At 44.2% G+C, this 71,141-nt stretch overlaps 3 protein-coding genes and 1 long non-coding RNA gene across 5 annotated transcripts; 2 read left to right on the forward strand and 2 right to left on the reverse strand.

Annotated features, from left to right (window-relative positions):
- Positions 1–5,955: 5,955 nt before the first annotated feature.
- LOC100563415 (cdc42 effector protein 2) lies at positions 5,956–11,338 on the reverse strand. Its single transcript, XM_016994796.2, has 2 exons — positions 9,922–11,338; positions 5,956–7,844 (listed from the first exon to the last, which is right to left on the reverse strand). Exon 2 carries the CDS (start codon positions 7,669–7,671, stop codon positions 6,964–6,966), a length of 708 nt encoding a protein of 235 aa, XP_016850285.1. The 5' UTR covers positions 7,672–7,844; positions 9,922–11,338; the 3' UTR covers positions 5,956–6,963.
- A 3,956-nt stretch (positions 11,339–15,294) lies between these two features.
- On the reverse strand, positions 15,295–43,169 carry zc3h4 (zinc finger CCCH-type containing 4). The gene is made up of 14 exons (XM_008113800.3): positions 42,602–43,169; positions 30,364–30,580; positions 28,356–28,466; positions 27,644–27,857; positions 26,673–26,815; positions 26,485–26,581; positions 26,145–26,275; positions 25,299–25,403; positions 24,086–24,197; positions 22,323–22,432; positions 21,746–22,113; positions 21,129–21,397; positions 20,641–20,898; positions 15,295–19,496 (listed from the first exon to the last, which is right to left on the reverse strand). Exons 1-14 carry the CDS (start codon positions 42,808–42,810, stop codon positions 17,995–17,997), a joined length of 3,846 nt encoding a protein of 1,281 aa, XP_008112007.1. The 5' UTR covers positions 42,811–43,169; the 3' UTR covers positions 15,295–17,994.
- On the forward strand, positions 34,266–38,668 carry LOC100554954 (uncharacterized). Its single transcript, XR_118789.4, has 2 exons — positions 34,266–34,916; positions 38,437–38,668. It is a non-coding gene; the product is annotated as an uncharacterized LOC100554954 (long non-coding RNA).
- A 227-nt stretch (positions 43,170–43,396) lies between the features above and the next one.
- sae1 (SUMO1 activating enzyme subunit 1) lies at positions 43,397–57,119 on the forward strand. Of its 2 annotated transcripts, XM_003222872.4 has the most exons (9): positions 43,401–44,025; positions 47,432–47,543; positions 48,891–49,064; positions 49,689–49,831; positions 50,079–50,178; positions 52,355–52,460; positions 54,305–54,449; positions 56,279–56,348; positions 56,866–57,119. In XM_003222872.4, exons 1-9 carry the CDS (start codon positions 43,901–43,903, stop codon positions 56,956–56,958), a joined length of 1,068 nt encoding a protein of 355 aa, XP_003222920.1. In that variant the 5' UTR covers positions 43,401–43,900; the 3' UTR covers positions 56,959–57,119. The 2 variants fall into 2 exon arrangements, with proteins under 2 accessions (XP_016850284.1, XP_003222920.1); XM_016994795.2 differs by lacking the exons at positions 54,305–54,449; positions 56,279–56,348 and having other exon boundaries at positions 43,397–44,025.
- The last annotated feature ends 14,022 nt before the right edge of the window (positions 57,120–71,141 follow it).

The following is a 71,141-nucleotide window of genomic DNA, read 5'->3' on the forward strand; positions in this document are numbered from 1 at the left end:
TTGTCCTTCAGCTCAGCTTGGAACATAATGAAGTAGCCAACCAGCTATGTAAGAAGTTCAAAACCATTTGCAGCAGTGCTTGTTTACAACAGAATAAACAGCAGCTGCACACAAGTGGCTTCATCCTTGTCTTTTGGGGAGGAGAGGGAAGCCTCTTCCCGGTTTCCCTGCCACTGTGGCAGCCGGGATGCAGTTGGACAGCAATGAAGGGCAGGCACCTCTTTAAAAGACCCCAGTGTGGGTCTTCTGGGGAAAAGCTCAATGGAGCTTTGACACAAACAAGGATGCACTCTATGGCTTGGAAGTGTTTCTGGTTCTCTTCCCTTGGGAGTCCATAAAGGCCCTGTCCTGGCTAGCAGGGTTGAACCAGGGCTTTTTTGGATCTCTTCGACCCCATCAGGCCAGGCTTCTTGCTATCAGCAGTTGCTTTGGCAACTCTCATCTGCCCCTGGAGCAGTCTCAGAGAAAGGGAGGAGAGCCTTTTATGGTCTGGCTCCTTTGCTTGGGCCCTGCCAGGCCATGGGAACGGAACTGTTTGCTTTCTTTCACCTGCAGCCCCAGATTCAAATACCATGTTTAATGGCCATTTTCAAAGACGGCTGCATTACTCTGTTTCAACATCAAAAGGAAAGGGGGGAGGAAGGAATCTAGTAGCATTTTTGAGACTTGATTTATTTCCTTTTCCAAAGATGGGATGTATTCCTCCCTGGATGTTTCAGTACTCTGTATTGAGTGAGTTGGAAACAATATTCTGGGCAGAATGCAGATGCAAAGACTTGAGTCATTTGTGGCTACTTTCCAGCTATCTTTGTTGTGGGGCATTCGTCGCGCTGCCACATAGTGGGGCATTCATTCCTCTTCACTGCCCTCCTGATCCCTTGCATTGTCTTTCCTCACCATTAATGGGCCTCTGTTGTCCAAGCCAACCTGTACCAGCCACGGAGGAATTGTTTCCACAAATTTCTAGCAACACAGAACGAGGCAAAGAAAGATACTGTGAGTTTTCCAGACTGTATGTCTATGCTCCAGAAGCATTCTTTCCTGACATTTTGCCTACATTTATGGCAGGCATCCTCAGAGGTTGTGTGGTTTGTTGGAAACTAGGCAAGTGGGATTTATATGTCTGTGGAATAATGTTCAGGTTGGGAGAAAGAACTCTTGTCTGTTTGAGGCAAGTGTGAATGTTTCAATTAACCACCTTGATTAGCATTGAATGGCCTTGCAGCTTCAAAGCCTGGCTGCTTCGTGCCTGGGGGAATCCTTTGTTTGGAAGTGTTAGCTGGCCCTGACTGTTTCTTGTCTGGAATTCTTTCTCTAAAGGCCCTTATACACTGTTATATAATTATCAAAGATTATCAAAGCAGAATTCACATTATCTGCTTTGAACTGGATTATCCGAGGCCCCTTCCACACAGCTGAATTAAATCCCACGTTGTCTGCTTTGAACTGGAATATATGGCAATGTGGACTCAGATAATCCAATTCAAAGTACCATATATACTCGAGTATAAGCCGACCCGAATATAAGCCGAGGCACCTAATTTTACCACAAAAAAACTGGGAAAACATTGACTCCAGTATAAGCTGAGGGTGGTAAATTTCAGAAATAAAAATAGATACCAATAAAATTACATTAATTGAGGCATCAGTAGGTTAAATGTTTTTGAATATTTACATAAAGCTCAAATTTAAGATAAGACTGTCCAACTCTGATCAAATCATTATTCTCATCTTCTTCAATGTAAATGTACTTATGTATCCTTTTAATAATATTAGAGTAAAATACATGTAATAATAATAATAACAATAAATACAGGAAAATAATACGTAATAATAAATAGAGTAAAATAATAAATGTAATAATAAGATCAGAGTGAAATAATAAATGTATTAATAATAATAATAAAAATAGAGTAAAATAAATGTAATAGTAGCAACAATAATAAATGTAATAATACCAATAATAATAGAGAAAAATAATAAATGTACCATATATTCTCGAGTATAAGCTGACCCAAATATAAGCCAACCAGGACCCTCACTCGAGTATAAGCCGAGGGGAGCTTTTTCAGTCTTAAAAAAAGGGCTGAAAAACTAGGCTTATACTCGAGTATATACAGTAGATATTATGGGATTTTCTGCCTTGATATTCTGGGTTATATGGCTGTGTGGAAGGGCCATGAGTCTACACTGCCAGACAATCTAGTTCAAATCAGATAATCTGGATTTTTTATGGCAGTGTAGAAGGGGCCTAAAATAACCATACAATGTGAATTTTGCTGAAGTCATTTAGGCAAAACAAAAAGTTACCATTAGATTTGAGTAAATAGGGTAATTTGCAGAGAATGGGGCAAAATTTTGCCCTTTTCAGGAGACTCAGCCAAAAAGCAATCTGATGCAGCCTCTCCCAGGCTGGATTCATATTGCCATATAATCCAGTCAAAGCATATGATCTGGATTCAGAAATTGGATTATTTGGTCTTGTAGATGAGGCACAGTTTGTATAGTCTTCTTTATTAAGAACCTTTGCCCTCTTGACCACAGGGATGTTGAGTGTCTGTGCCGCTCAGTGATTGAAGGCTTGCATCTTTCTTCTCTGCCCCTTCCCTCCCAATTGATTTGCTTTTGTGCTGGATGTGGGGCCCAAACCAGCTGCCCTCCCCATTCCATGTGTGCTTTCTCAATAGGCAAGGCAGCAGAGCCTCCCCCTCGGCCCAGCTTCCTCCCTCCCTGGCTCCTAATGCACCCACCAGATGTCTCTCATGGGAACTTGGCTCATTCCCTTATTTGGGAACAGGCAGAAGATGGAGAGAGAGCCTATGTCAGTGCGTGGGGGTGCTTTGCTTCCCTCCAGCACCATCCATCCATGCAGGGAAGGACCCAACACAGCCCCTTGGGAGCAGAAGGCAGGAAGAGTGGGAGTGTGGTCAAGCTGGGTCCTTAGCAGAGCCAGCTGCTGCAGGAAGGATGGCAGGGGCAGGGGGAGAGCGATGGATAAGAAGCGAGCCTTGCAGGGAGATGAACTGTCCTTTGCTCCTTGTTTACGAGAACAGCATTAGGGGCTGAAATAGGCCCCAGAAGAGAAAGAAAATGTGCTAACAGGGTGAGGCTTGGAGCCGGGAAGGGAAAGCCTCTTCCCTTCCTGGACCACAGTAGAGAAGTTGTTGTTTACACCTTGGGCGGATGAATCATCTCTCTAAAAAGCCCTAATAAACCCAATCATAGCAACAACCAAAAAAGCACAGCACTTAAAACGTCTTTTCAGCTGTTAAGCTGCTGACTTTAGAGTTTGGGGGGTAGAGAGAAAAGAATGCAATTCCCCTGCTACCTTCTTTTGCGGTGGATGCAGGCTCATTCTTTGGGGACCAATCCCAACCCCAACCCCATTGAGGGCTTCCATACCTTGCTCTGGAGTGTTGGGGGCAGCTTGTGACTCCATTCTTGGAAGGATGTGGTCTCCTCGCCTACTTTTCTGGTTGCTCCATGTCACTGGTATAGTTTTCTCCTTGGGCAACCTGCCCACATGGGGTCAATCTAGATCAGTGGTTCTCAACCTGGGATCCCCAGATGTTTTTGGCCTTCAACTCCCAAAAATCCTAGCAGCTGGTAAACTGGCTGGTATTTCTGGGTGTGGTAGGCCAAAAACATCTGGGGATCCCAGGCTGAGAACCACTGATCTGGAATATTAACCACTTTTCAGAATTGTTTGGCCTTCAAAAAAGAAAAAAAAGAAAAAAAAGAGTGAGAACAATGTGCCTCCCCTCAACCCTGGTGAACTGCAACTCCCAGATTTGTAGGACTACTTGGAGATGTGGGTTAGCAACATCTGCAGATGACCCCATAGCTAAGGGGATGGGGGTAAAAGGAAGGTGTTGCTTCTCCAATAGTAATACTGTAGAATCATAAAGTTGGAAGAGACCTTGTGGGCCATCCAGTCCAACCCACTGCCAAGAAACAGGAAAATCACATTCAAAGCACCCTCGACAATGGCCATCCAGCCTCTGTTCAAAAGCCTCCAAAGAAGGTGCATCCACCACACTCCGGGGCAGAGAGTTCCAGTGCTGAATAGCTCTCACAGTGAGGAAGTTCTTCCGGATGTTCAGGTGGAATCTCCTTTCTTGGTTGCTTTATTTTTGTTATAAAAATAGAAAAACAGGAACATTATGTTATTTTTAAGCACTTCTATGTACTATGTGTGTACTTAGTATGTTCATATTTTATATTTTAACTATGTTGATTGGGCTCTAATCCGCCCGGAGTCCCTTTGGGGAGATGGAGGCAGGGTACAAAATTAACGTTGTTGTTGTTGTTGTTGTTGTTATCCTTTGTGCCTTTTTCCAAAATTCTAGCAGTTTAGAAATTTGAAACTTCAAGTTGAACATTCAAAAATAGAGCCTAATCATGAAGTCAAAAGCAGAGGTGCATTTACCAAAAGAGCCAATGTGTCCTAGTGGTCTGAGTGTTGGGTTATGACTCTGGAGACTAAGGTTCAGTTCTCTGTTTGGCCCTGAAAACCCATTGCGTGACCCTGGGTGAGTCACACTCTCTCAGTCTCAGAGGAAGGCACAAGCAAACCCCCCTCTGAACAAATCTTGCCAAGAAAGGTTCGTCTTAGGTCAGAAAGACATTCAACAACAACAACAACCATTGCCAAGAGAATGCAAACATCGCAAATGTGATGGGTTCCAGGTGTTCATGTTTTCTTAGCGTTTCATTCTTTGCAATGGCAGATATGTGTCGACTGAAGCCACATTTCATTTGAGAAGCAGTAATATTATCTGGGGAGCAATGCCCTCATTTTGCCCCGCATCCCAGATACAGAGGCCTCTTCCACACAGCTGAATAAAACTGGGATATATGGCAGTGTGGACTCAGATAAGCCAGTTCAAAGCAGATATTGTGAGATTTATTGCCTTGATATTCTGGGTTATATGGCTGTGTGGAAAAGGCCCAGGATAGGAAGAAAGGGAGGTAAACATTAGACCACAGAAAATATTAATATACAGCCTTTGGTTGAAATAGTGACCAAATGCTGCCTCCTGGTGGCTGACAGGGGTACTGACACATCCTGATATATAACTGGCTTCAGGCAGATACAATATAGTGTAGTCAAACATCAAAGTATTATTTGCCTCTCCTCTCTCCTTCACCCCACTTTTAGGGGGCAGTGGTTAATGTGGAGCCCCCCATGGCGCAGCAGATTAAACCGCTGAGCTGCTGAACTGGCAGACCAAAAGGTTGGCGGTTTGAATCCAGGGAGCGGGGTGAGCTCCCACTGTTAGCCCCAGCTTCTGCCAACCTAGCAGTTCAAAAACATGCAAATGTAAGTAGATCAATAGGTACCACTCCAGCAGGAAGGTGATGGCATTCCATGCAGTCATGCCAACCACATGACCTTGGAGGTGTCTATGGACAACGCCAACAATTAGGCTTAGAAATGGAGATGAGAACCAACCCCCAGAATCGGACACGACTAGACTTAATGTCATGGGAAACCTTTACTTTTTACTAGTGGCTAATGTAGTTTCATAAAGAGTTCTATATCCTCAAGTTGCTTTCTGGGCTACAGCTTTATGTTATGAGTTTGTGAGGTCCGAACCAGCAGTAATTTGGAGGAAAGAGGCTTTAAAGAGCTTGATGACAATGTTGGCCCAGTGTTCAGCTGCCAGGAAAAAGTTAAGATTCCAGTTTAATGACCATTGGCAAAGGAATCCTGAAGAAAACATATCCCATATTGTCCTCCCACTGCGCCACTCAACTACTGCCTGGCCACACTTGGAATACTGTAAACTCTTTTCGGATAATGTGTTTCTAAAGGATATTATAGAGCTGGAAAATATGCAGAGAAGGCCAGCCAAGAGGAGCAGGGGGCCAGCACAATCTTCCAAGAGGAAGGGTTGCGAAACTGAGAGCTTCATAGCTGACAATAATTTTAAAAAGACAAGAAAGAGGAGACATAATCAAGAACATTTATCAAATGATACACACTGGAGTGAATACAGACAATTTTGTTTGCCTGCTTGCAAATACTTGAACTTGGAGGGGTAACTCAATGAAATTCGAGTGATTCCGGCCAGGTAACAGCTGGAATTTTCACATAATTAGGGAAAGTGACACAGCCTCAAAATGTAGTTATAACCACACCCTAAAGCCCCGGGATGGTGCAATGGGTTAACCTCTTGTTCTGGCAAGACTGCTGACCGAAAGGTTGGTGGTTCGAATCCGGGGAGTGGGTGAGCTCCCGTCTGTCAGCTCCAGCTTCTCATGTGGGGACACCAGAGAAGCCTCCCACAGGGTGGTCAAACATCCAGACCAAAGTGGTCAAACATCCAGGCATCCTCTGGGCAATATTCTTGCAGACAGCCAATTCTCTCACATGGGAAGCAGCTTGCAGTTTCTCAAGTCACTCCTGACATGGAAAAAAAACCCCACCCACTAAGTTGCCTTTAGAAACAAGTCTATGGAAGATACCACCAGCAAGTAAGTACAGTCCATGATGGCTGGAGATGGAACATCCACAGAGAGAAGCTGTGTTTCTCATTACAGAGGATTGGAACACTATGCCCTCATGCCTTGCTTATGGGCTTTATACCTTGGAGACATCTTTCTGGGAGAAGCTCTTGGGAGATAGCTTTCTTTGCTACAGTCTGGTTCCTTGTCTTTTCTGCAACCGGCACAGGAGCATGTTTGGCATGGCTTTGGCTGCCAGTGCACTTCAGAGGAGCTCTGTCCCTCATAAAATATCAAACAACAGCAGATAACCTCCAACCTGTGCCTTTTGTGCAGCAAAGGTCTGTGGGGACACATTGGGGCCCCAGCTCCAGGTTGTGTCAGAGCAAAGATTAGCATGCCAACATCCACCGTGTCTCTCTGGGATCTGCTTTGAGACGGTTCTTCACCCAGAAGAGCCAGTTTTCCTTAGGGCTCCCTTCTTAGGCCCGACAGAGAGGATGCAGAGCTGAGCTACAGGGCTTTGGTGCCAGGCTGTTGGTACTCCTCCATGATACGCAGGACGTCATCCAAAATAGAGGGGCCCAGGTCAAGATCGAGGTGCAGCAGGGACTCTGAACGAGGCAGGGCCATCCCGCATGAGTAGGGCTGCTCCTGGTTGTCCGTGTGGTGGTTCCTGCTGTGGTTGCTTCCCTCCACAAAGCAACCCTCTGGCCGGGGAGATGAAAAAGAGACAGAGGCGGGCAGTGGGTCGTAAGTGGCCATGGCAGAGAAGGAGAGTCCCTGGGCCCCGCTGTGGAAGCAGCCTTCGGCACAGCTGATGGACATTGAACGCTGCTGCCCTCCACTGGGCAGCTCATCTAGATGTAGACGTGGTGGCTTGGGTGGGGCCTGATCCGGACCCCCATTGAATACAGGCAAAGAGATGGCACTCTTGAGTAGAGTGCGGTAACCGGCTCCTGGGGCACAGCGGCCGAATGGGTCCTCCATCCCCGAGGAACTGTTCTGGCGTCCCAGCCGGGGCAGGAGATCATACTTGCCCTGCAGGAAGGAGAGCTCTCCAAACATGTCACCCTCCCCGTCCAGGCCAATGTGGGCACTATGTCGGAAATCGCCCAGCGGAGGGCTGATCATATCGCTTGACAGGACATCCCGCAGGCGCAGCTTCCGGCCCCGCTTGGGGGTCGACGTCTTCAGGTAGATAGGTGTCTTGGCTGGCATCTCCTTTGCCCAGAGAGTCAAGGCAGTCCTGGGAAAACCTGGTCAGAAATGTGCAAATTCTCTTCTCACTGTTGTCTGTTGATGGTTCACTTCTGCTTCTTCTAAAAAATGTACTTGCTGGGTGCTGCCCTTCCCTGTTCAATTGTCACCGTTGAGAGGCATTCCGCATTGTCCTGGGAAAAGAGATAACACTATTTAGCAGTGGCCTCTGCTGAGAGAGATGCCCTGCCTGTGCAAAGAACTGTCAGATTGTGAACTCCTCCTCTGCTCCTTCTGGTATGTGGACATTCCCCAGGGGTCTCGAGCTGCATCCTGCTCCTTCCAAACCCCATCCCACTTCCTGCCAAGGCTAGAAAGAAACAAGCTGCCTGGAAAGAGAGAGTTCCCTCACCCCACAAGTGCCCGAAGACTACATGCTCCTTTGGCTGTTAGCTGGACCCCTAAGCAGGGTCAGGATCAAGGCTGCTTCTCATGGTAAAAATAAGGCAGAACCCTGAGACAAGTGGACCAAATGTGGGGAAGCCGATTGCTCAAACAATATCATTCAGAAGGAAGGAAAAAGTCTCTCTGGTTGCGCATCCCTCCACCTTAGATTTCACACATAACAGAAGAAATCTTATGAGGAGCAGCTAGGGAGCTTGGAGAAGAGAAGGCTAAGGAGTAACCTGGGCCTTTTTAACACAGCTGAATAAAATCCCACATTATCTGCTTTGAACTGGAATATATGGCAGTGTGGACTCAGATAACCCAGTTCAAAACAGAGATTGTGGGATTTTCTGCCTTGATATTCTGGGATATAGGACTATGTGGAAGGGTTCCCAGTGGTCATCTGTAAATATCTGAAGGAATATCATTTAGAGCAGGCATGGGCAAACTTCAGCCCTCCAAGTGTTTTGTCTCCAACTCTCACAATTCCTAACAGCTGGTAGGAATTGTGAGAGTGGGAGTCTAAAACACCTGGAGGACCAAAGTTTGCCCATGCCCAGTTTAGAAGATGGAGCAAGCAAACACAAACCAATGGATTCAAATTACAATAAAGAAATACACTTAAAGGTCAGAAAAACATTGGCTGTTTGACAGTGGAACAGATTGCCTCGGAAGGTGGAGGACTCCATCTTTGGACATCTTTAAACAGAGGTTGGATAGACATCTTTCAGGAGTGCTTTAGTTATGCATTCCTGTGTGGCAGAATGGGATATAATTTGTTATGGTTCCTTTCCAGATCTAAGGGTCTATGATCCCAAGAATCCAACATCAATTTTCAGGCCTATTAACGCAGTTGTGGGATCAAAGCATAATAGGATACAATTATGGGAAAGGTCCCCACTCTGTGTCCTTCCTGCTCTGCCCCAATATGAAGGGAATCCAACTTGTCAAAGGAAAGTCAAATATCCTCAACATGTCATTGGTGTAGGAGGATGCTGAAAGACAGTAGCTGAGAAAGAGAGGAGGTCTTGTTCTGTCTGATTTGACATTTTAAATAATACTCTCCCACGATTTAAAACAAAAATTAAGCCTCAGATTTTAAAATATAAATTAGCATTCATTTTATTTTAAATTGGAAATAAGCACACATCTCTTAAGAAATAAGCCATGCTGGTATTACATAATCTGAGCAACAGCATGTCAACCTTGCAATTTATCCCTAGACTGAATGCCTGCCTTGGAGCACAGAGGTTCAGCTCACATTGGCTTCTCTATGTAAATAAAGAACCAATTTGATCCTTACTCAGATAAGATTATTTCTATTCTGTCTACCCAACTGGGCATTTCATTCTCTCCTGATGAAATAAACAGTCTCATTTGCCCAGAAGTGGTAATTTGGACTTCTTGGCCACGGCATTTAAAATTTTGGTCTAATTTCACTTTTGGGGTGACAGGGCACTGTGGGCTAAGGCAAAGGGGAGCGGGAAGACAAAATGATCAAGTATGCAGATCCTTACATTCTTACACTCAACATGAAGTGATGAAGATGTTGCTTGTAATAAAATACCATCTTCCTGGAAATACGCAATACTTCTATAGGTATCCTCACAGGTAGGATCAACTATACTGCCAAATAGACGACCTATCTGTTTATCTGTTTACCCAGCCACACACACACCAAACAAACTAGGCACTTCCATCAAATGAGTGATACTGGGCAGAAATAACCTCAATTTCACATCAGACAAAAGCAAGCAAAGCCACATTCCAATGGCAATGGACCACAGCAGTCAGGTAGATGTACCCAAGCTCTGTTCTACTTACCTTCTCATGCAGACCCTTCCTGGCCAAAGAGATGTGAGGGTTACCATGCCCAGCAACAGCTTATGCCCTTTCTCTGGAGGGCACCTTTGCCAGCCACCTCAACACACAAGTATCCAGGTTATCCTGCTGTGTTAATAACCAAAACGGGTTGACCGGAAGAACAATGAGTGGGGAGATCACACGGGGAGCACCAGGTCACGCCAATTGGGATCCAACCCAAAGTCATGGTTAGCTTCTGCCTCCATGATGAGCCTTCCTCCTCAGAGTTGCAGCCTCCTGGTTGAAGAAAGAGGAAAAAGGCAGGTGCCCTGAGCCGGGATGGGCTCCTCTTATGTAAGAGCAGCTTATCCCATTTCCTCTGCCCTTCTCCTGCTCTTGCTCCCTGAATAGCTGCTCCTTGACAAATCCCCAAGTTGTCTGGATGAGGCCCTCTTTACTTTGACATATTGCATAATACGCTCTTACAATCCCATTGGCAGGGCAAGGAAGGACAAGGTGGCCGAGAAAGAGGTGTGTGGGTGAGACTCTCTTTTGACTTTCAGACTTCTGTGACTGCCTCTTCCTGTGTACCTACCACACTTCCCATGAGAAGCTGACTCCATCACAAACACAATTCCTAGGGCCCTTCCACACAGCCATGTACCCCAGATTATCAAGGCAGAAAATCCCACAATATCTGCTTTGAATTGCGTTATCTGAGTCCACACTGCCATATAATCCAGTTCAAAGCAGATGTGGGATTTTATTCAGCTGTGTGGAAGGGGTTCTAATCAAGGCCTTGAGGGACATGTTTCCGATGAGGACAGGCCCTTGGTGCAAACTTGCTGCAGGAAAATGTGGGTCCAACACATTTTCCCTGAGCTGCTTAGGGTACCAAACACCTGGGCAGAACTTACACAGAGAAAGATGGCTACAACTTGCCAACAACAAACTCAGCATGCGAAGAATATACACACAGGCACATATGATTAAAGCAAAGGACATAAACACGTGCACACAAAGAAGAGCATCAGGACCCCTCTGCCACTTTTTTGTGATCGCCTTTCATTTTGCTCAATGCACAATGCTCTGCTTGGGTCTCCCCAACCCTATAAGCCATGCCTAGAGTGTACTTACAGATTAAACCTGTCAGATCATATAGTTCCATTCACATTCTCCAGCTTCCCATGCCTTTCAACACCTCATCCCAGGGGACTATTGGGAATAGAGGTTAAGGCACTAGGAGCCACTTTGCCTACTTGTTACCCCCATCCAGCTTGTTCCTCACACCAGCCCAATTAAGCCAAGTTTATCTTCCCCTCCCACCCTTGCAAAATGCCCAAATTTCACCTTGATCTGGAAATATCTTTGAAAATGCCCTCCCTGTTTTCCCAGATTCTCTTTCCCCTACATCTTTGCTTCATTTCTCCCCACAAGGACCAAACTTGCCTGCAGCTGCCCAGCGGCTTCTGTGCCGGCACGACATCCAAGGAGATTGTTGTGGGAACGCTCTGCTCAAGCCCCGGTAGAGCAGAGCCAGCCTCTGACGCAAAGGCAAAGCAAAGCCAAAGCCCAGCTTAGTCTGCCTTGTCCCCTCCCTCGCAGAGGGGTCGGCGGAGAGACTGAGAGAGAGGTCTTCCCCTCCACCCAGTCCAGTCCAGCAAGTTCAGCCTCCGCTCCAAAGATGACACTTCCTTGCAACACAAATAAATGCTGAGGTTTGATGCTTGTGTCCTCCAATGTCCAAGGAGTATTTTCTCACCTACACTGGGACGGGGCTGAGCTTTTTGGAGTCCCAAAAGATGGTCAGGACAGTCACCTTAAAGAAGAAACCAGCAGTTCTCAACCCATCCTAACTCTCTCCTATCCCATGGACTTTGTTATTCTTGTTATGTGACTTCAAGTTATTTTCCACCTTATCATTAAGCTATCATTAAGTTTTCTTGGCAGGATTTGCGTACTTTCCAATGTTTCACAAATCAGATCTGGAACAAGTGTAGCTAAGCAACATCAGGGCACGGTCAAGATGGCAAATGTTAACACTGAAGAAAGAAGTTAAGAGAGGTTGCAGTGATTTGCTTTTGTCTGAGTCTACTGGGAAGGATTTACTGCTTCTCTTCTAACTGCCAAGTTACTTTTACATTTTGAACACAGTTTGAAGTAAGTTGAGGACAAAAGGAGAACATGAGAAATTTTAAAAGTTACTGAAACTTGGGATGTTTAGATAAATATGGATTTGTTCAGGGGAGGTTTCTCACTGCAGTTCTCTAAGGCTTGAGAGAGAGAGACTTGCTCAAAGTCATAGTAGTTGAAACCATGAAACTGTGCTAGCTACTCTCTTTTGGTTTGTTTTACAATTCAAAGCCCAGACAACCTAACTTAACATAACTCATTCTGCAGCATCAGTATCATTATTTACAATTCAGAGCAAGACCAAAAGCATAGACAGACATTATGCCAAGCAACTGAGAGAGAGAAAAAACTACACTTGATTGGGGATTTTTCAGAAGAAAAATGAGATTGTGCAAGTGTCCTGTTAGGACATGGCCTTGTTTGGCCCTCTTTACAATCTATTCATTGTCACAACAGTCATTGGAAGAAAGATCTATATGCATATTTACTCCACTTCCCCTGTGTGGCTCCAGGAAACTGGAGGTTAAAAACCAATTAAACAATACAGATAATTTAAAATAGATTAATGAAAGCAGAACACCACAGCGAAACAGCACGCTATTAAAGCCCCATCAATTGCTTTAAAATGTGTTGGAAAAGTTTTCACATGCCCAACCTGGTAGACTTCAGACGTGTTTAAGTAACTCCCATCATCCCCAGTCAGCACAGTCATATTGAATAGAGATGATGGGAATGAAAGATGAAAAACATTTGGAGAGCGTTAGGCTGGAAAGGCTGTTCTACAACAGGAACTAATTAGGAATTAATATTTAATTTATATCCTGCCTTTCTCCCGATAGGACTCAAGGCAGCCTACAATTTCAAACACTGTTAATTAAAACTATGTGAGTGCACATAAATATAAAAAATTGAAAACAAACTACAGTATTAAAACCATTACACATTAAAATATTAAAATGCATTACATTATTAACACACTTTAAAATCGATGACACCATCTTTTAAAGTCTACACCTCATCAGTTTATAAATGCCTGATGGCAGAGGAAGGTTTTTGCCTGCCTGCAAAGGGACAAAGAGACGGGGGTCTTTCTAAGAAGGAAGTTCCAGTCTGAGCAGTCATTAAGAAGTCCCTTTCATAGAGAAAAATAAATAACCTGGATCCAAGCCATATAGAGCTTTATAGGTCAAAACCAGCATTCTGAATTGTGCCAAGGAATGGATAAGCAGCCAATGGATTTGTTGCAACAGGAGGATTATGTAGTCCCTGTAGCCAGCCCCAGTGAATAATTTAGCTGTCACTTTTTGGACTAACTGAAGTTTCTGAGCTCTTTTGATAGGCAACGCCATGTAAAGTTCATCCAAACAGGATGCAACCAATTCTGGCCCAATTGCTAGAAGCTCAAAGTTGGGGACAAATCCACTGAAGTCCAGAATGCAAGTATCAGCAAACCCAAAGGAAGCCCGAGGGCCTGTTTTTGAGTTTAACAATACAGAAGTGCTAGGTCCAGCTCCTTCCCCGTATCTCAAGGCTAAGGTGCACCCATATTTCCATGCAGACCCACCCAGAGATTACCTGGAAGACTCTGACCTCTGCTAATCAGCCCCAGGCACTAAAGCTTCCTTATGCTCCTGACCCATTTTTCTTGCGGTAAGCAGATCAAGGGCTATTTATAGTTCTGTCTCGTGCACGCACACACAGATACATACTCTGCTGCACCCCACCCGCAATTGGCTCAATTAATGAGAACGCCCACAAACAAGAGTGTTGTTGGCCAAAGTGGTAGACCCAGACACACCAGATCTCTGCCCAGGACGTTGTTGCAGGACGGAAGTTGCACCCAGCTCTTCCCCAGCAGATACTCTCGGCTGCTCTCCCAGTCCTGCAACAACTGTGTCCTCAATTCTGCAGGAGTGGGTCATTCATCTCAAACCTCACCTAGTTTTGAAGAAGACCAAGACAAGACAGAAGCTGCCCATATTATGGTGCAGTTCAGATGTTAGAACCCTGCCTAAAGACCCCATCCAAGGAGATATTTGGTGGTCAGCGTCTTCAGTCCCGTCCCGTCCCCTCCAATCTTCATAGAGAAGCATGGAGAGAGTACATCTTCTTACTAGTTTGTTGGACAGCAACAGCCCTATGGGGCTCTTGCAAGACCTGACTTAGTGTTAAGTTTCTATTTAACATCTCTATTCTATGCCTCTTTTGAGTTCAGGCATAAAAGGGCAGTTTTGCTCTTCTCAAGGACTATAAATTTGGAAGAGGAGGATTTTGTGAACTAAATCCTCAACCAATGGCATCCAACATCCAACTGGACTCCCATCAGCTCTGTTGGATAGGATGCTGTGAGGATGAGTGGGAAGGGAAACGAGATATTTGAGTTGTTGCTTTACTGAGAAAAGCAGGGAAGCACAAATTTGATTCACTGTGTATTTGTCAATTTAACAGAGGTGGGCAAAGTGTAGACTCTACAGCCATTTTTTGAGTCCCAGGGGTGGCAAATGCCTCCAAATGCTTTCCAGAGGTTGTGCAGGGCATTTGCCTAGGCATTTTGTATTTTCCAAACACAAAAACACTCCCTAAAATGATTTGGGTTGTATTACAAAGAATAGCGATAACCTCTCCCATACAAATGACAAGGGGCATTTGGGGACCAAAAATTACTTTTGTCTGTGAAGAGGATACATCATTTTCCAATGTCACCTAGAGAGCTAATGTGAGCCCCCCACCCTTCCACAGTTGCCTGCTCAAGTTTAAAACCTCTCCTTCCAGTCCAGTGGAAAAATATTTTTTCATATACATGGGTTGTGGTCTCTAGACCCACACAGCATCCATTACCCTTCCTTCATTTCTGATACTTATGTGACGTTCCCAGATCTCCGACAGACCCCCGTCATAGACTGAAGCAACCAAACTGTGCACAACAAAGCACGTCACAGACACCAGAAGTGTGTTAAATGGTTGCCAGCATGAGCTCAGAGCAGAAAACCAGTGACCAAACATTTGGGAGGGATTCAGGTGAGGAAGGCATCAAAGTCAGCAAAAGCAAGCATTGCCACACACCCCTGCCGTGAAATCTCACCTTCTCTATTTCAGGAACCCACTCACTCTCACTAACAGGAGAACAAATTCATATTCTTAGGATCCCATGGACACATTCTCTCGCTTCTGCCAAGCATCCCTGGGTTGAAAATGGTAACAACTGCTGACACCTCTCCCAAAAAGACGGAACATCACACCAGATCAAAGAGACAGCAGCCCTTAAAATCACTGCATCATTTAATGTCAGCAGTACAATGATAAGAGGAGACTTAAGTCTGGATGACATTGTTGGAAGACAACATGTGTGATAAAAAAAGGAAGTAAACGGAGCCATGCAACCAAAAAAAAATCACTGTAAAAATACCAGTACAATATATACAAACCCCTTGTCAATATTTACATTTTATAGCATTTTTATAAAGCTCTGGCAGACTGGTTTCATCAGTTAGCAAAGGTTTTTAGTTTTTGCTATTCATGGGCTTCTGAGGGAACTTTATATTTCTTTTACAAAAAACCCAAGTTATTATAAAAGTTTCACTGAGCATCTATACCTAAGCAAGCTCACGAGACAGAATTATTTCACAAAGCACTTCTCTAGTTAAAGTTACACTCACAAACCTTACACCAGTTTACGAGTCATAGCTTCACCAAAGAGCCCTGGGAACAATAGTTTTGGGAGGTTTTAAGGAATTCTGTTCTAGTTTTCTTCCCTGTTACAGAACTACAATACTCAGATATCAATGTATGTGCATGCAGAGCTGTAACAGTGTAACTCTACAAACACCTCAGTTTGTAGACTGGCAGCTGGCCATTTTGGTTTCCATTGAAGGAAAACAGAATTCAGTTTGTAGTTTGTGGTAGTAGTAATTATTTTCTGTCCTTAAAACAGTTTTTGCCCTATACTGTGGGTTTAACACTCCAGAGGCTAGAAAGAAACAACATTTAAATTAAATTAATATGCCTGATGCACAGAAGTCTTTTGCCCTCTTGTTTTTAAAGTCAAAATTTCAAGAAGCACTAACTGTGCTCATCTCCACCAGATCATCATTCTTATCCCCCTGACCTCATCACCAAGTCATGCATACTTCTGAAAGCTGTTTTCAGATTCTACATACCTTTTCCTAGTGAGGCAAGGCAGATGAACTTATAACAGAGCTGACAAGAAGCAGCTACTCACCTCATACTACCCCTAAATAATACTATAGATTGAAAGCTATAAAGACTAGTGTCCACTCTTTGGGGCAGGCCAGCCTGTTTCAGCTCTTGAGGAAGAAGCTAAACTCTACTGCCACATGCATTTGTTTCAAGAACATGGTTTCCCAATACTTGGCATCTTTTCTTTCACCCCCTATATTGACGTAATTGAGTTTCCTTGAGCAGAAGGGGGGCAAGTTTCTTGGTTTTAAGAAGCTGGGGCAGCCCGTGTTTTCCCACTCTTTAAAATAAAGAGTACACTTTTTCAAATAACTGCTCATACCCTTGGAGAATATCCCCCCCACCCCCCAATACCATCTCCTCAAGAGGAGCTGGGTGAATGCACCCACTTGTCTGGAGATTCCTGAAAACACAAGTAAAGGTGTGGAAAGGACAACACTGACAGGCAGTAGGGATTTTCTTGCTACGAAGTTGTGCTTTCAACTCAGACAATAGGATGCCACTTTTTAAGCGGCTGGTCCAAGACCATAGTCAAGAGCCAAAATTATATACCCTGCAGGACTTTGGAGGAGATGCTATGGAGGTGGCAACGGTAGGCTGCAACCTTGCCAAACAGTCCGGTTTTGCATACAACTTGGTGAGTAGTTATAATACATAATATGCAGCCCCTAAAATACTCCTTCAAGGGGAGTCAGAGAGTCTCTAGTGCTTATTTCTGGCCTCTAGGCAGTTTATGACAGCTACCAAAAGGATTGTTCACTAACAACAGTTCCACTTTTAAGCCACACTAGACCGCGGATGCTCTGGACTGACACACAAGATGTGCCCCGTTCCACTACCATAAAAGGGTCTGTGGAACTCCCTGTCATTATTGGACATAACCATCTGCAAAAAGCACTTGGGCATTGGTAGTCTCTGTCTTTTTTAGAGGAAGAGTGGAGAAGACATACAAGCAAAATCTGAGGGACATCAATAATTTAATTTGAATACTACAAACTTGGTTTTGGTAGAACGCATCAGTTTTCTTTCCCTCCCACCCCCACCCCACATCCCGAGAGGCCAACCAGGTGTAGCACCCTGTTCTAGCCCAACTGGATCTTGTCACAATCCAGTAACTTCAAGGAAATGGCAGAAAAACAGGTACTTAAAACAAAATACAATTACAAAAATAATTCAACATGGTTACTTCTCCATGGTAATTTTCACTGCACTAGATTTGTTGTTGCTTTTTTCTTTTTTTTAAAAAAGGCTATGATACACATACTTTGTTACAGTATAAGAAATGAAGATACATATATTCTACAGATCAGTATGGCTGACAGCTTCATCCCTTTAAACTACAGGAAGGAACAGTCTTTTCTTTTCCCCCCACCAGTTTCTTCTTCTTCATCTTCACAGGTAAGACCTGGGAAGGAGAAGCAGGTGAGGTTCAAACATGCCCTCTGTGCAAAGAAAAGGCTAAAGGGACCAATGGGATGAGCTGGCCCAGTTTTTCAAAGAAGATTTAAAGACACTGAATGATTTCCGGCGGAGTGCCAAAAAAATGTCCACGGTGGAACTCTTGGGGCATCACACATTGCTGGCTAGCACTATTTGTGATACTCTGATTACATGTTTACAATGAAGCCAAGAGATTACACGCTGAAGGGCTGAGCAATCTATATATACAAGAGATATTTTGAAGGGAGCATTAATGGAATAAAAAAAGTTACGAACACTGTGGCTTCTCTTGGACACAAGGCTGCATTTGCAAGTCTTTTAATACTACTGGCAGAACGGGGAGGCGGTTGGGTCAAAGCCTTTAAAAACATCCTTTAAGGAGCCTGCGTCCTGCACCTCACCACCCTCCTGAGCAGGGCTGTTCCCCGCGAAGGGGCTGCCTGTCCCAGACTTAGAGGCCTGCTTCACCATTCCATAGATGGGTGGAACAGGGAGGTTGTGGACACCAGGCTGTGGGGGAGTCTCTGAGGCAGTTGCAGTAGTAGAGGTGCCACCAGCAGTGGAGGAAGCCACCACAGCCTTGGCTCTAGGCCGATTGTAGCTGTTGTAGCGGTCAGTGGCAGGTTCCGCACTAGGCCTTTCCACCTCCAACTGATCCAGGGCCGACCGACGCATAAACAAGGGCTCCTTCCCTTTGCTGCCTTTACTGCTGTTATCGGGTCCCTTGGCAGCTGAGCCCCCCTCACCAGGGGAATCAGCAGTCTTGCTGGCTGAGCCAGGAGTCCGGGGGTCATAGAGGCTGATCCCACTGAGGACACTGCTTTGGCCAGTGCCCCTGCTGAGCCCTCCAGCAGTCAGCAGGCGGGGGTCATAGGGAGCTATGCTAGGTGTCGTTTCAGAGTCAGAAACAGGAGTAGCTGCCGGGGAGTTGGCTTCAGAAGGCTTTGAGGGCCCTGGCAATGCCTGCTCAGATGCTTTGAGGAGCCTGGGGTCGGAGGTGGCCTTCCGTGTCCGGGGATCGCTTGGCTTGTCGCTCTGGCCAGGACTGCCACCTGCTGCATTGACTGTCTTCAGAATCCTGGAGAGCAGCTCGAAATCTGGGAGACTGGAGCTGGTTGAGGACTCCACTGGAGCTGCTGCTGCTGCTGCCCCGCGTTGCCTGGGATCAGAGAGGCTAGCACTCTGAGCCCGGTTTAAGCGAGGGTCAAGAGCAGGCAGAGATTGAAGAGGAGCAGGGACAGGGACAAAGTCTTGTTTAGGGACAGGCAGCGGGATGAGATCCTCGGGGCTCCATAGCACCATGCGGGCAAAATTGGGCATAATCAGAACCACATCTTTCTTGATGTGGCTGAACTGCTGTAGCTGGCAGCGCGGGTCCCTGAGGGTATGATTGGGCAGTGGCTCCAAGGGGATTGTGACTGGCTTGTCCCTGAGGGCCCTTTCCCCTTCCTCTTCCTCCAGAATAGATTTCTGAAGAGTAGAGCTGGGGCTGGAATGCAGTGGATCTGGTTTGGGGGCAGAGGGAGGAATGTGTCGGGCCAATCTTGGGTCAGTGGGCCCTGCGTCTCCAGCCCCAGATGGAGCTGAAGGATCCAGGTTTCGTGAAAGCCTGGGATCACGCAGAAGACGAGGGTCGGCTGGCCGGCCACTTCCAGGCTGCTGGGCCTTTTGGAGTCGAGGGTCACTCCTGCCTGAGGCTGGACCAGCATTACCAGAGGCATCTTCGTGGGGCTTGTTGGAACTTTGTTGCCGCAATGTCTTCAAGATGGAGCTGACACTGATGCTGCCCTCATCTTCATCACTGGAATACCAATTGCCAGTATCACCTGGAAGTGCAATAGACATAAACATGAGCCCATGTTACTGATGCACCACTACCGCTATACCCTGTTTCCCCGAAAATAAGACATCCCCAAAAAATAAAACCTAGCAGAGGTTTTGCTGAATTGCTAAATATAAGGCCTCCCCCGAAAGTAAGACCTAGCAAAGTTTTTGTTTGGAAGCATGCCCGGCGCCCGCCAAACGAAACACCAGAGCATGCAGGATTGGTAAATGGAAATGGAAATAATGGTAGTAACAAGAAATTCTTGACAGGAGTCACATGTTGTCTGGTTTGGTTATGTTGGTTTGTGATGACAACTACTGTACAGTATATAATAAATGTTCATTTTTTTTGTTCAACAATAAATGTGAATTCTTCTTCATGGAAAAATAAGACATCCCCTGAAAATAAGACCTAGCACATCTTTGGGAGCAAAAAATAATATAAGACACTGTCTTATTTTCGGGGAAACACGGTATCAAACAGTGAGCTGACAGAACAAGGAAGTCTTGAGAGAGACTGATCACATAGGAGATATTTTCTGAAATGAATAGCCTAATGCTCCCTCCAAAAACTTGGAAGAGCAATTTGCAATGTAGAAAGGAAATCTAATCCCAGCTCCTGCCCACCACCATCATCCAAGCAAGGAGATCTGACATGAAGTCAGACAATGCTTCAGGGACAGTGACTAACAATGCTCATTATTCTCCTTGTCTCCTGTTAAGATGCTCTGCTATGAAAAGAACATTCCTTACAAATCAATTGGATCTTAAAAAGACACCCTCACTTTTACATGTGCTGAATCAGGAATAGAGCTACACAGGAGCATCCACACACGTGAGCTCCACTACTACAGACTGAGCTGGAACAGAAGCAGATAAGAACTGCACCAAGTATCAGGGATAGTTGATGGCTCTTCCACAGGAGAGCAAATTTTTTCTCTTCAGCTAGAGCTGAAGAAAGTCACAACACCCCCAGGCACAAAAAGAAATGCTCAGGGTCACCTCAAGAAATGAAGGAAAGATGACTTAATGGCTAGAGTACATTGAAGCCTCCTAAGTGTTACAAAGCTGGGAAACTGCCTATTCCAGAGTGAGTGGCTTGAGGTACAAGCCCAGGGGGAAAGAGGCTCATACTGAAGTACTTGCCTTCTTCATGGTCCCGTTCCTGTTTGCAACCATCGGTCTGCCGCCGAGCTCTTTCTTCTTCCTCCTGTTGCTTATGGTGGATACGCATGTACAGGGCCCTCTGAGTGGATGGCAGGAAGTCGGGGATGTTGGTGGGAGGTTTCTGCAGTCTTGAGCCACTCCCGCCTTCACCAAAGGAATCAGGCTCGAGGGTGGGGTCAGGGAAGATATTCTCCCCCGGCAATTCATGCATCTCCTCATAGTTCCCGTAACCCTCTCCTGTGGAAAATAGAGCCAGAAAAGAGACAGTAAGAACAATGGCAGATAACAGATATTGATGAGAGCTTCCACAAGCAAGAAGCCTCTCAGATCCAGTTGGTGCCAGCACACCCAGCCAGCCAGCATCAAAACTGCCAGCACACTCAGCCAGCCATGTCTTCCTGGAAGAAATGGCATGTGTAATTCAAAGAAGGCACACGTTTACATCTGCACTCACAACAGATACTTGCCTGTGCTACCCATCATGCTAGTATCCATCTCCATGCCTTCTGGATGCTGGTAGAAATTGTCATAGAAATCTGGTGCAGGAGGACCAGAAGGAATCTCATCAGGACCAAAGGGCAGCATTGGGGGTCCAGGACCCACTGGAGGGCCAGAGTTTATCCCTGGACCCATTGACATGTCAGGACAAACATCTGGGCACACGTCGGGAGGCATGTCAGGAAGCATGTCTGGAGGCATGTCTGGAGGAAACCGCGGGGGAGACATATCTGGATGCCTACAGAGAAGGAAAAAATGCAGCAAGGGTCAGGGAATCAACCCTGGGCCAGCATTATACAGCCTCTCTGATGAAGAAGTGGGTTACCTCTTCCCTTTTTATCAAAGGGAGGGATAGGTCAGGCTGTGCTGCTGCACATGACCTCCTACTGTATATCAGGAAGTCAAGAAGGACCATAGCACAGAAAATCTGTGGCCAGACATGAGGAAGGGAGCAGGGATTTCAAAGCCTAAACCAAAATCACCTTCTTCTGCCAGGGACATGAATCTGATAATCAACTTCACTTGCACTGCAAATGCTTTTCTCTCTCCTACCAAAATCTGTACTTGAGGGGACAGTGATACGTACCTCACACCCAGTTTCTCTGCCAACTGCCCTGTGGGCCTCACAACAATCTCAAACAACGAGGGGATCTTCTTAAACATGTCCTGCTGCTGCTGTAGCTGCTGAGGTGACAGCGGCTCATGGGTTGGAGGCGGCATCTGTGGAGGCCCTGGGGGCGGAACAGGTGGCGGCGGGGGTGGAGGAGCAGGTGGGCCTCCGGGCATTGGCCGGCCATTGGGAGATGTTGGAGCTGGTGGTCCTGGTGGTCGAGGAGGAGTGGGAAGAAGTCCTACTCCAGGAGGTGGTTTGGGTAAAGGGTTGATGCCTTGTTTCTTGAGCTCTTCTACTTCCTTTTCATCTTCTGCTCCTGCTTCAGCATCATCTGCCAACATCTGAATGATCAAAATAAGAACATATGCAGTGAGGGAGAGGCAGACAGCATTTCAACAGTGACCAATGCCCCCTACTCCTCATCCCCACACTTTGCAAGATCCTGGAGCATCCATGCCTTTCAAGGGTTATGCTAGCAAATACCATCCTCTGTCAGGGGCAAAGCCACCTTTGGTGATGGAAGCAGTAGCAGAAACCTCATTCCCTTTACCTTATCCAGCAGCTCTCGTGTCTCATCTGTAAGCGGGTCATGGGAAAACATACAGTCATCACCATTTATGCAGTTTCCAGTCGTATGGAACAGCTTACAAGGGAAGTCCCGTGTCAGGAATTAAGGAAAATAAATCATTCCAAGAACCAAAAGGACAAAACCACACACACACACACACACACACTGTTGTGATGGAGTCTTTGAGTAATGATACTACTAGGTGCACTAGAAGAGGAGGAAAGACTACTTGTGAGCAAGACTCCGATGAGGAGCAACAAAGGAAGCAGATCCGGGAAATATGTATGGAGCTTACTGATGATGACACATTTGAGGGCTTTGAGGGGGATGATGGGGTTGAGAATCAGGAGGATGGGATGACAAGTTCAGGGGATGAGGTAATGGACTGGACTAAGGTGCGGGAGATCCAGGACATCTGTAGAGAACCTACAAGTAGCGACACGTTTGAGGGTTGGCACAGTGAGGATCCAGCTGGGTCTTGGGGAATTATGGGTTTGGATAAAAGATGGACTGGGTGGAGGGATCGGCAAGGGGCTTCAGCTGAAAGGAGGTCTGGTGGGGCGTTGTCTGATTCTAGCTCTGAGGAGGAATTGAGGCAACAGGCTGCAGCTGCTAGCAGGTGTTGGCTGATTCTAGTTCTGAGGATGATTTGTGAATAAAAGTGGGTTTGGGAAATGGATCACCTTTGCAGTCGGCAAAGTGTTGTTGGGTGTTTGTGTGTTCACGTGAGCTGTTTGGGAAGACGTGCCTTGGGAAGACTTCTGTGAACGTAAATTTAATCTGGATTATCCATGGCTGTGGGGGTTGGAACTGTGAGGGTTCTTACTCTGGACTGCTTTGTGTTGATCTTATGCATTAGTTGCCTTGCTGCATTCTACGCTTTGGCTCTGTGTATGACCTGGACTGGATTTCGTATTACGGACTTCTCCTTCTCTGACCTGGACTGGATTTCGTATTGCTGATCCGGATTGGATTCAACGACGTCATTGTATCTGGGTGACTTCAACAGAGGTCTTCAGGCCCCTGCTAGTCGTCAATTCCTGCCTGCTGACGTCCTGCTGGGAATTGGAGTGCCTTCTTTGTTGTTTTACAAAGTTTGTTTTTAAACTGGATTATACTCCGGGTTAATCCGGATTATTTTCCAGGGTCTGGGGTTTTGTGTTGTTTGCTGGGAATTCTGTGTTTCACACTGAAGATTAAGTGTTCTGAGCCTTTTGAGTTTGTTTTTGGGCTCCTTTTGGTTGTGAACTAATAAACTGTATTTTTACTAACATCTGGTCTGGCGCTTTAAGGAGTCTGTGTTGAAACACACACACACGGGCAACTTCCTTTTGGGGTTACTTCCTTAAGCCCTCTCTGTGCATGGCCTGCTCATGAGATAAGAGAGAGATCCCAAATCCCTCCTTGCAATTAGTGGCTGTTAAGGACATTCAGGTCACCCTTACTGATTTATCTGCAGTTAGTTGTACTGCTCCTATTTTTTAGATGAAAACTGGCTATTTGGTTTCACCCCCCCCCCCCCCCCCCCCGGAAACCTGGTTTACTCATGAATTTTAACTGGTTAACCAATTTATGAGTAAACCAGGTTTTTTTTAACCTGACACATTTGGAGAGTTGAACTTTTAACACACACACATACAAACACACACACACACCCTGGCTACGGCCCTGCTCCCCATTACCGACCCTGTACAAATGAGGGACTTAAGAATCATGTCCTGTAATAAAGGGACCAGAAAAGATATCATGCATGTACGGACAATTCTCAGCTCTGGCACAGTAACCGGTAATGTAAAACTTGCACAATTCCCGCTTCTTTGGTAGCTCAATATCATGGCTAAAATTGCAGTGTTCCCCCTGTGGAGAAATGCAGAAACGACGGCTTAGTTAAGACTATAGAACAATGTCCAAGGAATGACTTTTAAAGGTTTCAAATTATAACAGTTCTGCACCTGAACACAAAGAACAGTTCTGGAGCTCATCCCTAGGAGGTAGGAACACCTGTTCTCTTTCCTTCCAGTTTTCTGAGGAGACAACAATACCCCTGCCCACCTAAAGGAATGGCTGCTTTGGAAAGTATTGCTCCCAGAAGAATCTCTCATAGTGCCACCCTGTTCTTTAGCTATGCCTCTCAAGAGCTGAGGACAGGTTCATTATTAAGGCTCCTCGTGCTAGTACTAATGTAACTGTGACACTTATGGTACACAACTTATGGTATTATTATTATTATTATTATTACACAACTGGAACAAGGAACAAAAGTGGGCAGAGCTGAAGATATGGCAGGAGAGAGGGAGGGCTTAGTCAGAATCTGAAACTCACTCACAAGATTGGACCTGCCCCAGTGTAATGTTATGCTTACAAATAATGTAGTACCAATTTAAACACTTCCACTGAAGTTAATGGGTGAATGAAGTGACAGCCCCTATTTCATTCCTGCATAAGATTACAAAACGAAGGCCGGAAGGAGAGTATGGTCTTCATTATTTGTGACAATATATTACTGATGAGTTCAATAATTTAGTGATGAATTAAACCCTATTGAAATATGCTTCTAGTCCTTAACTGCATTTGCACAATGTCTTTTTCCAGTAACACAACTTATTCAATTGCACAATTTACATTTTTGTTTTAATTTTTACACTTTTATACTAAAACAAATATGCTATAGGTGGCAAAGAAAAACAGCTTGTAGGATAGGAGACAGTCACTGTTTTGTTTGAACAAATCTAAGGATTTTTATATTCTGTAATTTCATAAATAAATGAAACAATGCAAGTATATATGCTAGATTAAGCACAAGGCATTTCATGTTGCTAAAGCAGAAACGTTTTAATCTGATACATAAGTAAGCATTGTACATCTTTTTCTCAAATATCAATATCAAAGTTCTAGCAATTTTAAATATCTGGCCACAACACATAACAATATCACATGCAAATTGTACTGAATACGTACCCAGGTACATCTTCCCTCCACAAAATATTTGCAGATCACTTTTCCTTTCTTATCTGATTGGTGAGATTTATCATGGTCGTTCCGCCTGTAACTCCCACCACCATCCTAAGGGAATCACAACATTTATGTTATTTATGTATAACTTTTCAGTCAAATCTTCCCAAAGTTTACAAAACTGAAAAAAAAATCTATAAAAAACGAAACAGCAAAAGTTGGAGGCCATGCCAATGACAAAAGGAAGCCAAGGACGCAGTAACAATGAAACTGCTGAGTGGTCCATGAAGGTGAACAGCTCTACACCAGCTTCCTGTGCCCTGGCTCCAAAGCTGGGGAAACCAATACGAGACACCCCATCTAAGACAGCTGAGAGATCCACTGAAGGACCTCCAAAGTAGTCAGGCATATTCACATAGGACAAATTGGTTATTTATTCTTTGACAACTTAAGGATTTCAGTTAAGGTTAGTACACTTGAACTGAATCCAGAAATTGATGGGGAGCCCATACAATTACTTTACAACGGGTGAGATGTAATCCCTCTGACTGGTCAGTGACAAGCTTCTATATACTGTGCTAAGTGAAGTCATTATATTGTCTCCAGTAAATGTACAATATGTTACCAAAAGTCTTAATAACTGTGATTACCCTCCTTCCAGGAAAGGATGCAGCTGGCATATTGGCACAAGCAACAGTGAAAGAGACAAGCAACAAGTGAAAGATACTTAATCCCACTTAGACTTTCAAAGATACAGTCAGCTCTAGCACTTTAAAATGCAAATGTGATTCTTCAGGGATAACGTGTGCATGTAAGACAAAAGGAGCCTTGTCAAGGGGATCTATCACTCACCCCCATGTCTTCATCGTAGTAATCATCGTCATCATTCATTCCTTTGCCCATGCTTCTGCCACGATGGCCTCTTCCACGGCCCATCCCTTTGCCTCCTCGCCCCCTTGAACGACCTCGGCCACGACCCATACCTAAAACGAGTACATTTTTGTCAAAAAGATTAAATGGTAGCAAGCCTTTTTCAATTAACACCATTTATTAAATTCCCGAGTCCAACAAGCTGAACATATAGACCCAGAAGAAGGCAATGTTCCTGAGGTACTGTTCAACCCTTCCTCTGGCTTGCCTATCAGTGGCTCTTCCGGATGATAAGGCTCTTGTAGACCTCAAACCCACATACCTCTACCCCGGCCTTCCTTGCTTCTGCGATACTGGTTCAGTTCTTTGGAATAGTCATCATAGTCTTCCTCACCCATGGGTTCGTCTCCTTCACAGTACTGTTAGTCAAAAAAGAGGAAAGGGTTCATCACTGGGCAATCATAATTGGGAGCTGGCCAGCTTCAAGGGGCTCGTGTCCTTCAAACCCACCTCCATGTCCTCTTCAAACATTTCCTCTTCATCGTCATCAGGGTGGTCTCCTCTTCCCCTACCACGGCTGCCCCTGCCCATGCCTCGGCCTCTCATTCCTCCTCTTCCACGTCCACGGTAACCTCGGCCTCGACCACGACCACCTGTTAGAGCAAACAAAACTAATCAGACTCCAGTGCACAATTAAATATTGTGGATAATATTCTGATAAGCTTCATTGTTATGCAAGAAAAAGCACAAAAGCCCTCTGCATCATTTTTCTGTCTACTGAAGAGTGTACAAGTGTCATGCAAAAGCTCAATTTTCCAAAAAATATATTTGGATTTCATGGACTAACACCATAGAAAATAAAAACTGCAACGAAGAGACTAATGGCACCATAAAATAATTGTACTTACAATATGTTTTTGAGGATTTCAGTTCAGCCAGCTTATGGCAAATGATTGCACAATCAAGTGCCATCAAGTCAGTCTCTGCTATTTTTGCTACAAAAGAGTAATAATGCTACCCTACTCCAACAAAGTTACGAAAGAGAGTAAGTTTGCAACCTTATGACTAAGCTCTCAAAATAAAAGAGAATAAAACATAAATGCAAAGTTGGCCAATTAAGAATGCTGGATGACCCCCAGTACTAACGACAACTGGAATTTAGGCGGGCCAACCTAGGAATCTACAGAAAGTTCCTAAAGACCTATATGAAAACCAACCGAGACCTCACAACTCCTCACTGATGATAATTTTAAACTGCTTCCATTTCCAGACCTTTTGCTTTTAATAAAAATCCACAGCCAAGGCCACTTAATAACCCATCAAATTCTTTAGAATTGCCAAAAACTGTTGACTTTAGGGCACACTATATTTTTGTTTGGGGAGACAAGCTTAACAATGTTGAGAGTATAATTCTTTCGGCTTCTATGCTAAATAACCATCAAGCTGCTTAAATCTGGGATGAAGGGTAAAGGGAAATATACCTCGACTTCTATGAGACCCTTCCTTAGCCCTTCGGTACTGGTTCAGTTCCTTTGCAAAATCATCATACTCTTCTTTTCCCAGGTCATCATCATCACCTTCATAGTCACAATACCCTTCATTTTCATAATCATCATACATGGGGTAGTTCTTGCTCTCCATTTTAGAGTACCCCTTTTTAGGGGCACTGTGAGACGATGAGTATGGCTGGTGGGGCTGGAGACAAACAAACATATGGTTAAAAATGAATGAATGAATGACTTTGGATGCATGAAGGGAGAGGATACAAATGATCCCCCCTAAACATCCTCTAAAACAGGCCTGCATCACCGCAACCCTCCAGCTGTTTTTGACTTCAGCTCCCAGAATTCCTGAGCATTGAACAAGCTGGTTAGGTCTTTTGAGAGTTAAAGGCCCAAAAAACAGGTTGTGCAGGCCTGCTGTAAGATAACATCCACCCCATAACCATTTTTACTATAAAGTAGGCACAGTCCACTGACACCAAGTTAGCTTTAAGCTAAACCCAAATAACACTGCTTCTGCTGTCACCCTTCATTCTTCTGCCACTATTCATCAAGCTAAACTCCAGTGCTTACTGGACAGGATCTCAGCCTAATTATTGGAAGGGGATACCCTCCAAAAGCAGAATGGTTCCTGACATAAAACTCAATTCTCTTTGAATAATCAAACATACTTGTGATACCAAATTCTTACCGGAGGGTAGACAGGACTGTACTCTCTATACTTCCGGTGGACTTTTTCACTTGGGCTGAAGTCAGAGTCATCACTATAGTCTGAGAAGTCATCACTGGAGGAAGCATGGCGCTGCAAAGAAGGCCTAAGCTGTTATTGATGGTCATAAGCCCCCACCTTGGACATCATATGACTTTATTTAACCAATTTCTGGTTATTGGCTGGAAAAGTGTCTTGGCTCCTACAAGTTCTCTACTATAGACTATTCTCTCTTTGTGGGAACTCTTTAATGCCTCAATATACTAAAGGCTATATGTTTATCAACTACCAGATTTCCAAATCTGAAGAGGAAGCAGGTAGCTCTTAGACGCACTTATGGAAATTGGGATTTCAGAGTATGTTTCATCCCAGCTTCCATAAATTTATAAGCCAAAGATTTTGATTTTTCCAACAGGATAAAGATTTTTTTGTTACTCAATCTCATCTGTTCATTTTTCTCTAGCAACATATGTGAATCGGTACCAGCTGTTTTCAATCAAGAAATGTATCCTCTAATCTCCTTCTATATTTAATCACTACTTATCATGTTTGTTTCTAATTCAACAACAATCAGTTCTACCCATTCATATGTCTCTATAGCTCCTGGTTGTTTCTAGTGAACACTATCCTCGGTTCATCAAGCAAGATTACTTTTGCACAGCAGATCAGGAGGAAGGATGTCACTGATGGTTCAGTCCTATGGTCAGAAATGGCCATTTGGAAACACATGTCCAAACTCCATTGATATCAGAGAAAGAAAAATCACATTGAACAGTAATGCTAATGGCTTGGGGTGGGATCATTTTGAGCAGTTTTAAGGGGCTGGATGTAGCAAAATAGACTGAAGCCCGGTATACCCACCTCTGACTTAAAAGAATCTCTAACCTTGGAGCTGATATAAGAGTAGAAAACACTATTGCCTAATTTCCAAAAGTGAATGAGCTGAAAATGGGATGTGTCAAAAGAATGTGCACTTTGCTTGAAAATCTGAAGCCCTATCGGCTGAGGAGCATACCCTAAAAAGGCACCAAGGTTAGATGTTTATGGACTAGGTGTAACTAATTTGAACACCATGCAAATCAATGGCAGCTAGATACATGTGGAAAAACACACCAGGGAAATCCCCCAAGAAGGGGGATTTCCCAAAATGGTGGCAGCTAGGGAGACCCATCATCAGAGACAGAAAGAGAATTGGAAGTCCTGTATTTGATGTAATCATCTGAACACGGACAGCGGTGCATGACATCTTGCCTCCTAGTTTATCAGTGAGGCTAACAGGAATGGCATGTGAAGCCATACAGACTGGAGAGGCTGTAGCTGCAGTACTGGTGAGCTGTGTATTTTGGCCCATATTTGAACCTCAGCGATGCCTGACAAAGACTGCTCCTTCTAGAAAGACTGCCTATTTTGAAGTACTTTGTGGGGCATGTTGGGTGATTTGTTCTTTGTCTTTTAAGTGTATTATAGAAATGGACCTTGGCATAGTTGGCCAATGACAACTTGAGGAAATAGGTGAACTGGACAGATTGTTTATTGGTCTTCTACCATGTGGGGTTGGGAACAACCAGTGTGTGCATCAGTGTATGTCTCAATATTTTTGCAGGGCAGGGTTTTTTCCATTTGAGAGAAGAGGAGTGTATGAGTTTGTGAAGAGAGATGAAGAAGAGGAAAAGAAGCAGTGAGCATGCAGGGTTTGTGATTGCCACTGACTGGAGAGGCATGGGAGTTCTGGCGGTAGCTTGAAAGTGTTTGTTGCTTTCTGGCATTCCATTGTTCCTTTCTGGGAGCCTGCCAGGATGGAGCTGACCTGAATCTCTCTCCACTCCAAGCTCAGAATTGAAGACTGCACTTTAAGAGGCTTAAGGCAGGAAGACAACCTATGCTGGGAACTTCCTGTGATTTGTCAAACCTCTGCCCCAGAGCTGAGCAAGCACGAAAGGAAGGCTAAAAAGGCAGATAGTAGAACCTAATACTCTTCAGCCTCACTCACCTTGTGCTTGGATTTCCGTTTCTTTTTTGATCTTCGTTTCTCCTTCTCTCGCTCTTTCCGGCGTTTCCTTTTTCTCCGGTGAGTCTTTTCTTCATCTGAGTCACTGTGATGCTTCTCTGTTTTTTCCTTCCGATTCTTTTCATGTGACTCTGAAGCCTCGTTTGGCTCCTCACCACCATCATCTTCCAATTCCCCTTCTTCCAGCTCCCCATCCTCCCTGAAAAGATACCAAACCATGATCATTTGGTTGTAGAGAGAAAAAGAGACCTGTCAGCTGAGGTAAATAAGACTCCCTATGTACTGTCTGAGCAAGTTCGCCAAAAAAAACCCTCAGAGCAGACTTACTCCCCGAAACAGCTTCCTCATGCTTGAGCCCACTGGTCACATACAAATAGCAATATAGTTCTAGCCTGGGAGTTAGCAATGTTTTCTTATGGTTAGGAATCATGGGAGCTGTAGTCCAACATCATCAGACGGGTTGCTTTAGCTCCAAGAATCTGAAAGGGGACATAAACATGCATGCAATACCCCAAAAATCCAACCACCACAATTAACAATATTCTCTGCAAGATAAAATAAAAGCAGGAAGCTACCTTGGCCATTTGCTATCCAAACAGAAACTGGAATTCCCTTTGTCATGAACCTGCTGCTATTACTGAAGAGGCAAATTTTAAAGGGGGCCTTCCAAGAGCACACAGAAAAGTAACACCAAGAAAGGATCCTTCCTTTACTCTCAAGCTAAAAAAACTCCATGTCTTTTAAGCATAAAAATCCTAAAATTATCCAGCACTTTGATTTCCAGTCCAAAGCAGAAAGAAATTCAATAAAAAGCACCACATTCTCTTACTGAAAATAAATTGCTACCTAGTACAGGCATTAGGAGCCCCGGTGGCAGAGTGTGTAAAAGCACTGAGCTGGAGACCGAAAGGTCCCAGGTTCAAGTCCCGGGAGCGGCGTGAGCAGCTGCTGTTAGCTCCAGCTCCTGTCAACCTAGCAGTTCGAAAACATGCCAATGTGAGTAGATCAATAGGTACTGCTCCGGCGGGAAGGTAACGGTGCTCCATGCAGTCATGCCGGCCACATGACCTTGGAGGTGTCTACGGACAACGCCGGCTCTTCGGCTTAGTAATGGAGATGAGCACCAACCCCCAGAGTCAGACATGACTGGACTTAACGTCAGGGGAAAACCTTTACCTTTTACAGGCATTAGGAGAATACAATACTGGAAAACAAATGCAGGTGGCCCATTAGTGCCCATAGGTGAGCTATAACATATATCTGGTTGCGCCTAAGCCGCAACAACCATAGCTTCTCTCTCACAGGAGACAATCTTATCAGTAGATTACTAGACGATTGTATAATTTTTTGAACACTACATGGGATTGCATTTGTTTGACTCCTTGATCAGGAACATAGGTGTATTCCGTTTCTCACACTGAGGTGGCAAAGTGCGTCAGAAAGTACTCACTGTCCCTTATTTACTGTCTGGTGTTCTTGTGTAGCCAACAAAAGTGACAAGCACTTAATGGGAAAAGACCAACAGGTACCTGATAACATCCTAGCACTGTTTAGCACACTGTTGTTCTTCGACTGCAGCAGAAGCACTGCGGACACTAGGCAAGCGTGTTGATTTCATCTATCTGAAAGTAAAACTAGTAAGCTGATATTCTAAGGCCACTTGTAGTTCCATTAGTTACCATAATAACAGCCTTTAAATCTATAATGCACTGAACGTATGCTAAAGAATCAAGAAAAGGAACTCCCTTCATACTGGCTACCAATATATATTGGTGGAGGCATACTCACTGCTGCCATTCAATACTGCCACAAGATATTTCCAAGGTATTAGTGACAGCGGCATATTAAAAAAGGGACACAATGGCCTCTTCCTATGTAATTTGACTCAGACATAACCCCCACTGAGCTCAACAGGACTTACTTCCAGGAAGTATGCACAAGACTATTGCTTTGGCTATCCACAGCTGGAAAAAAACCTGATAGTTTCAGCTATGGTTTGATTTGTTCAAGAACATATAAAGATGTTCTGTCTTGGAATATATTTTTGTTATCACTTTTGAATACTGGTTATGATCTAAGCTTATACACGAGCTTGGTATAGATACTAATTTAGTTAATTTAGAGTAAACAAAATTAGACTCATTGAAATCAGTGGGATTTCAGTTTTCATAAGAAAGTTAAGCCCCAAATTTCAATGGACTGATTCCAAGAATTCTGAACAGCTAACAGTAAATGCATTGTATTTTAAAACAGTTTCAAGATAATCTGTGAAGCTCCAGTGCTTTTCAGTCAAATGGCACAAACTATGTAATTTAAAGCAATGTCATACCTAACCAGTCCTAATTCAAGACACAAACCTACTAAGATTCTAGCTCTGGATTGTTCACATGTTGCTTTTAACAGAGACAATGTTCATGCCAGAAATGTGGCTCATAACAACATAAACTGATTAATAAAAACACAGTCCATTTTGCCACAATTACTAGACTGTGTATACGTGTATAAATAACCATGTTAGAGGTTACCAGGCACTTCTCATTTTAAAAAAAATATTGTCAAGTGATTATGAAATGTTCACCTAAAATGTTTCAAATAAAGAACCACCACTGTGTTCCTATCCTAGAATTATGCTGTGTGCATAATTATGCTGAGACCAACATATGCTGTGTGAATAATTATGCTGAGACCTTCATTTTTCAATCTGGCTTCCAGTGTTTAAAATGTTTCATACAATACAGAGTTCCTGGAGGCACAGAGACACTCACACCTGCTCAAATTTATTCCAGAATGCTTGCAGAAAGCTAATACTAAGAGTTCTATATATTTAGAGCCAAGATTTGGCTTCATGGTTATTACTGACAGGACTGTTTCCATAGTGAGACTCAAATGTGGTTTGCATTGTTTCTCTCTGTAAAACCTTTTCTGCCTTATAGTGAATACCAGATGATGCACTGAACATTTCCTGTACTAGAAATATTGTGTTCAGTAGGTGTTCTTGTTGCTGAGTAGCTGTTTTTTTCATCAAAACTTTCTTTAAAAAGCCTATCAAATCACTCCTAAAAGCCTGCATATACTGTAATTCTGTTTTTCTACCATCTGACCATAGGAACTTGCATTTCTATTACTCAAGGGATTATTATTAACTGTGACATGCCTCTGCTTTCAAAGGCATTGTGCTATCTTTGACAGGGAATGAACAAAACCTACTAGCAATGTCCAGAATTATTTGCCATACTTCCACAAATGGATAAGTGTACAATTGCAATTCCTAAGAACTAATCAGAATCAAATCTGGCAACACAATGCCAGAAAATAACAAAATTAGCTCTACTTGTTCAACTTCTGAGAAAAACCAAAACTAAGAGAGCACTAAACACATCAATTCCCAGGAAATGGGGGATTTGGAGAAATATAAGTATGTTTTTAACAAAGATGAAGTAATGATTTTGAGGGCTCTTTTAGCTTTTAGCCATGTTCCTGTAACAGCACCAGTCCCATTCACCTAAATATTTACCTTGGAAGTGAACACAGCATATTTAATTTGGGAATATGAAATGCTAAAGGATTGAACTTTAGGCTTATACCAATTTATGCATGCTTAGTCAGAGATTAGTCCTACTGTGTTCATACTGGGGCTTTCTCCCTAGTAAGCATGTTTAGAATTGCAGCCAGATTATGATAGCATTCATTGTGGTCCAACAAAAATATTAAAGTGATCAAAAACTTAGTGGTTCAAGGCTGTGTGAAAAGCAATTCAACAACTCTAATTATTATTACTGAAAGTTACAGGGCTCTGTTGACTTCAGTATAGAGCTTGCCATACATGTTCAATCTGGTTATAGAGCAAAGTAGAGAGGTTGCCATGTGGCTATTGGGGGTTTCAAAAGTTAAAGCAGATACTGAGGACACTTGCTCTCCCTGTGGTTGATCCACCACAGTATCCAACCCTCTTACTACAATGCAGAACCCTGAGCATCACATAATGTATTACATCATAATTGCCTGTATGACCTCACGGATTACACAACTGAAATCTATTTGAATAGCTACTTCAGAGACATGCGTTGTCCAAATAACACCTGACTCTGAAGAGTACCAAAATGGCTTCTTCCAATTCTCCTAGGAAGCCATAGCAAGAAGCAATATAGGGCAACAACAATATACAGCTCAGCTACAATGATATGTATTTAATGTCAATTATGCCATCGGTAGCAAGAGCTCAAGCCTACAAAGATCATATGTTTGGGGAAAGGTGAAGAGAATCAATGAAGCTTGGTCAGGAGACCACCTGGAGATCAGCAGCAAAAGACTGGGAACTGGCTCAAGAAACACGGAGTCGATGTGGAAAGCTCTTCCAGGCATGGGACAAGGAAGTAAAGAACAGGGAAAGAGAACAAGAGGGCTCAAGAGAGTACTAAATAAATACAAGGAAGACATAGTGGCTTAAATGAAACTGAATGGGATTGACTACAAGAGAGGTACACCAGCAATCAAAGGAGGCCAAAATTGCAGGATGGAAACTAATTAAGGAAATGGTATGTACTTCTGCTTTTACTCTTCTGGACTGACAAATCCAGCTTTTACATTATTACAGTGACCAGTTTACATCTAACTTATAGCTGAGACAATGATTTCCAACTTCTCACTTGGTGCTCAAAATTAGCAGAAACAACAAAAATGCTTCTGTCAAAACTCAAGCAAGGAAACTATGCTTGTAGGGCAGGTGAAAGCCGGGAAAACACACGCATTGTAAACTACTTAGAATAGGACACGGTCATTCTGCAATGTAAAGGGGGGAGGTGTTTCTCTCTTGCCCAGCCTCTGAGCAAATAGATGATAGATCTAATCATCTATTTATTCAGAGGCTGGGCAAGAGAGAAACACCTTCCCCCTTTACATTGCAGCACGACTGTGCCCTATTCTAAGTCGTTTACAATGGCAATCAGAACTTAGGTTTAAAGCAGTATACTATAGCATTAAGTCTTACAGGTTGATGGAGCCTAGAAAATAAATGGTTAATGTATGCCTGGGCCACAATACTATTGGAACATAAGAAAAGCAATGCTGGATCAGGCAAAACAAAGGCCTCTCCAGTCAAGCATTCCCTTCTGGTGGGGACCAAGCAGCTGCCACAATGGAAAGCCCCTTAGAAGGATGTGAGAAAAACAGCATTCTCTTGGTTATGTACCCCAGCAATTCCTATACAGAGGAAAATTAGCTCTGCTATTGGAGAATATATATATTAATGAATACGAGGAATTAATTAAAAAACAGGGAACGGACTATACACTCAAATCACAACAGGAAATTAAGGAAGAATTTATAAACATTTCATGGTTACAATACGGCCAACTTAAAGAATACTATAAGAAAGATAAGATAGTGGGATTTATGGACAAGAATAATGTATGGGATAGAATATTATTTACAGAAGAAAGAACCATTTCAAGGATATATAAAATGTTATTAGAATGGAATACGGAAATGGAGTTGGTTAAAAACTGCATGATCAAATGGTCTAATGATATAGGCAGACCAATTCTAATGGAGGAATGGGAAGCCTGCTGGGGCAGGAAACTTAAATTTACATATGCTTATCAATTAAAAAAAATTGGATGAAAATGTTTCATAGGTGGCATATCACTCCTAAAAAATTAGCAATTATAAACAAAAGCAATAATTATAAATGTTGGAAATGCGGAGAAGAAAAGGGCACCTACTACCACATAAGGTGGGGGTGCAAAAAAGCAAAAGAATTTTGGTCAATAATTCATGAATATGTTTAGACAATTATAGATATTAAATTTATTTAAAAAAATGAAATCATCTACTGGGAATTTTTAAACCCCACCTAAATCTAAATGAAGAAAAATTAATGACCTACTTAACAACAGCGGCCAGGATTACCTACGCTAGATATTGGAGGCAAAAAGAAATCCCTACCAAGGAAGAGTGGCTAATCAAAATACTAGAAATAAAAAATATGGATAGGCTAACCTATCTAATAGCAAAGAATCAGGGAAAATCAAGGAAGGAAACGAATTGGCAACAAGTAGAGAGATATCTAAATACTAGAAAGATTACTAAATAAAAAGAAGAACAGAGAAAAATTTTAAGAATGGAAACCCCAACACCCGCATTTGTGATAAGAAGAAAGAACAAGAAATCTGAAGAAACGAATGAAGAAAGAGGATGAGGAAAAGGACTATGGGAAACTTTCCCCTCTGGAATTGAAGTGGAAGTCAAACTACCCCATTTTTAATTTCCCCTTTGAACAACCCTATCCCCACTACCCCTCCCTGTTCTACTCCCCTCCCTTTTTACCCACAATTCTCCCCACCCCCTCCCCACCCTTCCAGCACAATCTCTTCCCACCTGCCCCTTCCCTCTGATTTTATATAATGTAACAAAGGAAAAAATCTTTAATAAAGATCATTTAAAGAAAGAGAGAGAGAATATATCTATTAATGAACACTGATGGAGATTACTTTTAAATTGCTCAAATTGATAACCATTACATATACACCAAATTTCACATTAACCTTGACATGAGCAAAGGGAGTAATTGGTTCTGTCCTGAATCCCACATCATTCAATTTAAATTGCGCTCCAATAATATGAAAGAGGAAGAAAAACTTTCCTTCGCTCTTTTTCCACATCATGCCTTATTTTATACATATCTTATGTGTTCATTGAATTATCTATTTTCTAAGACTGATGTGGCCCAAATAGTATGCCTCTTCCTTGGGGGAAATGTTCTCCAATCTTTTTTGCAACTTTTTTGACCCTATAATACCCTTTGGATCAGAAATGGTCACAGTATTTCTGAGTCTAGTGATGTGAAGAATACCTAGATGTTTTCTAGTCCCTAACAAAAAGGATGTTACAACACACCAAAACACTTTAAAGGTGGGTGGGCTTTAAAGTACTATGAGATTTTTCACATTTCATGACTTTTTGTGATCCCGCCCCCCCCCTCCCCCCAAAAATCCCATTGCTTGTGAGGCAATTTTTTTCTAAGTAAAAGTATGGTTTTGGTGAAAGATCAAATATTTATGGTGCATACTTTTTTTGCAGTTTCAAAATTTGACAACTATGTATAAATTCTTATTTTTTTGCCCAGCAAATAGAACTTTTGACATTATCAATTTGTGAAGTCAAATATGAAAAAATGGCCCATGTTTGTTTAGGTAAGTGTAAGAATGTATAAGATATATTTCCATACCTGTACATTATATGTATATTTAATGCGACAAGCAAAATCCTAACTTCTGTTGTTATATAAGACCATGGTGCATTTTAGGCTACCAAAATTACTACCAAGTAAAGATCTCACAGAACAATCTTGACATCTTAAATGGCAAAGTTTGCTACCAAAGAACAATAGTCTTCAGAACATTTATATGTAGCTAAACTCCACTGAAATGAATAGGACATTCATGTACTGAAATATTATCCACATGTTCTTCCAGTGGAAGTCACTCTCAATGAATTCAATAGGACTCACAACTGAACAAAGAAGTTCAGAACTGGATCTCATTCTCCATCTCAACGCTTTCTTGCAACAGGGTTTTAGTACCAATTTTCCCTTTATCAGAGTTTATAGCAGGCTTATAAGGCCTAAAATATTTCATGGAAGTTACACAAACAGGGTGACTGTACCACTGGCACCTCATATTTTGCCTTACTTCCCTTAAAACATTTGTGCTTCCAAAGAAGATAAACATGGTTGGAATTCAGGTTCACAGTTCAATTTACCCCCTCTGGGGAAGAAAGACTCTATAGAGAAATCCGTTGGAGGGATGGGGCCCTACTGCAGTTGCTGGAACACCTCAAAAGCATTCTGTAATCCAAAAGTAATCAACTGAGCTCTGAATCTGAAAAATATTATTTGACAATACCAATTCTATGGATTGATGGACCAACGAAAGTATAGAGAAGGGTGAAAACTGCCATAATTCTGCCACAAAAATTAATGATGCATGCAGGATGCTTCTTATGAATAGTTTGATCTTTGCCAGAAGTAATCTAACTTTCCTGTTACTGATTTTTTAGGTTTCTTAGACACAGCATCACAGAAGACAGCACTTGGCAACAATCCTCTCTCCTAATCACTCAGCTTTGACTCCTCGATCTCCAATAATTCAAGAACTATTTATCTACAATGTGTCTAAAGTTAAAGAGGTATTTGGGGGATTAGGGCCTACTCTAACACAGAATTTCATATCCCACCCATCTTTGTAATGGCTGTTTCAAACTGCCAGTTAATAAACCTGTTTCTGTCCGAGTTAGTTTGCATTTTTACACTATTCCTCCTATAGCTGGTTCATGACATTCATAGAAGAATCAAGTATACACGTGCGCGACTCAACAGGGGACATAACTCTAGGGGCTCTGGCAGTGGAACACAACTAGAAGTTCAGTAAATACCAGCTAGACCTTCACCAGCCCCAAGCACTGACTGGAGTGGAAGAGTAAAAAAGCTTGCCCAGCTAAAATTATCCTTTCTGCAACTCTGTTACTGGCAAAAATGCAATTCCTTTATGGAATTTGCCAACTATACCATTATAAGATGCTCAACTGGGATTCCTATTTTAATCACTTTCCATTTAGAAAGTTTATGTGTCAGACAGGACTGCCAGGTACATAAGCAGTCCTGATGGTACAAATAAACTTGTACTTTTCAAGTAATTCCTGGTCCTTTGTGAAATAGTGAAACAGTCTTTGTACACATCCTGCATTTTTCTCTGTAATTTTTACAAAGTCTTGGCTTCCAAGCCTCCCTTAATGTGTGAAGTGTTTTGAGCACTGTAGGAAAGTTCCACGTAGATGCTAATAACAATGATAAATTTAAAGGAACGAGGTCTCAATAGTAAGACAATAATTGACATTCCAAGTTTAAGCATGCCTCTGTTCAAATCTCAAATCTCCTGCAACTCTTTGTACCATTTTCCTGTCATCTCTTTCCTGTTTTACTGAGTCATATCAACCATTTACATGAATTCAGCTGCCCATGACATCATCAGCTAAAGTTGCAAACTTGTAATTTGCTGAAAAACTAGTGATAAGAAAATGTAAAACTGCTATACTTTTAATCACTGAAAGTGTGGACTTTCGTGCTACCAACTATTGGCAGAACTCATACTTTTAGACTATTATGGAATTATTGCCTCAAAGGAAAAATGGGTTCAATTGTTGGCCAAGGCTATACGCCTTAAAAGCCAAATGGCTGTATCTACTCCAGATATCAGAAGCAGGCTAGTGATTAGGAATGGACTCTGGAAAATTCTAGTCAAACTAATAGCAAAAATAGCTTTGATACTGATTCACATATGAAGATATGAGACGTCACAAAGCATGAGGAAGAACAATAAGAAAAAGTGGAATAATAATAATTTGTGATTGTGAGTTGCACTTTTAAAATTTAAAACATTTCCTGCTCTTTCCTCTTTGTTGCATGAATGTTTCCTACTTTTTCAAACTGGAGGAAAGGCAGACTGAAAAATATATAAGCCAACATGTCATGTAAATGAATATGTGGCATTCATAAAATGTTTCGCTTTCCACTCAGAATAAACAGAACACTGCACTGTGGGGCAAAGTGTATGGTTTTGTTTAATACATGGATTTTGATTTGGAAAACAATGGATTGGGTGAACAGAGCCTAATGTACATCACAGACAGTTATGTTAATTCAGATTTGCTTAATTTGTGTGATGGACAAAACAGACTTTTCACAGATTATGTGGGTTACAATAGGACACTGAAAGGGGATGCCAACACGGTGCTTATACTGTACATGACAACTGATTACAAAAAAATAAATAAAAACCCTCAACAGAGGGAAAGGGAAAAAGAGTGTGCAGTGACTTTGGGAACACTGTGATTTGTTACACTTTAGAGCTGCTGATTGCTTTCTGAAACACCTTTGCTGTTTATCAGGCAGAACCTCCTGCACCAAGTGCAATGTGAGTCCACTTTCCACAGAATGGAATGAAGATGGGAGTTTGCAGGCAAAGCATCTAGATGAAAACCCAAGCTGGAACAACATAACGCTTTGCTTTGGGAGGGCCAGTGGAGTGGGAAAGGTTTCTTTCACCTGCAAACATAATAGGACTTTGAACTTTTAAAGAAAACAACTGGGGAAGAAATAAGAATGAGTGTGTGCTTTTGTGAGTACTTTCCTAAATACCATACATGGAAGGTTCACCAATCAGATGAACAGAAAGGGACAGAGTTCTGCTTCACTGTAATGCTTACTGATTTAACAGTCTCTTTTTGTCTGTGGCAGGGAAAAATCAAGGAACAAGGCACACATTGAATTATTCAATAAAAGAGATTACTTACCAACCCAACCCCTGCATCACATGTAAAAGTGGACTCCTTGGGGAGGAAGGAGGGACAGAAAAGGGGATGAAGAGACCCCTCCACAATACTGCAGGCATCCCAAAGCTCTATTACTCTACCAGATATAGCTAATAAATGGTTTCTATCCAGCCTCAAACAAACACTTTTATTTAATCAAAAAAACCAAAAATTTGGTTCAAATGACCAGGGTAAGATATGCCTATGATTAAGAAAGTTCAATCATAGAAGAGAACATGATTTACTAGTTATAGGACTGACACGGAAGTAGCCTGTCCTGAGACTTGGAGAGGGAGGGGAAGTCAGAATTCTAATTGGGATTAGTTACTCTACTTTATATAATGTGCTAACCCTTTTAAAAAGAGTAGCCACTACTATGAGTAGTGGTGGAAACAAAAATCCTGGTGATGGCGGGAGGGATAGAATAACCTACTTCACTTGTCCATTAATGGCTTCAATTTAGGGAGGTGAGGGTGGATGGCATAAGGTGGACGTGCACATTGTGATTTGTTACTGTATTGCAATGATTCCCAACCTCTGGTCTGTGGACCACCAGTGGTACGCAAGAACTAAAATATGGTCCATGGCCTCACTGTTATTACTACAGATAATAACACAGCGCAACCCAATATGTTTTTTCTTTGTGTCATTTTTAGGTCTGTTCCTGGAGTTATTTGTAATATATTGTAATACGATATGATACTAATAATACAATATAATAATATTAATTATATATTATATTTTACATGTAATATTACTAATATTACAATATATTGATACTGTACAATATAGTAATTTATTACCAGTATTGTACTATGCTAACATAATATTGTATGTAAATTTAATTTGTAAGCCACTCTGAGTCCCCTTCGGGGTGAGAAGGGCGGCATATAAATGTAGCAAACAAATAAATAAATAAATAAATATTTGTGGTGCTGATTCAGAAAATTGCATTGGATAGACCACATCACCTCTAGATTATTAAATATGGTTTTCTGTGAGCGAGCAGATGGCGACTACTGGATGGCATATGATCTGTATCTGAAACTATAGCTGGTGTGGTCTATCCAATGCAATTTTCTGAATCGGCACCGCAAATAACCAAATCGAATCTAAAGTTGACCAAAACTGATTTGTAACTCTTCTGGTACTAATGTTGGAGAGTGGTCCCTGGTCAAAATAAGAATGGGAACCACTAATATAGTATATTATAGAACCCCCAGTGGTGCAGTGGGTTAAGGTGCAAATTGAATTTTAAAAATTATTTTTAAAAAGTGATTATTGATTATTGGAGGAACAAAATCAAGGGGGAAGATAGGATAACCTTCTCAATCTGTCTGTAAATTGTGGAGGTGAGGGTGGCTGGGATGGGATAAGGCAGAATGTTACAGTGGGATTTGGTGATATTGTAGATCAGGCCTGGGCAAAGTTGGGCCCTCTAGGTGTTTTGGATTACGACTCCCACCATTCCTAACAGCCTCAGGCCCCTTAAGCGGCTGAGAGGGAAAAGGAAAGGGTCTGAGGCTGTTAGGAATGTTGGGAGTCCAAGTCCAAAATACCTAGAGGGCCCAACTTTGCCCAGGCTTACTCTAGATTCTCTTGCCCTGGCATTGGGCCCGAAGACTGATTTCTCAACACATTAAGGAGCATAACCAGAATCTGGGCCTGTGATGAAGCTGTGAGAATACAACCAGGGCTGCTCCTACTCCTAGCCTGGGCCTCCCTCTGCCTCCTGCCCCCCTCCAGGCCCTCTGTCTCCTGTCACCTACCTGCTGCCCCCGTTCGCCTTCCTCCCCCGCCCCCATCGCCCCAGAAGAGACAGAAAGAGAGAGAGAGAGATCGGCAGGTACTGGACCTTTCGTCCGGGCCGGGCCCGTGGAGGAGGTGGTGGTGTTGTTGTTGGAGCGGCCGGGCGCCGCCGTGGCCCGGGCTGCTGCCCTGGTGGTGTTGGTGGCTGTGAAGGGAGGAGGAGGAGGCGGCAGCGGCGGTGGCCGGAGAAGGGGACGGGGGGCTAGAGTGCGGGGGGCTGCTGGGCGGGGGCACGCTCGGGCTTTCCACCGCCATGGACGGGGCCTAGGCCTGGAGGGGTAGGAACACGGTGCGAAAGGGGAGAGGGCGGGAGCGAGCGTCGCTTGGTGGTGGTGCTTGCGGCGAGGAGGAGGAGAGAGACGGACGGGGCACAGTCACTGTTGTACAGGGCGGGCCTCGCGGCTGCTTCCGAGGCGCCCGCTTTGCTGCACCACACAAAATGGCGCCCGCCCGCTCGCTCACTCAGCTCGCCTCAGCCTGAACCTGAGGACTGGTGGCGCGCGTGAGCGAGAGCGCGCGCACGGCCCCCTCCCTCCTTTCCTTTCCTCCTCCCTTCGGCCAGCGAGCGGCGCACACGGACACACCCGACCCACTAGCGGAATCGCCCGAGTGCTGCCGGAAATTGCCAGGCGGGGCTAGAGCTTCTCTGTGTGTGCACCTACAGTGACATCAGTGCGCATGCGCACGGCTCCTTCCCCCCCCCCTTCCTTCAAACCAGCGAGCACACACCCGGCCCACTTGCGGAATCGCCCGAGTGCTGCCGGAAATTGCTGGGCGGGACTCGAGTTTCTCTCTGTGCGAGCCTCTACAGTGACGTCATCGCGCATGCGCATGGCTCTTTCCCTCCTTCAACCAGTGAGCACGCACCCGGCCCACTAACGAAATCGACCGAGCGTTGCCGAAAATTGCCATGCGGGGCTAGAGCTTCTCTCTCTCTCTGTGCCTCTACAGCAGGCATGGGCAAACTTCAGCCTTCCAGTTGTTTTGGACTTCAACTCCCATAATTCCTAACAGCCGCGCACGGCCCTTTCCCTCTTTTCTTCAGCCAGCGAACTGCACACGCGGTCGCGGACACACCCGGCCCAAGCCACAACGTAATTGAAGGCCTCGCTGGCAGAAATGCCCGAGCGCTGCCGGAAATTACCGAGCGGAGCCGAGTTTCTCTGTTATGTGTGTGTCGGGTGTATGCCGCTACAGTGACGTCACGGCGCTAGACCGGAGCGCGCAGGCGCATCACGTTGCAAAGCGAGGGAAAAGAGTGGGCCGGCCGCTGGTGGTTGGGCGCCGCCATTCAAAGAGGTTACCCCGGTGCTGAGGGAAAGGAGCTGCTTCATCAGCCACCGCCATGGTGGAGAAGGAGGGCAAGGAGGAGGCGGAGGCGACGGCTGGGCCCGGAGGCGCCATCAGTGAAGAGGAGGCGGCGCAGTATGACCGCCAGATCCGCCTCTGGGGCCTAGAAGCGCAGAAACGGTAACTCGTGAGGGGGACTGGTCCTGCGGGGTTCTGGGGATGCGAAAGTACGGAAAGGGAGGGTCGAGGGTCATTGGAAACCGACGTAAAGGAGAGGAACAAATGGGCAAGGCATTCAACTTCAGAACAACCATACAGAACCTCTCTCAATGGTTCTCAACCTGGGGTCCCCAGATGTTTTGGCCTACCACTCCAGTTTACCAGCTGAAGGCCAAAATCATCTGGGAACCCCAGGTTGAGAACCACTGACCTATCTTGACCTTAACGGATAGGCTGCCTGTATTATTATTATTTGTAATTATATGTTATACCCTCCTCTTTCTCTACCAAAGGAGACTCAAAGCAACTACAGTAGAGTCTCACTTATCCAACATAAACGGGCCGGCAGAACGTTGGATAAGCAAATATGTTTGATAATAAGGAGAGATTAAGGAAAAGCCTATTAAACGTCAAATTAGGTTATGATTTTACAAATTAAGCACCAAAACATTGTTATACAACAAATTGGACAGAAAAAGTAGTTCAATACGCAGTAATGCTACGTAGTAATTACTGTATTTATGAATTTAGCACCAAAATATCATGATGTATTGAAAACCTTGACTACAAAAATGCGTTGGATATTCCAGAACGTTGGATAAGCGAGTCTTGGATAAGTGAGACTCTACTGTAACACTAAAAAAACTACAATAACACCTGAATTACAACCTAACACATGCAAACATTAAAATAAAATTAAGTACACGTTCAAAATAGACCATTAAAAGCAATAAAGCATGTGGACAATTTCAACAGAAAGGAGGAAACCATGAAAATGAACAAAATCTGGCTACCAGTATTTTAGTTAAGTCCAGTCGTCTCTGACTCCGGGGGTTGGTGCTCATCTCCATTTCTAAGCCGAAGAGTCAGCGTTGTCCGTAGACACCTTCAAGGTCATGTGGCCGGCATGACTGCATGGAGCGCCGTTACCTTCCCGCCGGAGCTGTACCTATTGATCTACTCACATTGGCATGTTTTAGTACTGCTAGGTTGACAGAAGCTGGAGCTAATAGCAGGCGCTCACTCTGCTCCCGGGATTTGAACCTGGGACCTTTTGGTCTGCAAGTTCAGCAGCTCAGTGCTTTAAATAAAGAACAACACTCTGAAAATGGGAATTCCAGACAGAAAGCAATCAGGGCCAGCTAACACCTCCCAACAAAGGATTCCCCCAGGCAGTAAGCAACCAGGCTTTGAAGGTGCAAGGCTATCCAATGCCAATCAAGGTGGCCAATTGCAACATTCACACCAGCCTCAAACAGGTTCTTTCTCCCATCCAGAACACTCCATCTAATCTATCTAAATCTAGTCTAATCTAAATCTACCTTAATCTAATCTTCTAATCTAAATCTATCTAATCTAAATCTAAATCCATATCACACAGACAGCCTCCAGCCTCACAAACAGGCTATACTTCCTGTAATATTCTTCGTATGAAGGAAGCTCAACAGCCAGCAGAGACTTGTAGGAAAGAGTTTATTCCAAACATTAGGAAGGCTACTGAGGCTTTGGGTGCACAAAAGCTATCTATCCCAGCAATCAGTAGTTCTTACATTACAGCTGTAACAACCAGAGAGTGTGGCTTAAAGGCACAGTATACCACACTTCCCAGGGTTAAGAATCTAGTAAGTCACTCTTTTCCACTGACATTGCGGTTACAGCGAGCGCCATGAACATGCAGCCCAGCCCCTGCCAATGTCCTTCCCAAACACTACAGCCCACCACCCAAGGACTGCTATCGTTTGGGGACCATTTCATCCTAGATTTTGCTTTTTCTTCCACCACAGGCAGGCATCCCAGGGTTCTCCATTTCTAGGGAATTTGCATGGCCCCGCCCACTGCCCTTTCCTTTCCAATCTCTCTGCATAACAAACACAGCAGAACTGAGCTGCAACTAAACTTACTGGAGGAGTTTAGGGATTGACTCCAATGCTGGAAGTTGTAGTTCACCCTGCATTAAGTCAGAGCACTGTCACTCCTACTGGGGAAAATAGAGGAGTTGTAGTTCACCTACACCCAGAACACTATGAACCCAAATAATGATGGCTGTCGGCCAAACTTGCCATGCAAACCCAATATGCCCAGATTTGACTACTGGTGGGTTTGGAGGGAAACTTGAGTGGAAGTTGAGGAGTAGTAGGTACTGGGATTTATAGTTCACCTGCAATGAATGAGCATCACACTTGGCACACAGAGCCCCAATAACCTGGGCACTTCCTGTATAACATTATGACTCCCGTTTTACTGCCTGTGTTACTTCCTATGGAATCCAGAGAGCTTTTATCCAACCACCAGGCTGCACATCCCCGAATTCCATAGGATGATTGTAGTGGCTGTTAAAAGTGGAATCATAGCGGCTTAATTATATAGTATGAAATCTCCGCTTTCTCCTTCCCACCAGTTATTGTTTTCCTTATTTCCAAACCACAGTTTTCTTCATACTGAGGAGGGCGATTATTGAGAGGGAACCATTTGGACTGGATGGATCCATCTTGCCAGAGTTCTTAGTTCACTTCTTCAAATTCTTCACTGCATATTGTTGTCCATCATAACTGATACTTTCTCCTCATACTTCTACCCCACAATCCCCACTGAGAACTGCTCTCCCCAGCAGGAATTTAAATAATGAAGCAGTGTTGGGGACAACAGGAGAGAAACCCTATTATTCCAAGGGCATACAAGCAAAATGGCTTGTAATTTGCATTAATTAAATTGTTAATTATAAACTTCCTTTGTAGTGGTGTATACATTAGCTGTCCCTGGTGAAAGAACATTCTAGTTCTTACCTATCATGGGGATTCTAGCAGCTGTAGTCTCAAAAAAGTAACTTTGTCAAGCTTTGCTTGAAGCTGCTTCTCTAATAAACACTTTCATGAATAATACTAATTTAAATATCTATAAACTAAGATAAAATAGAAAAATAGGAAATTTTTCATTGAAGCAGTACTAAAATCTACAATTTAAATCTAGGAGTAGGCAGCAAAGGGGCTAAAAATGCTATATATTTCAGACCAAAGCTTAGATAATAATACTAAAACAATAATTATTTTATTTCTTTCCTGCCTCTCCTCGTGACTAGATATATTTTTTCATGTAAGAAATAGGAAACTATTGTCATCTTGAATCTCTTAGCCTTGTACCATGAATTGTATTTGGAACTAGATTTTTTTACCTTGTTGGTAGATAATGATGTGGCCTCCTATCTATAAGTGAAGCCCTGTTGCCAAATTTTGGATTTTTTTTTAAAAAAAGAACATATCTTTGCTTAGTGGATTGTACTTTTTCACACCATATAAAAATGCCAGTCTTCCATCAACAGCTAAGTTCATAGTGTTAGACACTAATATCTGCTGCTGTTGCTTCTTCTTAGCCTCCGGGCATCTCGGGTGCTGCTGGTGGGCATGAAAGGACTGGGAGCAGAAGTGGCCAAGAATCTCATCCTGGCAGGCGTCAAAGCACTGACCATGCTTGACCATCAGCAGGTAAGCATTCCAATCTTGCTGAGCGTCCTTTAAATAGGGGCTTCTTTTAATTCTTTCCCACAGTGTTCTCTAATCTTGTAATGACATTTGCCAGGCTGGAGGCTTCTCTTTTCATGTGCATGGAATATCACACCAGGCTTTCCTAAAAAGCAATAAACACTGGAAATATTTTTATTCTCTTGAGCTGGGAGGGCTTGGCAAAAAAGGGAAGAACTTAGCCAGTCTTATTGATGGTTATTTTCCCTTAAGTTCCTGTAGTTTTCCTGTGAGTTAATTGAAAGAAAAACATATTCAAAGGTTTTATCCAAATATTTGCCTGTAAAAACTTTCTCTTCCGACAAGCTTTCGATGGGTGAAAAACTTGGGGTTATGTTCTGTTATTATTGTTTAAAGCTAATTGTATTGTTTAATCTATTTCTGTAAACCGCTCCGAGCCAAATTGGGAGTAGCGGTATACAAGCCAAATAAATAAATAAATAATCCCCCCCCCCCCCCCCAAAAAAAAAGGTTAGGGACTTTGTTAACTATAGCATATAGTATAATGTATAGTTTATTCAAGATTTTTCTGTATTAAAAGAGAAGTGACATGTTATTTAATACTCTGTTGTAAACTGGGTGGGCAGCCCACATGTTTGTTATGCAAACAGCTCATGGATTACCCTAGCCAAGGAAAAAATTGTCTGTATTTTTTCCAAATGAAAATGGTCAGTCTCACCGTTGGGAGCTTTCAATGGGATCAACTGCTCATTTCAAAGTGATTTCATATTTTGCAACTTGTTTTCGACATAAAGTAATCTTTTTTATTACAAGAAGTTCTCTTTCTAGCAAAGGTAGGGGTGGTAGTGCAGTCCACTGAGGTGTTTGTGTGTGTATAAGAGAGAGAGAAAAATCAAGATAGATGCACCCACCTCTAGTTCTCTGGTGACTTCTTTTCTCTGCTAAGGCATGCTATAAACTCTAAAAATAGATTACCAGATGGGAAATTGATGACCAGGTACAATCAGGTAGTCAGATAGTAGGGAGAGTAAAATGCCTTAAAATTGGCAACAGTTTAAGGTGAGACAGCTGAGGAAGAAGAGTTGAACTATATTTCACCTGGATGAGTGGGTAGAATAGAAATCAGAATCAGGTTTTTGATCAAATGTGGCATGTGAGTTACTTTTTATCACCGAGTATTTTTTTTTTCACTTTGTGCTCTTATAAAATTCAATAATTTCATGGTAGGCTTTGAAACACTAGTCTTTCCTGATGCTGATTTTGAACCAGCTGGGACTGCTTTCTTGTCCCCATGGGTTGGTTCTTTTTGAGTGGAAGATGTTGGAGAGTTCTTGCCCCTCTGCTCCTCAGGTGAAACCAGAAGACACGCAAGCACAGTTCCTGATCCCTACAGGCTCCTTGGGTAAAAACAGAGCAGAAGCCTCACTGGCACGTGCCCGGGATCTCAACCCCATGGTGGATGTGAAAGCAGACCCTGAGAACATTGAACAAAAGCCTGAAGAATTTTTCACCTGTTTCGATGTGGTGAGTTACAAAATGAATACAATAGAATAGCTTTATTTGTCATTGTTCTATTTCACAACGAAATTACACGCCTTCCCCCGCACACACTACAAAACAACACACCCATCCCACCACACACCTCTACCATCACCACACAGCCCCCAATGCCACATTGGTGCGAAACCACGGAGTTCAACATAGCCACAGATCTACGATTAAAGCTACCCGTCAGTCTGTTTGTCCTTGTCTTTGTCACCCTGTACCGTCTGCCATGCGTCAATAATTCAAAAAAGGAAAATGAAAGGGAGGGAAGACTTTACTAGCCTGTACACACTCTGCACCGACTTGTCAAATCTTGCCAAGTTTTTCAGAAATAAGAAGAATCCAATGTGTCTCCGCTGAGTCATGTTTCCATATTCCCTCTCCCATACCTGTGGGCTGGCCTCTGCCTTTGCAGTGTCATTCAATATATCCTAAGGGGCAATAATTAGCCAACTCTCTTATTCTCTAACAGAAGGTCTCTGTTCTCCTAACAGTCTTTATGTACTGTGATTGTTGAGACAGATGTGTGTCTATCAGAGAGTGATGTTTGCCTTACCCATGCACCAAAACCTGACTCCTATCTGTGGTTTTTGCTTTTTCCAGGTCTGCTTGACGTGTTGCTCTAAGGAAGCCCTTGTGAAGGTTGAGCAAATATGCCATGAGAACAATATCAAATTCTTCACGGGTGATGTCTTTGGCTACCACGGCTACATGTTTGCCAACCTGGGAGAACACGAATTTGTGGAGTGAGTCTCTGAGAATGGGAAACAAGGCATTGGGTTGGGGTTTAAGGCTGAGAGAGAAATGAGAATCCATTAGATTTACTCTGTGGAGTTTGGCCACTGGAGGGAGCCAAAGAACCATAGTTTCCATTTGCTTTGGCTCTGCTTGCCCTCGCCTGACTTAAAGGAAAGCAGTCATTCCAAAAAGAGTCCCTCATTCTTGGGGTAAGGAATGAGAGCTGTCCCATCAATCTCTCTGCCTGCCCTACAGGGAGAAGACGAAAGCAGTGAAAGCCAGCCAGGGAGTAGAAGACGGACCTGACACAAAGAAGGCCAAGCTGGACTTGACAGAGACCACCCTGGTGAAAAAGGTACATGGGAGGGAACAGAATGGAGAATGGAGAGGTCCTTTGGGATGGTGTGGAGGAGTGAGCAAGGTGTTGCATTTTCATCTAGACACCACTAGGCTGTGCCCCTGCTGCTTATCCTCTGTTAGACATTTGCCACACAGCTGTGTGTAGTTTACTGGTCTTCAAAGAATGCCATGGAGCTGAGCCTTCCTTCTGCCTTTGGGCAAGTCTGCCCTTGTCTGTTGTAAACCATCCAGCGGAGAGCCATCCCTCGGATATTTCTCATTCTTCATGTCCCCTGTAGACCCATCCATTTTCCCAGTGCTTCCCTCTCAGGAGAACTTAGCTATGGTTGAAAAGTACTGTTTTATATTTTGTTGTTTCTTAATTGTGTTTTAATTGTATTGTTATACTATTATGTTTTTTAATTGCATTTTAGTTGGCGAATTTTGATGTATGACCTGGGCTTGGTCCCACTTGTAAGCATCCCAAAGTCCCTTTGGGGAGATGGTGGCGGGATATAAAAATAAAGTTGTTGTTGTTGTTGTTGTTGTTATGCAGCACCTTTGCAAAGATTATACAGCACAACTAATTGTGCTCAGAGTTACAATTGGAACTTAGTGAGAGAACCATCCTAGGGCTGCTTGAAAATCTCATGTTGTCAGATCTCAGCCTCTTTTAAAACAACATCAAAACTAGATTTGTTCTTCACAGAGATAAGGGTGTCTTGAATGGTAACAAACATGTAATGATTTGTTTGTCAGGAAAACATTGCTTTCAGTTAGTGCTGCACAAATCATATGCCAAAGACTGACCCTCTATACTTTGTATGGACAGAGTTAAGGAGAAGATTCTGACCTGAAATTCAAAAGAGTTAGATGAAAACTGAGATCAGGAATTTAATCTCTGTTCTCATATCAACACTGAAAATAGTGTGGTATGTCATTAGAGGAAAAGGAATATGTCTGCATTAACTAAATATGTGACCCAGACACCATATGTAGTTTTAGAATATGGAATGATATCCTATGTACTCAGAAATATTTGTTAAAAACTCAACCCTGAAACCCTCAGTAGACTATTCACTGAGCCATGTGAGTACTTAACTCTTAGAAACACGGAATCATTCCTCTTCTTTGAATAGATGGGTAAACGTTATGAGACTTGTCCACTTCGGAACATCTTAGCCCCAATAATTTTAGTTGAATTTAAAGCATTTTTAAGGATCTCATATGTTAAAAGTATGAATACATTATGTCTTGTTTATTTAAGCTGGTTTTTTTATTTGTTATTTGTACCTTCAGCATTGAATGTTTGCCAGTGTATTTTACTTTGCTGTAAGCCTCCCTGAATCCCTTCAGGGAGATAGGGTGGGTTGTAAATAAAGCATTATTGTTATAGTTATTATTATTATTAGCTTTTAAAATGGGCTTGTCTTCAGTAATTCTTTTTACTAAAAGTTTTAGAGAAATGGTCCCTTAGCAACTGAGATTCAAAAGTCCATTCTCCCTAGTTGGAGTTAGCTATGCAGTAATTTAAATGTTCATGTCCTGTCTTGCTTTTTGACAATGGGTGTTAGTATGGAGGTTTTGACTTAGAGAAATTTCTAACTCTGTTTGGGGAGGGATACCTCCATGGGAATGGGAATACTGTTCGCTTTTCCACTACAAGGAAAGTTTATAATTAGCCATTTTAATTAATGCAGGCTAATACAAGTGAATGACAATGGTCCCAAAATAAAAATAGGTCAAGTTTTCTTTCTATCTGACAAAAATGCTCTGCTTGCTAATTTGTTTCCTCAACTCCTTTTGTTTAGTTTAGTTTTTTTTAATTATTATTTACTTCATTTTTACCCCACATTTCTCACCCTGCAGACGTCTTAGAACTCTAACAATATTCAGTGCCACATATAAACATTACAAAAACATTAGTTATGAAAAAGCAACCACGTTGTGGACTTCCACGAGGGAATAATTCATGGAGAAAAAATAATACTGTTTCTAATGTTACACAAAATGCCAAAGGTGGATTATATTGTGTATGCGTGTGCAAAAGATTCCATACTTCCTACCAGTTCTGTAGTGCAACCCCCCCCCCCTTTCCCATATTGGTTTGGAGAAATTCCTGTTAGCTGCTATCTTACCCACTCACCCAGCTTATCCATCCTCTTTTTGGCTTTTTTATGTTTCTCTTCCAGCGTGTGACTTTCTGCCTTCTGAAAGAGGCTCTGGCTCTTAGCTGGAGCAGTGAGAAGGCCAAGGCCGCCCTGAAGCGCACCACAACAGATTACTTCCTCCTGCGAGGTGAGATATTGTACTGAGGCTGCATGAGCACATACTTGGAACTAACTTCTCTGTTGAAGTGCTGAGCATCAGTACCGTGTTGACAGCTCATCATGTGGTGGCATTTTAAGATCACATGACTCCTGACCACCACAGACAATGGGGCTGTGTCCAACTGGCAGGCATGTGAGTGCCTTGTGCTCTCAGGAGCAGCAGGGTGGTCCAGGATGCGTACAGCTGAGGGGAGCCAAGGGGCTTTAGGGTACTGTTCCTGGAACAGTCCATGCATTCATCTCTTCATCCATGCATTCAAGGACCCAGCTCTCTTGTATGAATATGGGGTGGGTGGGTGTGCCTATTCTAGGAATGAGAAGGGTGGTGGGCTGTGCCTTGTTCTGTCTCGGGTTACATGGGGCTATGTTGGTTGGCTGTAAAGCAGCAGGCACGTTGCCCTTTATCCCTCGCCAGAATCTGACTGAAGCAAAGTATCCTCATTTTTCCATTGAAGGGAACCAGAAGAAATGATACAACTTAAGCATCCCTTATCCTATACTTTGAAGCCACAGGGAACAACCTGAGGTATACAGTCATAATGCCGCTTTTCTCCCAACAACTGTGCCTTATTCCTCTCTCATGGCTATGAACTGAGCAGCCTGTTTGGGGGGGGGGGGGGGGGGGGTTGCGCCCATAACAGGAATATTCCCAGCAGTGCCAATATTCCAGACTTCACAAATTACATGGGGATCACAACCGCTGGCATTCTACTGTTGATATACAGAATCATAAGAGTTGGAAGAGAACAAATGCACTATCCAGTCCAAGCCCCTGCCATGCAGGAAAAGCACAATCAGAGGGGGCTATATCTGCATGTATTTTTTTGGACCTTGCAGCAGCCCTAATCCAGTAACACTTTCTGTCAAGCCACCACCCTTGTGCTTAGCAATGGTTTGGGAATGCATCTCAACTGTAGCTCTGTGTCCTCAATCATTGATTGGTTGCAGTGGTGCATCCAGACTCATCCCAATTGCTCTTGATCCATAAGAAGGACGGACAAATCATATGTTCAGGAATGACCCCGGGTGTACTTTTGCTGCCATTCTGCTACCTGGCAGTCTCTGGCTTTTGAGCACAGGAGATCAGCTGGACACAGTAGAGAGCAACCATCTCCTCTTGTAAATGTGCTAATGGAGAGGTATCCTCTGCCAGCACAATATAGGATTCTGCCCATTTTGTTCAAGTCTGACATTTATATAACTTTGCTTGAAAGCTTTACCTAAAACTTTTATTTGAACTGGGAACTTTTCTGTCTCGACATGAAGCCAGGTTTTATTTGGCTGGTTGGAAGTAAAAACTGTTTAGCTTGTAAAAGAACAAGCCTTGCTGAAAAATAATCGAAATGACTGGTGGAAATGAAAATTCAATTTCACTAACCTTTTTAGAATTTTTCCTAGTGTTAATTATTTTTGTCTGATGTGGGATCTTATCCAAACCATTCTCTGTTCCCTTCCAGACCCCACCAGCAACACAGTGGCCTTGAGATGACAAGGATAGTGGTCCTTGCAGTGGAAGTATGCTTGTGTCTGTCACAAGTAGGATTCTGGCCATAATGCAAGTGGAATTGTGTTTAAATAATCAGGGCTACATTACCCTTGCCTCCAGATTTGGTCTGATGCACAAAATGAGAATGTTGTAATCAACTTATAATTTTCCTTAAAAGTTTTAAGCTGGAATACCCAAACATGGCTGAGAATTAACACAAATATTTCCTAGAAGCTATCAGTGGCATTACAGGTTTGAGGGGCTTTGGTGTGCATTGCTGCTCCCTTTTTTAAGGTGATTTCTCGTTCTCTACAATTGTCTTGCAGTGCTTTTGAAATTCCGATCAGAAAAGGGCCGCGATCCGTCCACTCAGAGCTATGCAGAGGATTCTGAGGCGCTCCTACAGATGCGTAATGCAGTGCTGGCCTCACTGGATATTGAGAATGACCTGCTCCCTGATGATTTTGTCAGGTGAGTAGCTGTCTCCATTTGATTCTCCTACCCTTAAAGCATATTTTCCGGAGCTGGATGGCTTAGGTCTTGCAGTCCATGGAAACGGTTCATTCATCCAGCATACTCTGGCTGCAGTACTATCATGGCCAGTTTGACTGGTGGCCTAATAGTAGCCTGTCTGGATTTTGGAGACTCTGAATGTAGACTGGGGCTTTTTCAACTTTTCCAGCTTGATAAGTTTTTACATGACCTTGAGTATATTGGCATGTAAAATAGGTATAAAAATCCAATCTTTACTGATAAAATCTGATTTTTCTCTTCATGAAATACTGCTGAAGCATTTTCTGTAGAGTTCAACGGATTCATGTAAATGTCTATGTTTTACTGTTGTCATATTTTTGAGACCCCAAGAGTGAGCCCATGTGGAGTTGGTACCTGCAGTTTAGGGTACACTGCATTGTTCCTCTTCCAGCCAGTGCTGCTTGAGGGAAGAAACTGGGTCTTTTTCAGAAGCGTCACTGACGTAGACCTGGCAGATAAAAACTGCCCCTTCCTCCTCCTCAAAGGATCTGAGCTGGAGACAAAGCAGTGTGTGTCTGTAGTGAGGGTTTTGCATGGCTAGTGAACTCCATGCCTGGCTGAAGTGCTCTCCTGTGTGTGCATGGTGTTCCGCTCCAAGAACCTGCTTGCGGGGCAGTGTCTGCTGGCAAAACCTCAGCACAACTCCAGGCTGTAATGCTTCAAAGCCTCCTGGTTGCCAGGTGACCTTGGTTTTACACAAGGTCTCAGGCAAAAACTTGGCCTCTTTACTCTTAGAGGTCTTTGCATTTTAGGGAGAGGCAATTCCAGAGGAAGAAGGATAAGAAAGGTGGGCAGCAACAAGTTGGCTTGTGCCCATTTGGGGACTGGCCAGACTATGCTGACCCTTCCATCGGCATGTTGCTGCATGCCACTCAGAAGAGGCCTGGACATGAATGGGGGGAGAGGAATGTGGGCCTGCCCTGGAGGGGGCGAGCGGCTGGGGGCTAAGTTTAGCAAGGCTGTCTGGGGCATGCGGGGGCACCCTGCCCAGGCTGCAGCAGAGTGTCTGGAATGCCCGCTGCCTGGGTGCATCGTGCATAACATCGGAGAGGATTATGTTGCCCAGGCTACAGTGGACCAAGGATGCGCTTGGCTCCGCTTCCCTGCTCAAGGTGCCTGGCCTGATGTGCTCTCCTTATCTGAGGGCTTCACAAAGAGTGCCTTCAGGAAGTCATATCCAAAAATGTAAAGTAGGCATGGGAAAACTTCACCCCTCCAGGTGTTTTGGACTTCAACTCCCACAATTTCTAGCAGCTGCTTAGCTGGCTTGAATTTCTGGGAGTTGAAGTCCTAAACACCTGGAGGGCTGAAGTTTGCCCATGCCTGATGTTAAGAATACACAAACACCTTTTTCTCATCCTTGATCAATTTCAGCTGTGTAAAAAGGTCTGAAATGTTCTCATGTGGGAAAATGAAGTAAGCAAAATTTCCAATGTGCCACATCACCCCACTAAGAAAAAATCATCAATCTTTGCAAAGATTAAAAAAAAAAACTCCAGCTATTTTGGATCTCCCCCCCCCCCTCATTTTTCTGCAAGAACATCTTTCTACAGATAAATAGCACTTTGAGCAAAAATAACTTTTATTGAAGAATAATCCTGAAATTGAAAAGTCATTAAAAACACATTCAAATTCTCAAAATCTCTCTAGTCAATATTTTCTTGAAATGTGTAGTTCTCTACATGAGAGAACAAAGTAAGCAGAGATCTATATCCCTAAATTGTCTGATGTCCGCTTATTGCTTTTTTGTTGTTGTTTTCTTTTAGCTTCTGCTTCTCAGAAATGGCTCCCGTCTGTGCTGTAGTTGGAGGCGTCCTTAGCCAGGAGGTGGTCAAAGTAAGGAGGAAAGTTTTCCTTGCCCTCGCCATGTGTCCCTGGGTCAGTGCCCTGAATTAGGAGGGAGTTGAAAGGAGAATTATCTTTTGCAGATGGCGAGTTCCTCCAGAGTTTGATTCTTCCTTCTTGCCCCACCCATGTGCAATAGCACAGCTGCAAGCTGTATCTCATATCCCCTGCTAAGCTGAGCATTCCTGGCGAAGGGGTGGGAGGCCTCCCCCTGGAGAATCTAAATGCCTCTGCTGTGTCCTGGCTGGCAGTGGAGATGCGATGTGGCCCTTTTGCCTCTTGCACTCTTTAACTCTGGACTGAAGGACCCATAGGAAGTTGACATATACTGAACAATGTTCTTTGTATGTTGGCCCAGACTTTAAGAGAGCCCTGGATTTCCCCCACAGTGGTGTTTGTCCAAGCACTAACTAGGCCCACCCCTGCTTGGTAACAGAAATCAAGAGTTGGGGCTTGTTTAGGGGGTGGTATCATGCACCTTTATGTTGCCTCCTCTTTGTCTTCCTAGGCCCTCTCTCAACGGGATCCTCCCCTCAACAATTTCTTCTTCTTCAATGGCATGAAGGGCAATGGGATCGTGGAGTGTCTAGCACCTACCTGAATCTGGGCTGTGAGTGATAATCTCCATCCAAGAGCCTTTGATCAGATTCTCCTCCTTCCATTTGCAGTGGGCACCTTTGGGCTAAGGGGAGCTGTGTCTGTCTCTCTCACCACCCTGGGTGCTCTTTGTCTCAGTACTCAATAAAGTTTTCTTTTACACAATATGGTTCCCTTGTCATTAGTAGAGTAAATTTTACCATGAAATCCTGTTTGAAAATGTGGGCATAGGGAGTGTGGCGATGCCGTTACTTCCTGCTGCTTCTGCTCAAAGTGCCATGGAAACAATGTGGCTGGAAGACAGAACCAGCATAACAAGATAGTGGGGCTGGGTAGCCATCATCAGGGTTGCTTTGATTCTGTCTTCTTGCATGACAGGGATGGACCTTGGGGTCTCTTTCCTCTTTTTTTGGTAGCAGCATTTTAAAGACTTGCGTGCCCCAGCATTAGAGAAAATGTATCCTTTATCCTCCTGCCTTGATACTGCTTGAAGGAAATGGTAGTTCAATTTACAGGTGTTCCCTCTCCCACTGTGATCAATGGGCCATGAGTGGCTTCCCCAGGAGGGTTTTTTAAATTAACCATAGCTAAAGAAACTGTCTGCTTTGGGTCACTCTGACCTGTTATTTTGATCTCACCACTTGATCATCTTTCCTGAAAAACCAGAGGAATCTAGGACCAGTGAAAAGGCCTACTATACAACAATCCTATGTATTTTAAAAAAATTGTGGAGACTTCTATTAATTTTCTCAATAGCTCATGTTTATCACTGATGACTGGGCTTAGTGAAATATGCTATTTAATTATATTATGTTTACTAAAGTTCAGTTAGGTATTATTTTTATTTAGCTTTATAAATTTAATTTGAGATTGTTTTATCCACTGTTTTGATTTGATTTATCATTGTTTTCGGCACTGAATGTTTGCCATTTTGTTACTTTTGTTGGGAACTGCTCTGAGTCCCCTTGGGGAGATAGGGCAGGGTACAAAATTATTATTGTTGTTGTTTTATTATTTTGATACACAACAAGATTAGTACATAGCAAACAAGATCACTATGCTGGCTGTTGTATTGGATCACACATCGGACACTTGCCAAATGTCTTAAGACTGTGATGTATCAGCAAATAATGCGTGCAATTCCAAGTTGGCTGGCCTTTTGCATCTGACAGATGGTAATTTTGTCAGCGCCAATTGTGTTTTAAGTGCAGGCCAAGGTCATTAGGCATTGCACCCAGTGTGCCGATCACCACTGGGACCACCTTTACTGGCTTGTGCCAGAGTCTTTGCAGTTTGATCTTTAAATCCTCGTATCATGTCAGCTTTTCCGATTATTATTAACATCAGATCTGCTTCTGTCCAAGCAGCCTTTTTTCAAGCACAGAAAGAATTGATCAGTGAAGCAACCATCTTAGTCCATCTTTTTATTGAAAAGGGAACATACAAAATTCTCTCCCCTGCCTGCCCCCTCCCCCTGGTACAGACAACCGATCCCCTCAAGTATGTACAGGTAGCACCAATTTTGTCCTATGTACAAGCACCAAGATACCCGTATATACATACATACAGCCCTTTCTGTGCAGTTCAGTCCCACCCTGCCCCCTGTACAAAGCCCAGAAAGTCCCCTATTTACAACGGACACCACAGGTCCCATGTGCAATTCTCTCTCCCCACCCTTTTCCCCCCTGTACAGGCTCAATGAACAGTATTCACATAGTGCTAACTTGCCCTTGCTCCCACCTCAGTGAGCAGCTCTCCTGATAAGGCACTGCTGGGTTGGGAGCTCTCGCCTCCACCCAGAGCAGGCAGTCCCATGGCCCCCTGTGAAGGAAGGGCCTGGCAGAGGAGCAGCAGCATCGGCCTTTTTGTCACCGAAGGAAGGCCGTGTATTTCTCAAGTCCCAAGGAAAGTCTGGCTTTTTCCTCCTGGCCAGCAGGAAGAGGAGACGGGAGGCACTCCTCTGACAGTGGCAGCGGCGCCTCAAGCAGCAAGTCGGACGCTCCACTCTTCAAAGCCCACACTAGCCCCTCATGGGCAGGTTGTACAAGACGCCGAGCAAGTGGAACACAAAGTGGTAGAAGTGGCCCCAAGCGGCACCACGCGGCCTGTGCTCCTGCAGAGGGAAGGAGGAGATTGAGGATCGTCGATACAGAGCAAGCCTCAGCCCAAATGAACATTTCTGACACCAACAATAATAATAATAATCTTTATTTATGTCCCACTTTTCTCCCTAACGGGACCCAAAGCAACTCACATTTATTTATGACATATCCCGTGTTTCTCAACCCTAAAGGGGGCTTAGAGTGGCTTAGAAGTTATATGTTCATATAATATATTGTATTATTGGCATATCACAATGTTAGTATTATATACAGTAGAGTCTCACTTATCCAAGCCTCGCTTATCCAAGCCTTTGGATTATCCAAGCCATTTTTGTAGTCAATGTTTTCAATATATCGTGATATTTTGGTGCTAAATTCGTAAATACAGTAATTACAACATAACATTACTGCGTATTGAACTACTTTTTCTGTCAAATTTGTTGTATAACATGATGTTTTGGTGCTTAATTTGTAAAATCATAACCTAATTTGATGTTTAATAGGCTTTTCCTTAATCTCTCCTTATTATCCAAGATATTCGCTTATCCAAGTTTCTGTCGGCCCGTTTAGCTTGAATAAGTGAGACATTACTATATTGTACTATACCACTACATTGCAATATTATTCGTATTATAGGTAATATATAATTATTATATTACATTGTGCCTTGGTTTGTATTGTATTATGATATAATAGCAATATAATATTGCTATTACAATTACTATTATATTGTAATAATATATTATTTTATTCTGACACAGCAAACAAGATAGATATGCTGGATTTCGTTTCACAAAATCACAAGTCGAACACTTCCCAAGTGTCTAGGACTGTGTGATGTATTTTCGAATGATGTGTGCAGATCCCAGTAGGGTGGCCTTTTGCAGTTATTGTTGTTGTTTTTATAACAACATAATACAAACGAAGGCACATTTAACATAAAATACAAAACAAAAATCACACAAAGCACAACAAAGTCCGGAAATAAGACATAAATAAATATTAAACATTTATTTACGGCCCTAGCCCTGGGCCACCCTTTCACTGCCATCCTTAACGCTGTGCCTTCAGTCTCCGCTGCCACAGCCTGCTCTCCCTGCCAGCGGCTCCTGTGCCCTGCCTTTATATCCCAGGGCTATTTATAGGCCATGAGTCAGCGGCAGCAGTGGTTGCCGGTGGGGCCCTGCCCAGTTCCCTGAACAAACAAGGCAGAGTGGGAGGTGGCCCGGTTGGGGTCTTTGTGAGCCAGGAGGAGGCAGCGGCTCTGAAATTCCTGGAGACAAGAGCTTTAAACTAGTCCCCCACCCTCCTCACATTGCTGCACTATATTCACAGTTCAGAAGGATGTAGCCTTTTGTCCAGCCCAAACACCTTTTTGTTTCTGTATCCATTCTCCACTCACCCTTTGCTCGTATTCTTGCTGAAAGCGGTCTCCCATTTCGCGGAGGCGAGCCCCGATCTCCCGCTCCAGAGTGGGGAGATACCTTGGGAGGTGTCCGTTGGGTTCGGGCTCAGTGGCCACCCCTTCCTCCTCTTGCAGGCTTTGATGGGTTGTCGTAACTGGCGGCAGTGTTACTGCAACAACAACAACAAAAAGAAGAGAGGTCAGACCAAGAAAAACAAGCGGTTGTGTGTGTGAGAAAAACAGTCCCTTCCCTGAAGTGTATACAAGGCTGGGGGATTGTAAAGGAGCGAATAAGGAGGGGGACTGGGGAGAAGGAAGAGAGACATTTCCTGTATCCTTGGTAACTGCAGCCTGTTGCGGCTGAGCAGCGAGATCATTTCAGGACACATGGCGCAAATCTATCTGTCTGTCTGTCTCGTGATCTGGGGCCCCTTTTCCTGCTGGGATCTCCACTTCCCCCTTTGGATGGGTTCTTACTCGGGTTGCCAGGTGCTAGAACAAGGCTTCGAAAGTGACAGAAAAACAGCTATTCTGTAAACCTTAGCAAATCTGAGATTCAGCTGGCTTTGACGCTTCATGTTGCTACCAATTCTTTTGTATATATCAACCAAATATGAATCAACAAGTACGTTTGGAGGAAAACAAAAGACGTGGTTGTAGGACCAGGCTTTTGGACATGTAATAAGTGCAAAGAATAATTAGGAAATATATGCAATGTCAATAGGAATGGGCACAATGTACGACTTTTGGATCATGCAATTTTAATGGTTTTAATTTATAGTTATATGCCAGTGCTTAGTTATTACGATTTTTGATTATATGTACACATTGGCATTGAATTTGTGCTAAACCACCTCGAGTCCCCCCTGAGGTGAGAAAGGGGGTATATAAATATACTAAATAAATACATAAATAAGTGGCCATGTGTTGATTTTCCTTTATGAAAAAAGCTAGCTATGTGAATTAAAATCAATACAGGTAGAAACTGATCTTGATGGTCACTTCTGGGTGGTTGGATGAATGTCTGATTGTCTCTTAATACTGTTTGGACACCTGGCGGCCTGGGTTGTCACCCACCCACATGTGCTTGAGCCTCACATGCTTTACACAAGGCATGGCATAACACTGTTCAAAAGGGTTTGTTTCCCTTTTACAAGCTTTGATTTGGTGGAAATGGAGGGTGCAGCGACCTCCCGCCCACCCCATGGGCTCCCCCTTATTTCTCCACCAGCGCCCATGGGGTGGGCGAGAGGTCGCTGCCCATTTCTACCAGCCTCTAGGGCAGCAGGATGGCATTTCTAACTAACACATTATTTTAATTATCTCTTGCCCCCTCTCAAACCCATCCATCCCTGGCAGACAAAGCCAAGGATCATCAGCACTCCGCTGTTATCCCCTCCCAGGGAGGATGCCATTAGACAAGCCCACCAGCCAAGGTGGGCGGTGGCACTACGTTCCCCAATCTTGCTCTCTCTCTCTCTCTCTCTCTCTCTCTCTCTGGGCAGCTTAACCCTTTCCTGGCACGGAAGCAGCTTGAGAAACCACGTTGGCCACTGCACAAACTGAGGAGTGCCTGACAACAGCTTCAAAACACGCTATGCCTAGGTTTCAACACTATAACTTCCAGCTGGGAGGAAAAAAGGATGCTGTATACATGGACAGAGACTCTTGACATACCAGTTGGGGGAGAAAAGGTCGGGAAAGCAGCTGATAAACCACCCAACTTTGAGGGATGGTCTGAATGAAGAGCATTCTATACATAAGCAGAGACTGTGACAACCCTAATTGGAAAGAGGGGCATTTTGTATATACTCAGAGACTCTTTGGTACCCTAATTTAAAAAAGGCACATGGGTAGACTGACATCCTAAATGGAAAAGGGGTTCACTCCGCACACGGTGGAGACTCTTTGAAGTGCAAAATGGGAAAAGGCGGTACTCCCTACATTGGCAGAGACTCTTTGACATCCCAAATACCTTTCCAGCAAGGGAAGGAGCAGGAGAGAGAGAGCCATTGCAAAGGGAAAGCCATAGACAAGGAGGGCACTCTACACATGGACAGATGTGCTTTGACATCTGGATTGGGAAGAGGGGGCGCTCTGTACATGAGCAGAGACTGGGCATCCTGCACAGTACTGGAAGCCACATGTTGAGTCACCCAGTTTGGTATAAAAAGGCACTCTGTTCATGGTCAGAGCCTCGTTAGTATCCTGATTGAGAAGAGGGGCACTCTGCTCTTGGGCAGAAACTCTTTGAATTTCAAAATACCATTCCGGCAGGGGAGAGGCTTGCAAAGGGGATGCTGCATGTGGGAATCAAGGACACTCTGCACTTGGGCAGAAGCTCTTTGGCACCCTAATCGAGTCGAGGGGTGCTCTACACATGGTCAGAGACTCGTTGGCATCCTGATTGCGAAGAGGGGCGCTCTGCACATGGGCAGAGACTCTTTGGACATTCCAAAGACCATTCCGGGCAAGGAAGGGATCTCTCCCCGCACCCGCCCTGCCCTCGTGCCTCGGAGCCCCGCTCACCGCTGCTGCTGCCAAGTGCGGGGGCGGCCCTCGGGGTCGCGTTGATCAGGCGGGCGCCGGGGCGGAGGGCGGTCGGCAGGGCCAGCGTCCCCCCCAAAGGGCCGGCGGGGCTCCCGGAGACAGCGGCTCCCGGCTCGGCGCGGAGGCTCCCGTCCTGCAGCGGTCTGGCCATGGCACTCGCGGGGATCTGCCGGAGGGAAGAGGCGGTCAGGAGGGCGACGCCGGGGCCAAAGCCAGCAGCTCGCCAACTGGGCATCCTTCACGCAGCCGAGCAGAGCAGGGCTGGCTGTTTGTAAACAAACCCAGGCGCAGCTCCGGAGGACGAGGAAGAAGACAGAAGCCCCAAAAAGCTACGCCCCACTACTCCCCAAAAGTCAATCGGCAGTTGCCACGGACTTACTGCAGCTGCATGAACCCTCCGGGGGCGGCTCGGGGGTCGCTGGGCACAGAAAAGCAAGCGACCGGCTCGGGAAAGCAAGGCTTTGCAAAAGAAGGAGCCGGAGCTGCTGCAGCTGCGGCGCGCGCCAAGCGAACGAGTGGCGCGAGCGGGACAGGCGCTGCCGAGCCCGGGCAAGCCCCGCCCACCGTGACGTCACCCCACCCCACTCTCCTTCCCTCCCTCCCTCCCCCTCCTCCTCTGGACTGGAGGCAAGTTCGGACTTGTGCTGCCGGACTCCCTAACGGAGAAAAAAGGGGGCAGATGTGGGACCCACCTCCCTCGGTGGCTTCGGTCTCGTCCCTTTCGATGGAGGAGGGAAGCAGCCCAATCCCTCGCCCAGCCTCGCCTGCATCTGTCTCTCTGCCTGGGAGGAAAACAGCGCCCGCCCCCGCCGCTTTCTTCCAGCTCGGCGGGGCTGGCAAACACAAACACAAACCGCGTGTTGTTGTTGTAGTGGGAAAGGAAAGGGGAGGGATGCATAGACGCAGCCGAGTGCCATCAAGCAGTCGCCATTTGGGGGGGGGGGGGGGGGGGGGGGAAGGGATGGGGAACACAATGGGAGGCTCTAACTTTTCAAGAGAGAGACAGGTGGGATGCAGGTTGAGCATCCTTTGTCCAAAATGTTTGGAGAATGCAGTCCTAACGATCCAAAGCTAATAATAATAATAATAGCAACAACTTTATTCCTATACCCTGCCACCATCTCCCAAAAGGGACTCAAGGCGGCTTACATATGTGACAAAATGCCCTTAGACACAAATAAAAAACAATCCATCAAAGCAAAAACGTAATTAAAATAAAACAGTTAAATATTAAAAGCACAATTCAATAAAACAAGAATAAAAAAGAGCGTAAACTCAATCAATACTCAACGAAATCAAAAGGCCTGTCATGAGATAGTGCAAGCAGCATATCATAGAGCCGGGTATTGGATAAAATGATGAGAGCAGCATATTATTCTGGAACCTAGGGACTGGGCATTTATAACTAGGGACTAGTTATAAATGCCCCGTCCCTAGGTTTCACAATATCGGAACCCACAGTGTCGCAGCAGGTTAAACCGCTGAACTGCTGAACTTACTGACCAAAAGGTTGGCGATTCGAATCTAGGGAGTGGGGTGAGCTCCTACTGTTAGCCCCAGCTTCTGCCAACCTAGCAGTTTGAAAACATACCAATGTGAATAGATGAATAGGTACCGCTCTGGCAGGTAGGTAACGGCCCTACATGCAGTCATGCCAGTCACATGACCTTGGAGGTGTCTACGGACAACGATGGCTCTTCGGCTTAGAAATGGAGATGAGCACCAACCCGCAGAGTCGGACACAACTGGACTTAATGTCAGGGAAAAACCTTTACTTTTACCTAGGTATTGTTAAATGCAAGCTGAAACATCCAAGTTTTCAAGTCCCTGCGGAAGGAGGACAATGTAGGGGCTTGCCTAATTTCCTGCGGGAGGGTGTTCCAAAGTCGGGGGGCCACCACTGAGAAGGTCCTCTCTCTCGTTCCCACAAACTGTGCTTGTGACAGAGGTGGGAGCGAGAGGAGGGCCTCTCTGGCAGATCCTAGAGCCCGCGCCGGTTCAAAGGGGGAAAGGCAGTCTTGAAGACAGGCAGGACCCAAACGGTTTAAGGCTTTATAGGTGATAACCTGCACTTTGAATTGGGACCGGAAACGTATTGGCAGCAAGTGGAGCTGCTTTAATAGGGTCGGTGTGCGCTCCCAGTAATTAGCTCCAGTTGGAAATCTGGCTGCCAATCTTTGTACCAATTGCAATTTCCAGGCCGTCTTCAAAGGCAGCCCATGTAGAGTACATTAAAGTAGTCAAATCTGGATGTGACTAAGTCATGGACCACCATGGCCAAGCCAGACTTCTTGCAGTACGGTCGCAGTAACTGCATGAAAGCCCTCCTAGCCACCACCGACACTTGAGCTTCAAGCGCCAACAATGAATCCAGGAGGACCCCCAGACTGCAGACCTGTGTCCTCAGAGGGAGTGTAATCCCGTCGAGCAGTTTGCCACCCTATACCCCGACTAGCCTCGCGACTGACCAGGAAGACCTCTGTCTTGTCTGGATTAAGCTTCAGCTTGTTAGCCCTCATCCAGACCATCATAGCTGTCGGGCATTGGTTCAGGATCTGAAAAGTCTCCTTGGAATTTGGTGGAAAGGAATAGCATAGCTGAGTGTCATCTGCGTACAGATGGCACCAAACTCCAAAACTCTGGATGACCTCACCCAGCAGTTTCATGGGTGCAAAAAGCAGTTGGTTGGAAAAGTAAATCCAACCAAAAAGGAATGAGGAACACAATGCAAAGAGAGAAAGAGGGAAATGGAATAAGAGTTTATCGTTCCTTGTCCCAACTGTTGAGTATCCCTTATCCAATGCAACCCTAATAGTAAAGAACAAAGGATTGCCATTTGGAAAAGCTTTTGGGAGAAAGGGGGATGGGAAACACAATGGGAGGCTACCTTTTAAAAAGAGAGATACAGGTTGAACACCCTTTATCCAAAATGTCTGGGCAATGCAATCGTAATAAAAAATGATGTTGCCATTTGGAAAAGCAGTTCCAACAATAGGCAGGGCCTAACTTTTTAAATACAGAGAAATAGGATACAAGATTGAGTGTCCCGTGTTCGAAATGCTTAGGCAATGCGATTGGGAAAGGTTGACAATGGGAAAATCCATTTGAATAATATGTGTGTTTGGAGAATGTTTATATTGGCTTGCTGTGAGTTTTCTGTGCTGTATGGCCATATTCCAGAAGCAGGCCCGTAGCCAGGATTTTGTTTCGGGAGGGGCTGGGATTTTGGTTGGGGGGGGGGGGGGCTGAGTCTGAGCAGGAGAGGGTTTACCCTAGCAAATTTTTTGTATCATTATTCCAATACCCCCATGCATATGGGATATATTGAGCAAGGTGATCAGATCATGATATGAATAAACATAACAGTTTAAATAGTAAATGTAAGGCCTTCTCGCCCCCTCCCCCCCCCCCCCCCCCCCCCCCGGCTACATGCCTGTCCAGAAGCATTATTTCCTGACATTTCGCCTGCATCCATGGCAGGCACCCTCACAAGTAATGAGGTACCTTTTTCTTACGGTCAGGAAGTTCTTCCTATTGTTCAGGACATACAACAGCAAGCTCATATCCTGAGACCAAGCTCTCTGCCCCCAAACCACACCTTCCTGCCTTATAACATTATCAAAAGTCCTTCTGTCTAAACCCCAGATCTCATGCCAGCAACAGGCATTGCAGTGTTCAGCTATCATTAAGGAAAGCCCTGGGCATGGAGGCACAGAGATGCTCGCCTGAAAGGCAATATCTCTACCAAAGGTGGAACTTTCTACCAGAGAGCAACCCCCTTTCTCTCTCCTGCTTTAACTGCAGAGATGACCCCCTGACCCATAGAGCCCAGGGCAGGGGCCCTGCAATGGGGAAGAGGCCCCGCTGTCCTAAAACACCCCCTCCCCATACATACACACAGAAGAGTCTCAGCTGCTGCTGGGAATTCCCCAGCAGAGGTCCTGGCCTCTCTCAACAAAGGCTGCCCAGCTGAGCTTGCCAGCAAAACTGGCTTTTCACTCTCCCTTCTCCCTGGGCCCCTTGGTTAAAAGAAGTTGGATCTGGAGGAAATATCCACACACCTGTCTCTTTTAGGTGGGTGAGTGAAAAGGCACAGGATCCTACAAGAAGCAGGTTGTGAGATATGGCATTGGCAACACACTTTCCATGTGTGCTGGACAGCCCAGAAAATCGTTGGAGATATGACCTTGCCGTGTCTAGTCTAATTTCGCTAGCCAGTTGGGCAGCTTTCCTGAGAGAGGCTCAGCTCTGTTACTTTCCAGTTTGGACTACACTAATGCACTCTGCATGGAGCTGCCCTTAAAGGCCATCCCTAAAGGCTGAGCATACATGAGAAGACCCATTAGAGCAGATGAAAGGTCTATTTAGTATTTATCCTGTGTCTGCAATACTCAATCTATGGGTATCCTGTGAGCATGACACGAGTGCAACTATACATTGCATCTTGGACTTCAAAAGCACACTTTAGTACTGGTTATTATTTATCGCAGGTGTGGGCAAACGTCGCCCTTCCAGGTGTTTTGGACTTCAACTCCCACAATTCTTAATAGCCGTAGGAACTGAAGTCCAAAACACCTGGAGGGCTGAAGTTTGCCCACACCTGATCTATAGGCAGTCACTGAAGGCCCCATCTTTCATCAATCTATTCCTTTTAAAGCTTATTCAAATTGGCTGCTATTACTAATCTTGTGACAGTGAGTCCCACAGTTAAAATACACATTGTGTGGAAAAGTACTTCTGGGTCTCCCACCATTGAACATCAAATTCCAATGACTGTCTATGTGAAACAGTGTATTATTTACCATTTCACTTCCCGTTCTCATCAGTCTATATAATTAAATATCACATCAAACTCAGCTCTAATTCCAGATTGTATACAAATATGTTCAAAAGCACTGATCACATATTTCCAGTGTGATAACTGATTATTTATTCTTACTGTTTGTGCTCTTAAGACAATTTTCTAACTATAAGAGAACTTCTTTTTATCCCATGGCTGCTACGTTTTTTGGAATGTTTTTGGTATCAGACTTTATGGGAAAGGCCAAAGTGGGTAATGGTAGCAGATCACTTTTATCCACATATTTATTGGCATATTTATTGAGCTATCTGGCTGCCGCTCGTTGGACCATTTGAAACTTCCAGACAGTCTTTAAAGGCAACCCCACGGAGACCACGTTGCAGCAATCTATTCAGGGTGTAACCAGAGTGTGGACTACCATGGCCAAGTCAGACTTGCCAAAGGTGCAACTGGCGCACAAGTTTTAATTGTGCAAAAGCTCCCCTGGCCACCGCCGAAACCTGTGTAAGTTGAAGTCCAAGTCTGCCCAAGCCTGATCTACACTGTCGAATTAATGCGGTTTGACACCACTTTGACTGCTAACATGGCAGTTATTTTGTTTTTTGGCAGAGAAAGCTGTAAAACTACAACTTCAATGTGTTGTGGAAGGCTTTCATGGCCGGAATCACAGGGTTGTTGTGTGTTTTCCAGGCTGCATGGCTATGTTCCAGAAGCATTCTCTATTGACCTTTTACCCACATCTATGGCAGGCATCCACAGAGGTTGTGAGGTATACAACTTCAATGACTCCATAGCATTGAGCCAAGGCAGTTAAAGTGGTCTCAAACTACATCTACTCGACAGTATAGATGCACCCAGGTTCGTTCAGGCAGTGGAGGACAATTAGACTGAGGAGAAGGCTGGAACAGCACGACTTTCCCCTTGTTTCTCCATTCTCCGACCTTTCTGTTTACCTCAGGAGCACAAGAGGGCCTCTGAGCATGTCAATAGGGCCCTGAGAGGGAAGGCGGGGCCGGGCTGCGCTGATAGGCGAGCGCCGTGGTGTTGCTGCCCTCCTCCCGGCCTCCATCGCTGCCTTTGCCGCACTCCCGGGGCGCCCTCCTCCCTACTCGCTTTCCCCTCTTCCTTCCATCCGGGGGGAGGACCCAGGCAACCCGGGCCGCGCGCGGATTGGGCGAGCCCTTGCGCCGCGGAACCAATGAGCGCTCCGTTGTCGGGACGAGCAGGCGCGCCGCGGCCAATGAGGGCGCGGGACGGCGTGGGGTGGCCGGAGGAGGCGGGGCGCCGAGCCCGCTGTCTCCATTGCGCGTTGCCCTCCTCCTCCCCCGCCCCGCCCCTCTCCTCACGCTGACATCACTGGCTGTTTATTTCTCCCCGGGCCCCGCGCATGCGCAGTGCTAGGGGCATGAGTCAGGCTTCCTTGCTTGGGTTGCCGCCGCTGCAGAAGGGCGAGTTTGCCCAGTGACAGCAGCCACGAGCCGCAGCTTGCTTGGGCCGCTTCCTCTCCATCGCGGTGATGTCATCTCTCGCCCCCCCCCACTCCCTTCCTTCCTTCCTCCTCCAAGTTCTCATAGAGTGCATCCACACTGCAGAACTGTTGCAGTTTGACACCACTAGTAATGGCCATGGCTCAGTGCTACCCTGTTTCCCCTAAAATAAGACATCCCCAGAAAATAAGACCTATTAGAGGTTTTGCTGAATTGCTAAATATAATGCCTCCCCCGAAAGTAAGACCTAGCAACGTTTTTGTTTGGAAGCATGCCCGCTGAACAGAACACCAGAGCATGCAGGATCAGTAAATGTACGTATCATGGAGATAATGGTAGTAACAAGAAATTGTTAATAGGATTCACAGTTTGTCTGGTTATGCTGGTTTGTGATGACAACTACTGTACAGTATATAATAAATGTTCATTTTTTGGTCAACATTAAATGTGAATTCTTCTTCATGGAAAAATAAGACATCCCCTGAAAATAAGACCTAGCACATCTTTAGGAGCAAAAAATAATATAAGACACTCTTATTTTCAGGGAAACACGGTATATAATGTCTGGGATTTGAAGTTTGTTGTGGCCCCTTGGAACTACAAACCCCAGATTTCTCTAGCAAATGAGCTATGCAATTAAAGTGGTGTCAAACTGCATTAAATCTACAGTGTAGATGCATCCCAGCCACCTCCAGATTGGGTGGCCATGTGGCCTCATTTGGCCTGATTTCCCACTGACCCCAAAGAAAGGTGATCCCACGCACAACACACATGACAGATGTCAGGATGGAATCGCCACCCGCCAACGGCTTAGGCTTCCATTGGACACGCAAAGAGGGGTGGCATATGATTTCATAAGGATTGTTATTATGGCATTAGGTACAGTAGAGTCTCGCTTATCCAATGTAAACAGGCCGGCAGAACGTTGGATAAGTGAATATGTTGGATAATAAGGAGAGATTAAGGAACAGCCTGTTAAACATTAAATTAGGTTATGATTTTACAAATTAAGCACCAAAACATCATGTTATACAACAAATTTGACAGAAAAAGTAGTTCAATACACAGTAATGCTACGTAGTAATTACTGTATTTACGAATTTAGCATCAAAATATCATAATATATTGAAAACATTGATTACAAAAATGTGTTGGATAATCCAGAACGTTGGATAAGCGAGTGTTGGATAAGTGAGACTCTACTGTATTTGCAAAGGATGCCACACAAACCATCAACAAAACAACTGAACCATAGAATCGGAGGAGGCCAGTCTATGCGGGAATACGCAATCAACAGATGGCCATCTAGTTTCTGCTTTAAAACCTCAGGAGAAGGAGATTCTACCACACTCTCAGGCAGCGTATTCTATTGTTGAATAGCTGGAACGCCAAAGTTAGGGAACCACTATATTTGATGCATTCAACACTATCTCAGGACCCTTATGGTTCAGAAGACACCAAAACAAGATCCACTTGAAAACACTGCCAACTCATGTATCGCGTGTGTGACCAAACATCAACCTGGAACATATATTCATGGGAGTTGTAGTTTTACAAGGACTTCAGCCTTCTCTGCCAAAGAGCAAAAATAACTCTCATGATTGGATAGCAGTCAAAGTGGTGTCAAACCACCATAATTTGACAGTGTAGATGCACCGTAGGATAGTCATGACCTGGAACATGAATCCACCATCACCCAAAAGCTTGGATCCGAGATAAGGATTACCATATGCTTTCAATGTACCACATCTGTGCTCATAAAGTAAATTGTCAAAATCATGGATTTTATACACTTCATACACAAAAGCACAAAAATGTGGGTCCAAGGAGTGAGTCTCTCGG

Source organism: Anolis carolinensis, unplaced genomic scaffold (assembly GCF_035594765.1).
Source record: "Anolis carolinensis isolate JA03-04 unplaced genomic scaffold, rAnoCar3.1.pri scaffold_10, whole genome shotgun sequence".
Lineage (NCBI taxonomy): Eukaryota > Metazoa > Chordata > Lepidosauria > Squamata > Dactyloidae > Anolis > Anolis carolinensis.

What these genes read in the sequence shown, in the direction of transcription:
- LOC100563415 (XM_016994796.2), bottom strand. Translation starts at nt 7,671, where the DNA reads ATGCCAGCCAAGACACCTATCTACCTGAAGACGTCGACCCCCAAGCGG.
- zc3h4 (XM_008113800.3), bottom strand. Translation starts at nt 42,810, where the DNA reads ATGGCGGTGGAAAGCCCGAGCGTGCCCCCGCCCAGCAGCCCCCCGCAC. An exon ending in AGGGTCTCATAGAAGTCGAG is followed by an intron (nt 26,816 to 27,643) that starts GTATATTTCCCT and finishes TTGCTCTAACAG; the next exon opens with GTGGTCGTGGTCGAGGCCGA. An exon ending in TGTTTGAAGAGGACATGGAG is followed by an intron (nt 26,582 to 26,672) that starts GTGGGTTTGAAG and finishes TTTGACTAACAG; the next exon opens with TACTGTGAAGGAGACGAACC.
- sae1 (XM_003222872.4), top strand. Translation starts at nt 43,901, where the DNA reads ATGGTGGAGAAGGAGGGCAAGGAGGAGGCGGAGGCGACGGCTGGGCCC. An exon ending in GGAGAACACGAATTTGTGGA is followed by an intron (nt 49,832 to 50,078) that starts GTGAGTCTCTGA and finishes CCTGCCCTACAG; the next exon opens with GGAGAAGACGAAAGCAGTGA. An exon ending in AGATTACTTCCTCCTGCGAG is followed by an intron (nt 52,461 to 54,304) that starts GTGAGATATTGT and finishes ATTGTCTTGCAG; the next exon opens with TGCTTTTGAAATTCCGATCA.